General features: G+C 41.8%; 1 protein-coding gene across 1 annotated transcript; it reads right to left on the bottom strand.

The window, feature by feature from the left end:
* Positions 1 to 31970: 31970 nt before the first annotated feature.
* Positions 31971 to 51233, bottom strand: HPGD (15-hydroxyprostaglandin dehydrogenase). Its single transcript, XM_081875485.1, has 7 exons — positions 50910 to 51233; positions 48713 to 48836; positions 45884 to 45990; positions 37501 to 37597; positions 34571 to 34647; positions 33925 to 34088; positions 31971 to 33116 (listed from the first exon to the last, which is right to left on the bottom strand). Exons 1-7 carry the CDS (start codon positions 51000 to 51002, stop codon positions 32972 to 32974), a joined length of 807 nt encoding a protein of 268 aa, XP_081731611.1. The 5' UTR covers positions 51003 to 51233; the 3' UTR covers positions 31971 to 32971.
* Between the last annotated feature and the right edge of the window lie 20856 nt (positions 51234 to 72089).

Genomic DNA, 72089 nt, shown 5'->3' with positions numbered 1-72089 from the left:
TTCACATTCATGTGTGTGTATACATATATATGCACACAACCTTACTAAAGTCCATAAAGCTTTCCTGCTATTAACATGTGTGTGTATTGTAATATACCATTTTAATTTTATTTTATGACCTCAGTCGCATCTTTATCATTCTCTGGAAAACAGTGCAACCTGGGTTCTGTTTCCTCTACTGATGATAAGCAGACTTTGCCATGCAGCAGGGAAAACAATGTTCAATTTTATGTTTTCTCCCCTTTTAGTCATCACCTCCTTGGCAAGAGCGTCTCTAAACAGCCATCACTGTCATCTCTCTCAAGTAAATCAAGCTTTGCCTCAATGTTAATATCTCTCCCCCAGTCCCCCCTCCCAATAATCTCTATGGTCTCATATTTGACCGAGATGCTTACAAAATTGGAACAATTCCAAAATGACTCCCTCGCAGCATTCTAATGTCTGTGAGAGTTGAGTACTTTTTCTGCTGTGGGCAATAATGTGATAATGTCGCAATAAAAATCTCCATACATTTCATCACCAGAGGCTTTGCTTATGCTCCCTGAAGACTATTTCACAGGATGGGTGTACTTAAACCCAAACTGATTTGTTTTAATGGGGGGATAGGGTAAACTTACGCTAGAGCAAACCCAGGTGAATGTGAAAGCAGCTGAAAAAGCCATTTTAAGCATATCCAGTCAAATGGACATAGAAATATTTTACAGAGTTAAAGGGGTAGGGATGTCGCTCAGTGACAGAACATTCTCCTTGCACACAGAAGGTCCCATTTCCCCCCATCTCCAGGTAGGGGTGTAAGAGATTCCTATCTGATTCCTAAAGAGCTGCTGTCAAACACTGCAGACATTACTGAGCTTGGTGGATGAATTTGTCTGACCTGGTGTGAGGCAGTTTCCTATGGTTACAAAGTTCATCCTCGTCGTTTTCTACTCTATCATTTACCATTAACAGTTCATTCACAAGGCAGATGATAGAAACATCAGCCCATAGCTGTCAACTTTCAGATTTGAAAATAAGGGATCAGCAGCCTCACCTGTCCCAGGGACAGTCTACAGGATATCTAACAATCCAGGATAGCAGTGGAAAATGGCACTGGAATAAGGGAATTTCCCGCAAAAAAAGGGAAGGTTGACAGCTATGCATCAGCCTGCCTGCTCTCCTGAGGGAGGATTCCTTCACACCCACAACAATGAATTCTCCAGAGCAGCCTTTTTCAACCCTGAATCCTCAGATGTTGTTGGACTACAGCTCCCATCCTCCTGGACCACTGGTCCTGCTAGCTAGGGATGATGGGAGTTGTAGTCCAACAACATCTGGGGACCCAAGGTTGAGGAATGCTACTTCAGAGGGTCATCTAACTAAAGTGCTTGCCTGAAAACCTTCCTTGACTCGATTGATTACTGTCCTGATGGACAAAGAGGAAAAGATTAAATATTAACCACCTCTGTATGAGCAGGATGAAGATGCCACTTGACATGCCTCCATTCTCTTATGTCTGTCGGAGAGTTGAAACCCCAAATCCCAAATGGACAGGTAGTGCAAATCACAGTTACTTCTTCATACTTCTGTACAATATCAAAAGTGGCATAATATTGTTGCACACCACCCCAATCTCTGAGCAGTGTGAGATTCCAGGTGTTTCAGGTGCTTAGCTGGGGTTCTGTTTCCTCGGTATGAGGGAGACTGTGGTGTCTTTATGATAGATGGTTTATTTACACATATATACAACCTGAGCCTATGATGGAGGGGTTCACAGCATTAACACCTGACGAAGGTCTTGCCTTTTCCGTAGCCACAGCCTTGGATCTCAGCAGAAATCAGGCATGGTTCTGTCTCTCAGCTTCCTAGTCTGCTTCCAGCTTCTAGCTCATACACCTTGACTCTGGCCTTTGTCTTTCTAAAAGCCAGGTGAGGGAGGGGGCCCCATCCTTTTGCTTTCTGGCACAAAGCCACTTCTTTTGTTACCTTTAGGACCCAAGCTTAGGGCGAGGGGCATTACCAAGAAACTTGCCTGGCTATTCCAGCAATTGATTCCCTGTTGGATCCAAGAACTGGAAGGAACTCAGGCATACAGCCTGCCCCTGCCCCCAAACTCACAACAAGATCTTGTGGCAAGATGCATGACCTTTTCTACTGTAGGAACACATTCTTCTCATGACAAGAGAATGTGGTACTCACTTAAATTCATGACAGGACAACTTTGCATTGCTGTGTAATACATTTTTTAAAAAATTGTATTATATCTTATGGTGAGATGTGTGACCTTTTCTACTGTAGGAGCATGTTTCTCTTCGTGATGTGAGAACTGCCATTTTCAGCATTCCATTTTTCCTCTTTCTTCTCTCTCTCTCTCCCTTCCGCTTTCGATTTCAGAAGGTGCTTCTGTTTCTGGGAAGCTCTGTCACCCACACTGTCCAATGGCAAAAGAAGACACCCTGAGAACAGTGAGCAGTATTAGCTTTGCTTCACAGCCTGAGAGAGAATGGAACCCACATGAAGAAGTATGGTGGGCTTCCACAAACAGTTGACCTCCAGGTTTTGGACTACAACTCCCATTAGCCCCAGTCAGCACAACCAATGGCCAGGGATGATGGGAATTGTAGCCCATTACATCTGGAAGGCATTGAATTAGGCAAGATTTTCCTGTGGTATCACAGCAGAGGTATGCTGCAAAAGAAGGACATGTTTCCTAAAGGCATAACTAAAAGCCATGGCTGGTTGGTTGGCTTTTATGAGATTCTTCCGTGGGGAACCTTGAACTTGTGTACTTCCCCTTCACTCTGTTTTGCATGCAGATGTACAATATCAGAAACGTCTGATCATAACCGACAAGGAAACACAGTTTCCCATTTCATCCAAATACTGGAAATTTCTCGAAGGGCTAGAGAAATGAAAGCTCAGATTCCGGGGCTCTGGCTCAGGATACCAGTGAAAGTCCTTGCAGGTACCATGGCACCCACAGGTGCTGGATTGTAACCCCTGACAATACCACCTGCATTAGGGTGGCAGTGTAGCCTACACAGAGGGCAGTTCTCTGTTTGAAGGGCTGTCTGTTTCACACCCAGTGTAAAAATGAAGAACCATATGATGGGAGATCAGCAGGGGTCTTGAAGTTGCCCATCAGCATTAAACAGATGGACAGGAGACTGAGCAGGCACACAGCTGACTTGGTCAAAGTCTTCTTCACTATGATGAGACATTTGCATCAGGGCAAATTTTATGCAAATCTGTGCCCTCTTCTTGTGTGATGCATTTTCTTCTTGTTTTTTTCCATGATGCATTAAGTAGCCACTCTGATCTGCATACATATTTGCTTGCTGCCTGCTTGAGCTGGCGATGTGCAAATAAGCAACAACAATGCACCGTAATTTGTTCACGTCCAGGAGGAAACTTTGAATAGATTTGATATATCCTGCATCATGGAGTAGATGGGAGCAGGAGGCATGATTGTAAAAGATACAGCTCTTTTGCATTTTTGTCTTGAGCATGATCACAAACTGTAGGTGTGGGTGTGGGCATTTGTCAATGAAAACTGATGATAAAGATCTGTCTAAACCATGATTGTCCCAATCTAGTGTAGGAATGGGCGAATTTGTCAATTTCAGTTTATCATTTCCCAGTGCTATTTTTCTTTAAAAAAAGAGGTGCCGGAACTCTCCCTGAACACCTCCCTTGTTCTCATATAATGGCAATGGAGCCCACCTGAGAGGTGCCAGAACTGAGTTCTGGATGTAGAAAAGCCCTGCATTTTCCCAACTTTTAAATTCACTCTACCATTTCCACATCCATTTGCAATTTAACTTTTTTTTTTCTTCGTGGAAATTCATATGCATTTTCATGTGTATTCCTCCTAATACTGTATATGCATTTCATATGCAATTTTGCTTAATCTAAACACAGGCTATTTCCCCTAATATAACATAGTTTTTTATATTATTGTCACGAATATATGCATTTTAATGCACACTTGCCCCTAATAAAAACATTGTGGGGGTGGGGGTGGGCGGCATGCTGTTTGGCTGAAGGCCTGCATCACAAAAATTCAGAGAAGTGTGAATTTCCAAAAGATAGCTATGTTTCAAGAAGTGAAACTTGATTCAGGAAGTGCACTTAGTTCAGGCAAATTGGCAGACCAAAATGGAAACCAGATGAATTACTTCCCCATTCCTAAGCTGCTCAGACATGATATAACAAAAGGGGGCTTCATCTCTGCTTCTGGATGGATGTTTGCATCCAGCACACAAGGCCGTGTGTGTGGCTCCCAACACAAGACCAGAAAAACCACATTCAGTGAAAGAACAGTCTTCTCAAAAAGTGTCAATCTCTGGTGGGAGTTGTGAGCTGGAAGGATTTTGGACTTGATAATATTATTTGTGCCGATTTGTTAATTGGTCAAAGTGGTCAAGAGTAATATGTGTTTGAACAACATTTAACTGTGACTAATGACAGACCCACCAAGTGCCCCTATTTTCCAGGGACAGTCCCAGATTTCCAGAAACCATCCTGGTTTCTGATTTGATCCCAGAATGTCCTTCTCCCTATTTTCATTGGAGAAATGTTGGAGGGTATAGAGTTATATGATCCTGGAGCCAAGGAGATAAGTAACTATACAACCTTTGGAAGACATCTGAAGGCAGCCCTGTATGGGGAAGTTTTTACTGTTTACTGTTTTATTATGTTTCTATATATGTTGGAAGCTGCCCAGAGTGGCTGGGGCAACCCAGTCATATGGATGGGGTATAAATAAAATGATGATGATGACAATAACAACAACAACAGCAGCAACAATAATAATCATAATCATAATACTGGAATAGGACATCCCTATTTTCATTGTAGAAATGTTGGAGGGTATGTAATGACTACCATCTAATTAGATTTCATTCCAGATACCTTTTGACTGCTACACATCCTTTTAGCTGACTTACAGTCAGACGCAATATAGGGGAGTGTGACTAGTTCTGAGTGAAGAGCCTTGGAAGTGCTGCCGGGAACGCTACAACTGGGATTTAGAATGGAGTGTGAGAGGCAGAGGGTGCCAAATTTTGGTACTGCACAGGGCACCGCTGAAATTTGAGACTCCGAGGTCTGCCCCTGTTACAGTGCAATCCAAACTCAAGCTCCACTGTGATGAGCAAGTTTGGAATAGACAGTTTGTGGGCTCTTTCGCTGGGACTATGCTGGCACAACTTCCTCACCCTGGCTTAGCCAGCAGGATTTTAAAGGCTTGTTTTCCCTTTGTTTGAGCTGGCTCAGGTGGCAGTAAACCTGCTCCTGAATAGAGTTTCGACAGGAGTAATTGAATCGTAGAATCAGAATTAGAAGGGACCCCAAGGGTCATCTAGTCCAACCCCTGCAATGCAGGAATCTCGGCTAAAGCATCCATGACAGATGACCATCCAACTGCTGTTTAAAAACTACCTCTTGTGAGAGTCTGTTCCACTGCTGAACAGCTCTTACTGTCAGAAGGTTTTTATGAATGTTTAGTCGGAATCTCCTTTCTTGCAACTTGAAGACGTTGATTCGAGTCCTACCCTCCAGAGCAGGAGAAAACAAAGCATGTTCCCTCCTCCATATGACAGTCCTTAAGATATTTTCCAGTCTCCTCTTTTCCAGGCTAAACATACCCAGCTCCTTCTAGTGCTCCTCATAAGGCTTCGTTTCCAGAACCTTGATCATCTTGGTTGCCCTCCTCTGCACACGTTCCAGTTTGTCAACATCCTTCTTAAATTTTGGTGCCCAGAATTGGACACAGTATTCCTGGTGTGGTCTGACTAAGACAGAATAGAGTGGTACTGTTACTTCCCTTGATCTGGACACTATACTTCGGCTGATGCAGCCTAGAATAACATTAGGGTTTTTTTGCTGCTGCATCACACTGTTGACTCATGTTCAGCTTGTGGTCCAGCAAGACCCCTAGATCCTTTTCACATGTACTGCAAGTAAGCCAGGTGTCCCCCATCCTATGCACACAACTCTGGGGCTTCCCCTTAAATTCCCCTGCTAAACTCCCTCGCAAACACCCCTGGCTTTAACTCAGAAACCCATTGTAGAAAAGCAACATAGAGAGTCTACTAAAATAAATATTTTAATTAGTTGGCAAGTGCACATTGTCTAAACCTTAAAGGAGAGAAAGGCATTAGAAGAAAACTTTGGAGAAAAACCACCTTTTGGGTGGTTTAATAACAGTTGGCAAGGGGAATATCTTGGCTACATATATGAACAGTGCCACTAGATGGCAATAGAGGAATCTTTATAACTAAGTAAGAGACCTACATAGCAGCTAAATTTCTGAAGGCCAAGTCAGTATCAAAGTCTGATAAACATTTAAATAGCCTTCTGCGCCTCTTGTTTGGCAGCCAGCAATCATTTTTTCTTTCTGCTATGAGGTTGGGTTTTTTTACTGGTTTGGGATTTTCTTTTCTTTTAAATGTCAAACCAGTTTGTTCCTCTTTATGTGTGGGCAATTTCTTATTCAGGGTCAAGTTATGAAGCATGTAATGTGTTTGTGCATGCAAATACTGCTCGCCCCCTCAATTTTCCCCATCTTTCTTTTCCAACTGATAGTAAGCATTCTGTGGCTAATAAGCACCCTCAGTCTTCAGGGGGCTGGTTTTGGTTATTTTATTTCTTGCTTTTCTCCCCCTCTCCCTCCTCTACCCTTTTTCTTTCTTTATTTCCTTTTCTTCTACAGAAAACTTCAGTAGAAATACCTTCCTCTGGATTCTCTCTTTGGATTCTGTCAGCACTCGTCATCTGAGTTTGCTATTAGATGGCACAATATATATGCATATGGGCTGATTCCGAGTTTTAAAAAGCGAATGCAGATCTCTTTGCACTTTAAAAAAAATTACCTTGAGGTCGTGTTAGGTTTTCCATGCCTGTTGCTTATCTGAGCATCTTTGTAGCATGAAGTCAGGAGTTTCAAAATAAGTGGCTGAGATGCCAAGCCAAACAAGAAAACCAAACCCTTTAAGAGGCTAGAGTAAATAAATAAATAAATAAATACTGGACATTCTACCCTTCAAGGTATTTATTATTATTTACCGTATTTTTCGCTCTATAAGACGCACCAGACCACAAGACGCACCTAGTTTTTGGAGGAGGAAAACAAGAAAAAAAATATTCTGAATCTCAGAAGCCAGAACAGCAAGAGGGATCGCTGCTCAGCAATCCCTCTTGCTGTTCTGGCTTCTGGGATAGCTGTGCAGCCTGCATTTGCTCCATAAGACGCACATACATTTCCCCTTACTTTTTAGGAGGGAAAAAGTGAGTCTTATAGAGCAAAAAATACGGTATAACATTTATTGCCTTCCTTCCTTTACAGTGTGCTTGTCAAGGGCTGGACTATGGAGGAATGGTGGAGACTGCTCCCCCTTCTCCTGAACCTTCCTGAGAACAGGAGGACAGTATAGATTTAGAACAGTGATTTGCAGAAGGACATAGTTCAGAAGCTGCAGAGCGGAGAAGCTGGGGAATATTGGTGAGGAGAGGCAGGAAGAAGCAGCACCGGGGAGAGACAGCTGACAGACTCAGTGTCCTTGGAAAGCATTCTTGACCTCCTCCTCTCTCCCAGGACCAGGCGGGCATTGAGGGTAGTAGAACAGAGAGATCAGATTAGCCAACACAGGGGTGATGTAGAATAGGGGAGACGTGGGGGGGGGACTTTACTTGGACCAAAGCCATTATTTAGGGAAGGCTGCATTCCTTCATCGCTCTCTGTGAATTATTGAATAAATTGCTTGGTAAGAACTTTTCTAGTTTCTCTGATTCTTGGCTGCCACTATGGGAGGGATCTGATTCCCCAAAGCCTGACAGTGCTCAATCTGCAGTTGATTCTGACAACAACAACCCTGTGAGGTAGATTAGGTAGAATTAGCAGCTTTGACGGGAAATAAAAAACGTTGGTGTCACTTGTTTTTTAATTCCTATGCCACATTGCTGTTGTTGTTTTAAAGAGGAATCACAATTTGAATTTCTCTTTCAAAAGGAGTTGGAACTGAGTTGGCCTTGGTCACCTGGATGGATGACCTTTGCAGAGAGTGGGAAAAGGGGAGTGCAAGCTAGCTCTTGCTCCCTCGATGATATTTGATACTTTTTAAATAAATTTGATATTTGATGCAATGTGTGTGGCACTGTGGTCTAAACCACCGAGCCTCTTGGACTTGCTGATCAGAAGGTTGGCAATTTGAATCCCTGCGACGGGGTGAACTCCCATTGCTCTGTCCCAGCTTCTGCTAACCTAGCAGTTCAAAAGCACGCCAGTGCAAGTAGATAAATAGCTCCACTGCGGCGGGAGGGTAAACGGCATTTCCGTGTGCTCTGGTTTCCGTCATGGTGTCCCGTTGCACCAGAAGCGGTTTAGTCATGCTGGCCATATGACCCGGAAAGCTGTCTGTGGACAAACGCCAGCTCCCTCAGCCTGAAAGCAAGATGAGCATCGCAACCCTATAGTTGCCTTTGACTGAACTTAACCGTCCAAGGGTCCTTTACCTTACCTATTTGACACCATCAACCCTGGTATCCCTGGACTGCTCCAAAAATGGGAATTGGGGACACTGTATTATAGTAGTTCCAATCCTGCTTTCAGGACTGAGTCCAGAGAGTAGCAGTGAGAGAGTGTATTTTGGCCCCCAGGCGGCTGGGGTGCCACAGGGGACTATCTTATCTCCAGTGCTATTTATTATCCACATGAAACCATTGGGAGAGGTCATTAGGAATTTCAGGGCGAGGTGCCATCAGTATGCTCATGACACTCAGCACTACTTCTCATAACATCTGAATCAGGAGAGGCTGTGCAGTCGCTGGCCATTGCCTGGATGCAGTGGTGAAAAGGATGAGGAAAATCAAGCTGAGCTCGGCTCTTGGCAATACAGAGGCACTGTGGGTGAGTCACTTCCGTGCCTGAGAAATTGGTCAGTTGCCTGCCCTGGATGGGGTTGCAGTTCCCTGAAGGAATAGGTTCGCAGTCGGGGGAACTTTTTAATCCACCTTTGTCACTGGAGACTCAGGTAGACTCCATGGGTAGAAGTGCTATTTTACCAGCTGCAGCTGGGTTGACACTATGGCCATTCCTGAACTGGGAAAGCCTTGCCACAGTAGTTCATGCGTTGGTTGCTTCAAGACTGGATTACTGCAATGCGCTCTATGTGGGGCTTCCCCTGTGCTTGATTCGGAAACTGCAGTTAGTGCAGAACGCTGCAGCGCAATTGCTGACAGGAGTGAGGCCTTGTCAGAATATAACAGCATATAAGAACTTGATTGTTTACTGTAGCAACACCTAAACTTCGGAACTCCCTGTCTATTGAGATCTAGAAGGCACCTTCACTGTACTTTTTTGGCACCTGCTAAAAATATTCTTGTTTAGGCCAGTCCACCCAGATGCTTAGAAGGTTGAGGTATTTTTAATCTGTTTTAGTATTTTAACTTTTTTACGTTTTAAAGTAGGGTTGTGAATTTTTCTTGATTGTAATGTTTTATCTTTCTGCAAAGGTGTTGTTTTTTTTAAAATCAACTGTAGACAAAGCCTCCCCCTGCTCCACTTTCTCATGTAAGTCCTCATTTTAGTGGGGCTTTTGCAGAGGACCTCCCCAATGGGCTTGCCCCTTCACTCAAACAAGAGACAATGTAAAAATGAAACAGCTGTTAGGACAGGACCAAAAAATGTGACGGTTCTCCATTCCTACATCTAACTGCATATTAGAAGCAAGCAAGAGAAATTGCCTACAGCTATCTCTTTAGACCATCATGCCTCAAAAGGATGAAAGGAATGCTATGCAAATTTGGTCAGTGGTGCAATCAGGTAATTTTAGATCATGGGCGGAAAACATTCGGTCCAGGGGCCAAATGTGGCTCTTCACACTTCTTTATTTGACCTTCCAGAACTCTCCTTTCTGTACTCCTCACATTACCCAGATGACACCCCCCTCTTACATAGTCATGCCCCTCGGCCCCATCCTACTTAAGGGCTTTTACCTACCTGCAAAGATTCCTCGAAGTGTGAGAATGCCTCAGGCTTACCTAGACAGAGGCAGAGGTGTGCATGCGTAGAAACCACAGATATTTTCATGACTAGAACTCGATGCTGTTATACAAATCTATGGTGTGACCGCATTTGGAATACTGCGTAAAGTTCTGGTTGCTTAACCTCAAAAAGGATATTATAGAGTCGGGTAAAATTCCCTCAAGGTGCATACTGGAACATTCAGGACGGGTTAAAGAAAGTATTTCTTCACAGTTAAACTATGGAAATTGCTCCCACAACAGGCAGTGATGGCCACAAATCTGGATTGCTTTAGAAGAGGTGAAGTCTTCCTGCCCATGGTCCTGCTCGAGATTACAGAATCCTAAAGATGTGCTTTGGGGTGCTGCATAAGATCACAGGCCCCCCCCCCAAGTGCTTTTCCAGGTGTGTGTGTGTTTTCTTTTTCAGGTCAAGAACTTGGTGCGAAATCATGCAAGATTATGGCACCCAAAATGGCCACTGTGCTCTCGTACGAGAAAACAGGATGTCTTGTTTCTTCCTGGACACTTCCGGGTTATGTGTTTGCCTCCTACAGGATAAAAGGCAAAAGTGTTTTTGAGAGGAAAATAGTTGGAACTGAGCATGCTCAAGGCCTGTGTTCTTTGGAGTTGTTTCAAGATGGGAGCCAACCTAAAAAACATGTACCAAGAAATAAAACTAGTTATTGTTCATTCCACTGATGTAGCCTACATGCATTATAAATCCCACTAGCAATACAGAGTCCTCTCTTACCCTAATGTGAGAAAAAAATGAAATGATAAAAAATAAAATAAAAATGTTACCTAAGTGGACTCAATGCAGTTACAGATTTACCTAATGTAGCCTTGCCCATAATTATGACATCATCATTTCCACAGTCATTAAGCAACTTCAAAGGTGGAAAAGTGGAGAGGCTAAAGGATAAAACTAGGACAAATTGACAAAAAACCTTCCAAAAGTTTTTATTAGAGTGTTTATGAAGGCCCCATGAGTCACTTAAAGCTCTGCCACGTGTCTTGTGGCAAGCTAATGGCAATTAAAGATTTATAGCACCCACAATGTCACATTTTTATATCACGTAATCATGCTTATTTTATATGGTGTAAGTGCTTAATTGAAAAGCATTACAGGTATTATGGAATGTGATTCACCTAGTAATGGATTTGACCATTTACTGAGGTGATTACTGAGTTTCAGGGGAGAGTTTCAGGTAGCTGTTTCAGTGCTTAATAATCTCCGAGCTAATTATGATTAATCAGAGAAGATGTTGGGAAAGTCTTACTCATGCCTTTATTGTCCTCGAGGCCGCATCTTTCATCCACTGAGCCAGCAAATAGGTCATAGGACTGGGTGCATCAAGTGCAGCACTGTAATGTGCTTACACCAACTCAGGTTTCCATACTTCCAAATGGGAATGGACCATCTCCCTATAATTCAAAAAGTCTCTGTGTTGAGGGGTCTATAAAATGGACAAAAAAGACCTCCCACCTCTGTACATGCATTTAGAAGCTCTGCTTGTTGCTGAGTGTGGTGTAGTGGTTAAGAGCAGTAGACTCGTAATCTGGGGAACCGGGTTCGCGTCTCCACTCCTCCACATGCAGCTGCTGGGTGACCTTGGGCTAGTCACACTTCTTTGAAGTCTCTCAGCCCCACTCACCTCACAGAGTGTTTGTTGTGGGGGAGGAAGGGAAAGGAGAATGTTAGCCGCTTTGAGACTCCTTTGGGTAGTGATAAAGCGGGATATCAAATCCAAACTCTTCTTCTACTCTTCTTCTTCTTGTGAGTTCAGTTTTTAAAAGTTAACATAAATAAAGCTACCTCTTTGGTATCACAGCAATAACTTCACCTTCAAATATTTATTCTCCCTGAAGCATCGATGGGTAACTTGCAACCATCTTGCTATTGTGCAGCCATCAACATCACCATTGGCCATGTTGATAGGGGCTGATTAGAGTTGGTGTTCAGCAATGTGCCGAGAGACATAGGTTCCCTATCCCTGCTGTTCACTTTCCCTGTACAGTGGTACAGCACATATCCAAATGTCTGTGCATGTGCGCTTTAAAGATATTCTAAATTTATTGCTCTGCTTTTAATAGCAAGATTAGGTCAGGGGCTGAGCAAGGCATTTACCTGCCCATATTCTTTCCCATAGAGAGTTAGTGCTGACTGAGAGGGGTTTGTGATTAAATCACCAATAAAAGTTACTCTTCCATTAACTACATGGCTCTAGATGTCACATCTTATCATTTTTCAGAGTGTGAATTGTTAATTCCTCCCCCCCCCCGCTTCATCCTCCCAAAGCTAAATTTAAGCAGCCTGAAAATGAGGAGGAGGTTAAGAGGTAAGGCACTTTGCTGTGGTTCATGTAAAAGTACATTTTGTTCCCTCCATCTCACTTTTGCCCTCCATTCGGTTTCTGACTTGCATAAAAACTATGCACAATTCTTCAGAAATAACAAGGGGAAATGCTGACGTGCTCTACATGCAGCTGATGTAAGAAATTGTGAAGTATAAATAAAATGCTGTGAATTAGCTGCAAAGTTATGTTCAAATCTGCTGAGGTTTCCCTTTTCTTAAAATGACAAGTCCAGATTCTTTTTATTTATGTAATTTAAATACCCCTTTAGATATCTATGCTGACAAATATTTCAACTTTAATAGAAAATAAGATTGTCTATTTAAGCTTCTGCCACAATCAATTACAGCTCGATCCTATGCATGCATAGTCAGAAGTGATTCCCACTGAGTTCAATGGAATATACTCCCAACTAAAAATGCATAGGACTGCAGCGTTTATCTTTAAAGACTTTTTAAAAAAAAATTGTTGCAACTAACATTGCTATCCCTCTGAAATCCATTTAATCTGTGCCTCCAGCTGACATTTACACCCAGAGTACTCTAGAGATTCAATTAAGATAAGTAGCTTTCCTGTTTGTGAAATACAACTAGTTACTTCACTTTCCTGACTGATTTGGGGGGGGGGGAGTCCTCCCTTCACTATTCTTTACTTGAAAGATAAACATAAAGCAGGAAAGAACAAAGGTCAGCTCTATGTCAGAGGCAGTTGCCAGCATGTGATTTCTTCTGATGTATTAATTCAAATGCATTGTTGGCTAGCGGGCTTAACAGATAGCAAAATCAGCGAGGAAATACAGAACAGAACCCAAAGAGTCCCGAAAGGGGGCCAACTTATCTCTTGCCCCTATTCAAACAGTGGCTGATGCAACATGGCAAACTGCGTTGGAAACTGAAAAGTGGCCTGGAAATCTTCTAAAATACATTAAAGATAAACGGAATCCAGGAAATGACAGCATTTTGCTGGGCTGGAAGAAGGCTTTCTGTGATGCAATCATTTGAGGCCTGGAAGAGCACTCCAAGGGCCATAGGATATATCAGAGAGAGAGGGAGAGAGAGAGAGTGCATTCTGGTGTTGCTGAGGGAAATTCAGTACTGGACACCACCTTTCCGTTGCCATGGAAATCTCTGATATCCTGGCAAAACTGACATTGGAGCTTCAATGTCCTAGGGCCTAAAGTGGGGTGGGGTGGGAGGCTGTTCAGGGAAATGCCAGGAGAGATGACTTGGATGCAAATCAATCTCAAATGCCTGGCATACCCCAATGGGGCAGAAATTTAGACCACTTCAGGAGCTGGTCTGAATCTCTCCCTCTGATTTTCTCCTCATTGCACTCAATAGTAGGCAAATCATTTCTAAAAGCTGCCCAATGGATGGAGGAGGACAAGAGTCATCTTGTACCATAACCTCTGATCTGCTGGTAGGAGCTGAGCAGTGCTTTGGTAAATGTAGTTCAATCATCTTTGGAGAGGGTTCTCTTCACCAAAAAAAGAAAAGAAAAGAAAGGAAAGGAAAGGGGGGGAAAAGGGGGAAAAAGGATTGCAGGCCTAGTCACTTTGAGGATCCTAGCTGCAATTTATAATACAATGCCCCCAATTCCCATTCGCAGGATGATTACCATGGTCAATGGTATCAAATTTAATATATTTAATATATAATATAGGAGAACAGGAAATATCTGGTTATTAAATACAGTTCTAGTGGTTTCTATAGATCATGTGGAGGTGGTAACCCATTAATGGCTGAAGGAGCAAGCCGCTTCTTCTGTTTCATCTGTGGCTAGATTCATCTGCAATGAGTGCAAACTTGATACAGCCTCGGACTATATGTATGCATGGGCACATATTATTGTAGCCAGGAAACTGCGGTTAATACCCACACTGGATCTTGCCTAACTGCAAGGCCATGTCCTTCACAATCCAATCTGATCTCCAGTGGCCCTACAGTATATCTGATTACTTGCTTTGTCATGGTGCCAAAGATCTTGCCTTGTGTTTATAATGTTGGAATGGCAACGAGGTAACATTGCCTGGCTCTGTTACACTTGTCAGCAGGGCTCTGTTACTATTAAATGTAACAGCCACATGGTTTCATAGAGAGCCGCCCTTAGAATGCTCCAACAGGCCTTGAGATGTCTGTGCTGTACAAGTGTCTGTGAGTGGTACTGAGTGCTGAGATCCCAGCATGCATGCACTGGATATGTACCTGCATCACATTTAGAAGACTGTGCCAGCTCAAACTTCCAAAGAATTGCCCCAAGGGTTAGCAATCCATCTGCAAAGTTAATAAGGCAAAAGGAAAACAAAAAGAGGCATTCTTCATGTTTCCTAATCATGGTTCTTGTGGTTTCCCTTGCCACTCAGTAGAAAGTACCTGGCTCCCATTGATGTTTTGTTATCAGTTATTAATCCACGCAGGCAGTACATTGATTAGTTATATATATGAATGGACAGGGGTTGCAGGTGGTGCTGTGGGTTAAACCACAGAGCCTAGGGTTTGCCGATCAGAAGGTCGGCAGTTCAAATCCCTGTGATGGGGTGAACTCCCATTGTTCGGTCCCTGCTCCTGCCAACCTAGCAGTTTGAAAGCATGTCAAAGTGCAAGTAGATAAATAGGTACCGCTCCAGCGGGAAGGTAAATGGCGTTTCCGTGTGCTGCTCTGGTTCACCAGAAGCAGCTTAGTCATGCTGGCCACATGACCTGGAAGCTGTACGCCAGCTCCCTTGGCCAATAAAGCGAGATGAGCACATCAACCCAGAGTCGGCCATGACTGGACCTAATGGTCAGGGGTCCCTTTACCTTTATCTTTTATGCATGGACAGAATCTACAAATTGACTTTGTGTATGCAATGCAGTTTCAGTAACCAGTTGGATCACTTTACTCCACATAAATGCCTGTCTTGGCTATGAATCTGGACTTCTGTCACCCTCCATTGATGCAGTTATGTTACTGTTGTCCGTAGAATAAAAGCAGCATTGTCTACAAGTTTGGCTGAATGAGGGTTGGGGTTTTTTGTTGTCAGTGTCCAAGCCTACTATTAACTTAAAGAATGGCTTATAAACTTTCTCCCATAATTTTTTAAAAAATTGGTTATAATTAATGTATTCGCAGACAGTTGGTGGTGGCACTCGAAGAACGATATAAATTAATCTTTATATGCTAAAAAGTAACAGCTGGAAGCCTGAATCTTACCTCAGAAATGCACAGTTGGGTTATATCTCTACAAAAAACAATGCAATCCCTGTTCTGAGGAGCTGGTGACCTGCACAAGGTAATCCAGTGACAGTTGAAGGTATCACCTGCGCTGCAGAAAAGGTAAATGTAACTGAGAGGGAAACTGCTAATTGGTTTATGACAGAAACTACTAGCAAGCCTAATAACACTGAGAACAGGGTCACATTGCTGATCAGAAGGAAAAAGCACCTGAACCCTCCTGCATTAAGACAGACTAACATTTAAGCAAATTTTCTTCTGAGGGAAACCTGGGTGCTAGGTGTTATGGGTGCTAGGAATTGTAGATTTACTGTGGGTGGGTGTGCTTTAAATCTATGCTGTGTACACAGCAAAACACCCTGTTGCATATTATTTTAGTTCAAGAAGTTGAAACTTCTGGAGCAATGGCTTCATGACATAGAATTGAGGTTGTGGTATGGCCTTACACAGGACGTTTTCCCATGTAGATCTTTTCTGGTCTCCTGGGGGAGATGAGGTGGCAGAGGTAGCAAGGGAATGAAAAGCCCAGATTCCTTTTAAAATAGGGACATTTTAAGAGCCACATTCACTCAATAATGCAAAAATGGTAGCTAAGATTTAGACAGATGTGTGGAAGACAATAAAAAATGAATTTCCAACACCTTGCCTGCACGATCCAACTTCTAAACCAGAGACTATGAAACCTGTAGCCCTCCAAATTTTTCTGGATAGCAGTTCCCACCAACCCCAGATCAACCACATCTACAGGGTTTCCCATCCTTGGTCTAGCTCAGTGGTTCCAAAATGTTATAATGAGGAAGTGCTTTTCTTCAAGAGCTATGCATTTTTACCACCTTCAGATGCAGAAGCTTTCTACCTTTTGTCTTCTCTTTTTGTCTTCCTCCAAACTCTGAGGCTGTGCACACTTTACTATTTACTCCAGCTCCAGTGCACTCCCATTTCTGGTGTTTGAAGCCCAGTACACAATCGATTTGTTCAGAAATACTCCTGTTTGATGCATGCCCCCTACAACTAGCTTTTATCCCATTCAAAGCAGTAAACCATGGTTAAGCTGAGGTATTTCAGACTGCCATCACACATGTGTAGATGACAGCTCATTGAACAGAAGTTGAGGGCAAGGGTTTCAGGTGCAGGGAAATTAATCAGGAAATGTGCATTAAGTGAAGACCTCTCTGATGTGTACAGTAATGCAAAGTGTGACTTGAAGCGCAGGTGGTGGTGGAATTACCGTACTTTGCTCGGTTTTCAGCTGCTACGGTGTATATAACCTTACTTTCTCCACCAACAGTGCTAGTACACATCTCAGTGTTTTGTCCCAACACAGAATATTTTGTTTCAGCATCCTGGGCAGCACTTGAATTTTTCAGAAAGGTCAAGTTTTCATTGTGTGATATTCCTACCAAAAATATAGCTGAAGCCTGAGATCCTATCAGACAGACTCCCCGTTTCTTTTCATTTCCTTGACTGGATGAATGCCAGCCTATTTTCTTTGCAGAATATTTGCTACTTGGGAGCCCACAGTGGACTATTCTCTGAGAGATTTGTGTAAGTCTGTTGCCATCCCCCACAGAAACATTTCCCTTTCTTAGCTAATTGAAACTGACCTGAGTGCCTGTCCTCTTTGTAGAAGAACTACACTGGCAGGTCATTAAATTAACCAGCATTTAAAAGCATGTTAAGTGGTATTCCTTGTTGTTCTAACATCTGTTAGACCAGAGACAGCCAACATGGTGCTCCCCTTTCGTTGTTAAGACACCAAATCCCAATTGTTGGCCATTGGCCATGCTTGTTGGGGCTGATGAGAGTTGTAGTCCAACATCATCTGGGAGGGGGCAAACTTCTTCTGTTTCAGATGCTTGATAAAAATAAATAGATCCTAGTGTCAAACTACATTGACACTCTAGTCTTTTTTTAAAAAATGAACTTTATTAAAGATTTCGCAATACGATAAAATAGTATCTAGAACAAACAGAATTGGGGGGAAAACAAGAAAGAGAGAAAGAGAACAAGAAAAGAAAGTAAAAAAGAGAGAGGGGAAAGAACAAAGAAATAAGAAACACCACAGATAAAGAAAAAAACCCTTCTGATTCTCCATCTGCGGGTTACATTAAAATATGATTATTTAAGACATTCAGTCCATGTTAGCATCCATCTTCTCCACTTTCTGTTTGACCATATTTCTTTTTAGTCAAAGTGTCACCACATTGTCCATTTCTTCTTCCCATGACAGGTCCAAAAAATAATGAGCTTTAACTAAATGAGACAGTGGGCTGCTCATATGCTTCTCACAAAGCTTTGGATGAATCCCGAGCTAGAGCTTCAGTGGGTTGAGGCATTGTTTGTAGAGAGAGAGAGAGAAAGAGAGAGATTCTGAATGGCAAGTATTGGACAATGTTCTATAGCATTAGTAATGCAGGAGAAGATATATTATAAACGTGCTTCCAAATAATAGTAGTAAAGCATGAGTCAGTTTGGGAGTGGCTTAGATTGATTCAAGAATCTTACTGCAGCCAAGAGATGAATCACTCGCTCAAACAGTGAAGAGCGGCTAATAAACACAATCCTAATAGGTATCTTTAGGGCTATTTGGAGTATAGTTAGGCATGATATAGAATTCCAGGTTAAAGAGGGAAAGGTGGCATTAACGGATTGTTCCCTGGCTATGACATCAACACTCTTTTAAGAAGAGCTCTCTTTAATATGTCTCCTCCACCATTTTCTTCAATGACTCTTCTGATGTTCCCTGCAATGTTCCATCTGGCATAGATTCTGCAATGCTGGAAGGTAAGGATCCACCTAGACTGCAGCTTTTACACATTTACTTCCTACAGAATATTTTATTTATCTGCCATATTTCTACCCCACCTTTTCTCTAAGGAGCTCAAAACAGCATACAAGGCTCTCCCTCATTCTATTTTATCATCACAACAACCCTGTGAGGTAGGCAAAGTGGAGATTTGAACTCTGGTCATCCAGGTCCTAGCACAACACTTGGCTCATAGTCTGACTCATCTATTGACAAAATAGAACACTTTCGGTTTAGGCCTGCAGTCTAAGCTGGCTTCACATTTGTCTGCATGTGTAGTTCAAGCTGTGTCGATGTTGATTTCTAAAGCTCTGTAAGGTTTGGCAATGGATTAATATGATGTTGCTCTTTCCCCAGTGAAACATCATGGTATTTAAGATCAGCCCGATTAAAAAAATATATATTTGAAGAGTTCTAAAGTTCAATCTGCAGGAACACCAGGCAGTACATTTTTCATCTTAGAGAGTCGTGGTTTGTTGATACAGAAAATCATACTATATATTTCTTGGCAGGGCATCATATTTTTAAGAGCTCTTTGGGTGAATATTTTAAAATCCAAATAAGGAACATTTGCTAAAAGTTGAATTAATGCAGATGTTTCCTATTTTAAATTAACAGCCAGAATGTTGGTGTTTGCCATTTTAAATGGGTAAGCAATTGGCTTTTATGTTAGAATTACTGCTTAAACTCTCCCAATCCTATATTAGAACAATAATATGGGCAATACTGCATCTGGAACTCTGAAATCATAACTGCTCACTAAATCCAAGAGCAAAACCAGTACGGACACATTCCTATATGTCTTAACTTGCAAAATGTTATGTGCAAATAGATTGCTTACCTACTTTTTGTATTGCAAGCTACCCTGGGAACTATTTGAAGAGCAGGTGGAAATAATTATAATTAATAAATATAATAAAATAACTATAACTAATGACTATTTATATGACTACTGGATATGAATTCCAGAGCCTCATAGTGCTTGAAATGCAATCCATTTGAACAACATAATTTCACAGCCAGTTTTCATGGGGCTTTAGTCAGCGGGTGGCACTGTGGGTTAAACCACAGAGCCTAAGGCTTGCTGAGCAGAAGGTCAGCGGTTCGAATCCCCATGACGGGGTGAGCTCCTGTTGCTTGGTCGCTGCTCCTGCCAACCTAGCAGTTCAAAAGCACGAAGTGCAAGTAGATAAATAGGTACCACTCCAGCGGGAAGGTAAACGGCGTTCCCGTGTGCTGCTCTGGTTCGCCAGAAGCGGCTTAGTCATGCTGGCCACATGACCCGGAAGCTGTACGCCGGCTCCCTCGGCCAATAAAGCGAGATGAGTGCCGCAACCCCAGAGTCGGTCACGACTGGACCTAATGCTCAGGGGTCCTTTTATTTTTACCAAAACCAAGGGAAGGGAAACTGGCAGCAACCCAGATTTGTTGGACTCCAGGTTCAATCACTCCCTCCCAGCCAGGCTATTGGTCAGGTATAATCAGTTGTTGTCTAGCAGCAACTTGGAGGGCCACAGGCTTCTCATCCCTGCCATACAATAATAAAGATATTTTAGGAGCTAGGCCACTGGTTTGACACACACACCCAATTGTGTGAGAAGTTTCTGATGTCTCCACTCAATTACCGGTACTCCTCCACAGTGCTGAACATGATTGACTTTTAATAAGTTTTTTCCTGACTTAGTGAATTTTGACCTTAATGTATAACAAGTGCTGTGTTACCATCTAATCACCACCTTTTTCCCGCCATGGCAACATTGTGCAAAAACATCATTAGAATTCATATTTTTTTCCCAGCGCCTCCAAGGCGTGAGCTGGCAAACAAAAGGAACCAAGATGGAGAAAGATAAGCAATTTCATTATGAGTTTACCTCAGAGGTACTCATTCCTCTGTGTGTCAGGCACTTATCATCTTGTTCTGTGATGACAAAGAAACCACTCCGTGTTATTATAAACTGCCGTGTGATCCTCAGCTGAAGGGTGGTATAGAAATAAATAAAATAAAATAAACCAAAGAGAGCTGAGTATAAGAAGGCCTGAAATGGGCCCAGTGCCCTCTGGATCCTGATTGAAACATGGAGAATTCTTCAGGTTTGAAATAAAAGGGTTCTTTTAAGATAAAATATTTAGTGCTGAACCAAATATTCAGCCCAGCTTTTCCCACCATGAGCATAAGAGGATAAGAGTAGCCTGCTGGACCATCTATCTAGCATCCTTTTCTCACAGTGGCCAACCGGATCCCTGTGAAACTCACAAGCATGATTCGGGCACAAGAGCACTCTCCCCTCCTGTGGTTCACACAGCAGCTGACTGTGGAAGCAGAGCATAGCCGTTATGGCCAGTAGCTTTCAATGAAATGGTTCCTCTGGCATGTTTAGCAGGGGAACCATTCCCAAACGCTATCAGTTCTTTGGGAACAGGGTAAGAAGTTGAAGCACATTCAGGCCAGGCCAGGGGGTTCTTATAATTTGGCAAGGTGGCCAAGGGTTTTCTACTTTTGTCCATTCCTTGGCAGCCCCAGCTGTTGTTCCTTTAAAAATGCCGGCCACAATGTGCCATGGGGATGATGCTACATAGCAAGGCATTCCTGAGAGAAGCAATGGCTGCCCCCAAGGACCACATTTTCAAAGGAACTGCAATTGAGCTGACATGGTGCTGAGCTAAGCCTTTTTCAAAATTCATTCTAACCTTTGGTAACTAAACTGGCCTCTGTGGTGGTGCTCTTTTTTTTTTTTTAGTGTGGTGGGGGGACTTGCCATAATTATGTTATTGGAGAAGCATTTTAGATATTATGTATTATGCATTGTCATAATTTTTTAAAAAATTGTTTTTATCTGTTGTATTTTATCTTGTTAAGTCGCTTTGAGACTCTTTGTAAAAAGTGACCAACAAAATTAAATAATGTTGTTATGTTCTTTTACTTTAAAATAAAGCTGAATGTCCACTTGACTTTATTTTAAGTTAAAGAAAGTGTTGTGTAGTGGTTAGAGTGTCCAACTAGGGTTCAAATCCCCATTCAGCCATGATGCTCACTGGATAAACTTGAGCCAGTCCCAGCCTCACAACATAACCTACCTCACAGGGTTGTTGTGGAGATTAACGAAGAGGGAGACCCATGTAGGCTGCCTTGAGCTCTTTGGAGGAAAAGGTGGGACAGAAATGCAATAAAATAGATATATGATAGATAGATAGATAGATAGATAGATAGATAGATAGATAGATGATAGATGATAGATAGATAGATAGATAGATAGATAGATAGATAGATAGATGATAGATAGATGATAGATGATGATGATGATGATAGATAGATGATAGATAGATAGATAGATAGATGATAGATAGATAGATAGATAGATAGATAGATAGATAGATGATAGATAGATAGATAGATAGATAGATAGATAGATAGATGATAGATAGATACCCTTGGCTACTTCTTGAGTGAATACTATCATCCAAAAGTGCCTGAATTTTATACATTCTTCATGAAAATCACCTTCACAGGGGACAAATGTTTCCCTATAGGTGGCGCAGGGAATTGTGACCAACCCATAGACGTCTTATCTTAAGAACACTTCTCTTTTCCATGGAATTAAAACAGCAGGCATACGCACCAGATAAAGGCACTATTGTTTAGAAATGCATTTGGTGTGGGTGGATATGAAGTGATTTGAGTAACCTCTACGTCTATTTATCTTCTCTTGACTGCATCTGTTGTTTAACTGGTTGGTTTTGACTGAGTTTGTTCAGTGCTATCACTCTTTAATGGCTGTTCAGCGATTAGAATACCTTTTTCGCAATGGTTGTCGGCTGCGTTGAATACTTGATCATCTTAGAAAAGGGAGTAAAAATGTTTTAATTAATAAATAAGGTAACCCCCTGGTTAAAGGAATATGTGTGTGTAGTGGTTCTTTGTTATTCCCTGCCTCCCACAAATGATCAAAATAGCATACAAAGCAATACATATCATAAAATCCGTACTGATATCTAAAGCAAACCCCACATATTGAAATCACCGTAGCTTCAAATGACAATTAAGCAGATAAAAGAGTGCATGAAGTCACATCCTGGAAATAAGGATGAAGCAAAAAGGCTTTGCAAAAGGCTTTTCACTCCTATCCAAATGCTTGCAATGGCAGGTTTGACAGCAGAGCCTGTTCCATAACACTGGCACTGTTGGGAATCTGGCAGCCCATCACTTCCTTTGAAGATGGGCCAGAGCCTTCACAACTACCCTCAATTAAATGGTTTGATATGAGCAGGGGAACCTCAGTTTCAAATTTCCAGACAACCTTGAAGCTCATGGGATGACTTTGGGCCAGTCACTATCTGCCAGCCTAACCTACCCAGGGTTGTTGGAAATATAACATGGGAAGCAGGGCAGGGACCACACACAATATATGCAACACACCTTGGAAGAAAGGAGAGAGATCAGTGTGATAAATAAAGGATTCAGGACCCAGGATGCGCACAGAATTAACAGATTAAAATCAAGCATTGTGAGCTGCTATCAAAAGCCATGGGGACGCAGGTGGTGCTGTGGGTTAAACCACAGAGCCTAGGATTTGCCGATCAGAAGGTCGGCGGTTCGAATCCCCGTGACGGGGTGAGCTCCCGTTGCTCAGTCCCTGCTCCTGCCAACCTAGCAGTTCAAAAGCACGTCAAAGTGCAAGTAGATAAATAGGTACCGCTCCGGCGGGAAGGTAAATGGCGTTTCCGTGTGCTGCTCTGGTTTGCCAGAAGCGGCTTAGTCATGCTGGCCACATGACCCGGAAGCTGTACGCCGGCTCCCTCGGCCAATAAAGCGAGATGAGCGCCACAACCCCAGAGGCGGCCACGACTGGACCTAATGGTCAAGGGTCCCTTTACCTTTACCTTTATCTATCAAAAGCCATCTGGTTGACAGTGTGGTTGCTGTATCTTCTGTCCCAGCACAATCCTTGCTCAAAAGTTAAGCCAGCTGGGTTGAATGGAGCTTTCTCCCAGGAAAGTATACATAGGATTTTAGTTAGAGTCTGGCTTGTAACCAATTAACTACAGTGATATATTTGGTGTTAAAAGTAGGTCTTCATCATGCAACAGAACCTACACAGTGGACATGCCAGATGTGGGGAGGGAATGCTGCAAATCAGGAGTTGTGAGACAGAATGCCCTCCCCTGGGAGACACATTAAGGTCAAGGGCTATTTCTTTTGACTCCCATCTTTCTTGCTTAACCTTTAAAAGGAAGACTTCTATTGGGCCAAAGCAAGAGCACATGTGCAGATGTTCCTTGAGAACATTGGGTTCCCAGCTGTCTTGCCCAGAGGTTCATCATGATAAGATCAGGAATTGAGCTTCTTGAATAACAGCTTGCTGCTACACTATCAGTTTCCTATCGGGTGAGTATTGGGTGTGGTCTACGGTGTACTCAGCTCATCTGGCCTGGCCTGGAAGAATTAAGTAATCCCCTGAGAGCATGTCTTTGCAATGCAGACACATACCCAAGACAGATGTGTTGGGTCTCAGCAAAGAACTTGGTGTACAAAGTGTTTCCTGCTGTTAGAGGCTTTGAAAGCTGTTGCTTTAGAAAAGCGCTTGAGAAGCGATGGGACTGAAGCATGGTGATGGAATTGGCATGATGTGAATCATTAATATACACTTAAACCAATTTCAAACCTTCTTGACTACATCAAACAAGGATATAGAATCTTGATGACCTCCAAGTCCAAAAGTTATTTGGGACAAGTGATGAGAGTACCCATACCATTATATAACTCTGGAACTTTACCCATTTATATACTGTAACTCTGGGACTTTAACCACTCTCAGCAAAAGAAGCAGGAGTTTCCACAATGCAATGGGGCTGGCTGAGCATATTTTGGAATAAAGGAAGTGATACACCCTTCCTCTCATTGGACCATTAAGTCCAGAGTCTGAAATATCCTAATTGTGACGCAGGTGGCGCTGTGGGTTAAACCACAGAGCCTAGGACTTGCCGATCAGAAGATCAGCGGTTTGAATCCCTGCGACGGGGTGAGCTCCCATTGCTCGGTCCCTGCTCCTGCCAACCTAGCAGTTTGAAAGCACCTCAAACTGCAAGTAGATAAATAGGTACCACTCCAGCGGGAAGGTAAACGGTGTTTCTGTGTGCTGCTCTGGTTCGCCAGAAGCGGCTTAGTCATGCTGGCCAATAAAGTGAGATGAGCGCCGCAACCCCAGAGTCGGTCACGACTGGACCTAATGGTCAGGGGTCCCTTTACCTTACACCCTTCCTCTCATTGGACCATTAAGTCCAGAGTCTGAACTATCCTAATTGCAACACTGCTAGCAAGCAAAATAAGTCTGATTTTTATTATAAAGTGTGGTATGTTTAATTAGGCCAAGAGAGCACCTTCCCCTCTGAAAAAAACTGCACATACAGAGAGAAACAACTAGAGATGATACCTTTGATAGGTTTTCACATAAGTCTTCTGGTATAACAAATCAGCAGAGCACCACCTAGTTTTTATTATTTAAGATTAGTATAAACCTTCAAATTGAAATTAACTTCCAGAGGAATGTAGCTATGTTAGTCTGTTTTAGCAAAAATGATAATCTTGTAACATCTTGAAAACTAAGATTTATTGTAGCATAATCTTTCCTGGACTGGAGTAATTTCATGTACTTTAGTCAGCAAAAGCTTATGTTACAATAAATTCATTGGTCTAAGTTGCTACAAAACACTATTATTTTTGTGGGGTGTGTGTGCGTGTGTATTTAAAAAATCCCATGTAAATTATTGCGTTCTGCCCTCACCACAAATATAAGAATTCCTTTGCAACTAATAGGAATTATTCATCTGAACTTGATGCCCTCATCTCTTATTAAATTTGATCCGTAGGAAAAGTTGAGTTGGCATTACAAACACATTTCCCTCTGACTAGTCATCACTTTTGATATTTCACTTCTCTCTAAATATGTTTTCCTTCGTCAAAGTCATGCTGATCATAGTCTCATATGACTTTCTTACTTGTACAAACTGGGTTACAAGCAGCATATAGTTATCCCATAAGAGAAAGCATGAGGAGGGGTAATTAGGAAGCCTGAGAAATAAACCTGACAACTGGCTGGTGGGAAGCTATGAAGAATAGAATTTGAGGGTTTCTTCCATAAATTGCAATCCATGGCCTGATGCCATGATTAGCAATCATAGTAAAATTATAGTGCTAGCTTTATTCATTCTAGTAATCTCACACATTACTCCAATGCACATAGCATCAAATATAAATAAAATAAAATAAGGGAAAGGATGATTTTCCTCGACTTTGGAACTCCCTCCCTATAGAAGCTAGATTGGCTCCCTCCTTGTTGTCCTTCTGCCAGCAGGTGAATAGTTTCTTGTTCCAACAGGCTTTTGGGAACTGACTGCTTTTAATGAAAGGTCTGGTGCCATGCTCTTTTATTGTAATTATTTGTATGGTTTTAAAAGAATATATTATATATATTCTCTCTACATAAATTCTCCCCTCTATATATTCTCTCTCTCTCCTATCAATGTTTGATTGTTTCTTAATGATTGTTCCCCCCCCCCATATGTTTTTAGAGGTTCTTATTTTTATATGTTAAAAAAAAAGTCATTGCCAGGGAAAAAGGTGGCGTATGACTATATACCAAAATAATGTATAAAAATATAAGGTACCCAAGTAGACATTATGAAAATAATTCATATAGCATTCTACATAATTGCCCACTAAGAGTCAAATTTCCCAGTTTTTGAGCCTATGAGATGGATATAAAGTTCCTTTCTTCTGGTCCAGTTCAAGAAATGCAGAAGTACTGGGATGTCTGAGAAGCCTCTAGGCTATTGGCACTAATGGTTAATGTTGGCAAAATGCTTATTATATTAACATTAAATAAATTCAGGGGCTTACTCATAGGTAAGTGAGTACAGAAACACATTAGACTATCTGTGCTGGACCATTGGTATGGAGCTGATGCAGTAAAAATAGAAAGACTCTGTGCCCAAATGCTCACACCTTCCGCTCTGGTTGGTGTGAGTGGCAGGCCTTCAGATGCATCGGTGGCTCTGCCTGGAACTTTTTAGAGACTGAAACATAACAGAGCCATAGCAGCTCAACATTAGGCTCCAACATTTCTGAGTTTATTATAGAACAGTGTTGCATAAACTAAGTTTATGACAAACGAGCTTTGGATTCTAGCTCCTTTGGCTGTAATCAGCAAATTTTTCCACTCCGACTTCACAGACTTACAACAGCAACAAATACCCCTCAGATTTAAGTCATCATTTCTTTTCTTTAATCTATCCAGATGCAACTCCTTGAGTCCACCACCTGCTAAAAGTGAAGAGAATATCTTAGCCGAATTGCAAAACAGATCTTCCTAATCCCTGAGAGGCAGCCATGCTAGTCGGTTTTAGCAAATGCAATGAGCCATTACTGTCACATTTTAAATGTGCAGTTTGGATGTGATCCAGGAGATCCCTGATTATCACTTTCAAAAAAGAAAAAAAAGTTAATAATAATTGTGCTCTTTCCCCAAAGTCTGATTGGTGGCAGTGAGAGTATGAACTCTCCCTTCATGCAGATTAAAAATGATTTCTCATACCATCTCTACTTGCATTCTCAGATGCATGAAGATGCATCCAATAACACAATCTTCCTTCTGTTATTGCCAGTGACTACAGCTGTGATTGCTCATTTTACTTCTCTTGCATATGTCTGAGCTTTGTATAGATCAGCGGGCCTGAGATGACAAGTCCTTATATCCTACCCTGTCACTTAGATCTGTGGATGAAGATCTGCCAATGGTGACACAGGTCCCTGTGGTGATGTAGGTTGTGATTTAGCTTTGTGCCCTTACTTCTGTGGAATTCTCTCCACTCAGAAGTGAAGCAACCCTAACACTGTTAAGTTTTCAATGTCTGTTTAAACAGACATTAAAAACTCTCCCAAAGCTAATCTATTTTATTGTTGCAAGTTTTAATTGTTTTTTTTTTGTTTTCTTTCTCTTTTTTATTAGCTTTTCTTAAAGATTTTCTTACCTTACAAAACAAACAAATAAACAGGGGAAAGTACATCTAACGTCTCCATTTTCGCTTCATGAAGTATTTTCCATAGTTTGTTAATACCTGAGACACTATTGTCATAGACATCATGTGTGGTGGTGTGGGGGGAAGAGAGAGGAGAGAGAGAGGAAGGGAGAGAGGTGAGGGTATTGTTGGTTTTCTATGTTTTATAACTGTTTTAATGATCTGTATTAAATTTTACACTCTGTTTCTGTACACTGCTCAGATATTCTCTGAATACTGAGTGGGTTATAAACTCTTAGACAAGATTAGATAAATAAAGACCTTTCTCTACACATCCATATGCTAACTGAGGGCTTGGCAGGGGGTTGGACTCGATGGCCCTTGTGGTCTCTTCCAACTCTATGATTCTATGATTCAATACTGTACTTAAATGCAGTGTGATGAAGTGATTATGTGTGGAATTCAATGCAAGTTTCCTCAGAAGTATAACTCATTCAGTGAGGGTTAGTCTCTTGTATGTGTGCTAGGATTGCAGTCTTAGTCCATGAACTTAGACCACAATAAATTTGTTAGCCATTAAAGGGCCACAGTATTCTTTTTCCATGTTTGTGTTATTAAAGGTGGAACTAAAATGTTATCTGTCAAGCAAGAAGAGGTTAATTCTGAGCAAACAGCTATTCCTCAGTCTGCCTTTTTGATTCCACACAGGATAACTGCAGGCAGAAGGAAGCTCATACAATGCAAATTCCTTTCCTTTCTTTTCTTTTGAATACAGAGGAAATGAGGACAGGCAGGTAAGCTGAAATGTGAAGCAAGCTCCAACTTGCAACGGAAGGCAAAGTATTAGGAAACAGATTGAAAAAAATAAGACAGCAAGCAAGCATCATAATGTCATTATTGATTTCAGTGGGTCTGTTCTGAATATGAGTAACGCCACTGGCTATAACCCAAAGTAGCATCCATGTGAGGTGATGGTTCAAGAAATCACTACTGCAAGGCTCAAGGGCTGTTGTTTTGGTAATTTTGGTAGTGCTTTGTGAAAGACTGTATAACTGCTCAGCAAGTGGCCACTAATGGGATATATCTGAAAGGGCTGGGAAGCCTTGGGGAAATGGTGGAATGATAATCCACTCTTTCAAGCAATCAGGCTCAGTGGAAAATGGTTTGGTTTTCTTTATTGAGAGGTCAGGTGGTTTCTACCAATCCAGTAATGTGATAGGACAGGCCAATCTCAGAAAGACCTGAACAGGTTTTTCTTCTGCAAGATAGAATGATTCTGTAGTCATATTTGTACTTTCAAGAGTCATTATGGAAACTGGCCCGGCTCTGATAGACTCCACCTTTCCATCAGCAATTCAAGCTCTGTGGAAATACTTCACATGCACTCTGGATGGATTTGAAGCTGAACAAATCAATATTATGCCAGCAAGCCCAGAACTAAATGCTCTCACACCTTTAAAACTAACCAAAAGGCTTTTGCTTTAAAACAACAATAACAAGTAGGTAGATTTGCATATCCATTAATGTATTTAGAAAACTTAAAAACCCTGCCAAAAAATATAACCAGGCATGTCCTAGTCTGACTTTATGATTCAAGAGACTTGGCACCTGTTCCATAAACAAAGCTACTGAATCAGATGGTTAGTTGCATTTCAGAGCTGTTTGCTTAGCTCCTTTACATGCATGATTTTTTGAGAATTGCTAGAGAGTATAGAAAAAGAGAGAGGGAGCAATGACCATACTACAGACAGTAGAGTACCTTTCAACACACATTGCTTTATTGTTTCTCTGCACCCTCCCCCCTGCCCACTGTACACACAAACAAAGCCACTTCTGCTTTCAACTTCCCCCAATGTGCTATTCGTTTTGTTAACCTTTGAAAACAGGTTTTCCGAGCCTTCTTGAAGAATTGTCAGAAAAAGGTGAATCTTTCCATTTTTTCCAAGCCCAGAGAAACCCAGAAATCCAAGCCCAGGGAAGCTTCCCCCAGCCCTTCCTCTTAACCTCCTACAAGGGTCATGGAGACCCTATTGCCTCTGTGTAATATATTGAGTCAAGAAGTGGGATAGAAAAGCAGACCAAAAAAAAAAAAGAAAAAGAAAAAGAAAAAACCCTTGCAACACTTCTATCGGTAAGCATGCCCTTTTGTTTTGCAGATGCTGACCATAAAGTCCACAAAAGTTGGGAAATAAATATTCTCACGTCTGCCCATTCTTAATGTAAGTCATGTCAAAGCTATATATAGATAGAAGTATGTTGTTGCATGTTTGTACATTTATAAATCAAATTCAGTAAATCTGATCTTAATCTAACTGTCAGGATATATTCAGTTTACAAGCTAGGTACGTATCTATCGTTTTTTGTATGGGTATGAGATACTGCATTTCTGGGCTTTGGGAAATCTTCAAGAGAACCTAGTTCTTCTTGGTTCTTCTTGCAGGCAGCCCTTCCTAATAAACTGGTAGTAGTGGTGAATCTCTCCTGACATGCAACAAAGCACAAAAGAGTAGGTTGTTTTGGGACTTGATTCTGGTCATAGATTGATTATTAACTGAAACATGACAACCGCTGCCCTATGGCTATGCACATCGCTAAGTACTTAGCAGGAAAAGAAGCAATGATGAATTATTAGGCAAAGATACTTCACACTTTAACATATTTGCCCATACACAAACAGCACTAGGTAGTGTTTGCTCTAGTTCCTAAGCATTCAGATTATTCTCCAAGGCTGTGGGAAACTATCCATGGTAAGCTCCAGCAATAATCAAATTTCAGAAAAGGAGCCATAGTTTAAAGTTATAATTACACTGAGAATGAATAGCCATAATTAAGCACTGTGTGTTTCATAGGATGACATAAATCATATTGCAGATTCAGAGAATGAAGAGGCACCATATCTTTTCCTAGGAGAAAAATAGCACAGCTTAAGTCAGAGAACAGTACTGGAACAGTACTGGAACAGTACTGATGATACCAACTACAGTAATATGCAAGTTATTTCAGATGTGGTTGCACCAGAAGATCAGTAAATCTGACAGTGTTGGGTGGAGGCTGTAAAAAAATTGTGTGTCACTTTGTACGTCATCATATACGTACACTGCTTTGTTCAGAAAACAAAATTTATTTTGTGGTTCAAAAGCCACAGATAGCTTACTCTGAAAATAGCACAGCAAAAGAAAGAGGGCGACTCTGGTCTGAGGTGGTTGTTAGGGTGATGGAACACACTGAATCCATGCTTATTTGCAGATTTAATCAATTTCTCACAGTTCTTTGGATCTAGATCTCATGTTTATGTAAAACAGAATCTTGTTTAGGTAAATCATTTTCAATTTATATCAATGCAATCTTGTTTTGGGTTTTTTTATTAAAAAAAAATTCTGTCATTGAGTTTCTTGCAAAGGTGCCTTTCTGCCAGTCACAAGTGGTTAGTGAAAGAGCATTGTGTGAGAAGGCCACTTACCTGCTGGCTGCAGAGGAGCGACAGTTGAGATCCAGCATGGTTGCAGTGGCAGGGTGATCTTCTGGCTTCAGCACAGCCAGGGGAGGACATTACTTCCTCCTGCTCCATTGGCTGCGCTGACTGCTGCGATTTGCAGTGGTTTAGTGAGCGGACCAGAGGGAAGCGGACCCTGGGTGTAAAAGCCGGCTGAACACAGGCCTCAGCCTCAGTTGATGGTGGATTCACCACCTACCCCAAACTTTATGTGTAGGACTACCTGGGGATAAGTGGACAGGCCCTATGTAAGACCTTGCTATGGAAGTCTTTGGTCACCATATTCAGAGCCAGGAAGAAGATAAATTGGGTTCATCTGGGGTTTTTGCTTCCCACATAGCAATTGTCACAACTTGATGGCATTGGGTTGGATCCTTAGTCTAGGTGGACGGGGGGTTGGGAGCCTCCTGGCCTGGTCCAAGGAATCAGGGTATCTTGTTAAAGGGATCAAGGGGGAGGTGTTTCTGCCTGGATGCCCAGATGGCAGCTGATGGGCCATAGCATCCTCAAAACGGTGCTCCCAATTCTATATATGTCATAGGACAACCCTTAACCTTGGTTTAACTCTGCCAAATAATCAAGCAGCAGACTGGTACACATCCAATGTCTGTGCCAAAACCTGACATCAGTAATCAATGAAGTTGTGGCCAGTTTAAATCCCAAGTGGTTGTCCTGTGTTTATTGTAATATCACCTTGCCTTGGACCCACTGCCCATGGCTTCACTGTGCTTGGAACCGCAAAGGTTGTCTCAAATTCAAATGAAGTTCTCCTGTTTGGTATTTTAGATGAAATATGTAAGGAAAGTTTTAAAATGTTAACATTGCTTGCATATTTGAACATTTTAAGTATTTTGCATCTACTATGTAGCTTTTTGAAATGTAGTAGTAAAAAATACAGTTTTCTAAGAGGAAAAAAGCAGTACAGGGTTCATATTTCATACTGAAAAGGAAAATGAACTGAAGTCATTTCATTAAGTATTAATAAATGACAATTGGTTCCCTTTGTATAACAAAAATATCTTGTTCACATTAAGAAAACAAACATGTACCTGAGTTAAAAAAATTAAATGCCCATTACAGAATAACCAAATTGATTTTAAAGTTTATTTTCTTTGCAGTAACTACACAGGCCACATACAAGGTTTCTGAACCACAAAATTCAGTAATATGATCCTTAAGTAGTTATTGATATTAACCCTTCACAAGCTTTCTTTAAAGAGAGAGTAACTTACAAAATGTCCTTTTTTAATTTTAAAATATTAGGTAGTAGCAGCCTTGGCCCTGGCATTGCTCAGGAATTCTACAATCCGACCCCCTCCCCCCATCAGTGCAGCTTTGAAATCAGTGGTTAAAATCAGTGCAGTTCAGAAAAGTTCAGTCTACCATATTGATTCAAAATGGCATCCAATTGTACCCAAACACAGACGAGGCCCTGTTACTTGATCTCAGGAACCATCATGCAAAATTTGGTTATGATAGCTTAAGATATCTGCAGATGCATAGCAAACAGACAAACTGTCCCAAATATATGGTTTAATTCTGTATTTCACACCATGGCTTGAATCCACAGATGACCTGTGTTTTGCTTAGTGTCAAACTAACTCTGATAACTACTTCCCCACCCTTTCCACACATGGGTGCTCCTGTTTTTCCCATGATTCACCCCTCAGTATGTCAAATTACCACCCAAAAGTTCACTATGTGAGCAAAACTCCTGCGATTTTTCAGTTTTCCAGGACTGCAAATGGACCCGACCCCCCCCCCCCGGAAGCAATTAACATGGGGATGAGTGCTGAACTACATTCCACTAGATTTCTAGAAGTGGCTTTTACATTGTGTGAAAGATCTAGTGAAGTGTGGAAATTATCAGGGAAGGAAACATCAGGAGAATTGAATAAACTGCCATCTGAATGCAGCTTCATATTAAGTTAAGAACTAAACTTCTAAAATTAAAAAATTAATATAAAAAATCATGTTTGTTTTGTATCTAATTCCTCACACAAGGAATATTGGCAGCAATATTTAGAACTCAGATGTACCATTAGCATTGCTTTACAACTCAAAACAATTTCATTTCAGGAATGAAAACAGTCACAAATTAGAATTCCCTGTTTCAATGGGTGCTGTGTTGTATTCATGAAAATGAATTCCTCGCTTCGTTGTTATCTTCATAACTTGTCCATTTAGTGAATCATCTTCAAGGATTTGTATCAGTCCTTTGGCAATTAGTGTTGGTCTAAAAATGAATTTAAATGCTAAGAATCAGATACTCTGTCAGAATAGGTCCCCTGTCTGCTGTTAACTAAGTCTATTCTTTAAATACAATCTGCCTCACAAGAGCATGTGAGCTTACAGAATGGTGATGACAGTTCAATGAAAGAGAACATGGGATGGGAGAGAGGAGAAAGGGTCTAACCCCCACCCCTGGCCCAGACTGTACTCCTAATAGCTGGCATGTTGTAGAGGCTCCTTAAGTAAAGTTGAGACCTGTCTGGTATGACCTACTGCTGGGTTTTTTGTCTGTTTTCTTTCTCTAAAACTTTGCTGATGCACTTTAAGTGCTTTGATTACAATAAAACAGGAATATAGCTCTCTCCAGTATTATTAAATAATTTCTATTAGGCTGAATTGGCATCTGTCTACCTCGAAAGACCATGGAGTGTGGCTCTAGTGGCGAAGTAAAACGCTGGAGAATCACAGCACCCGCTGTGGCTGCAGTTTCCTGCTGCTTCCTGTGTTGTTTTTGCTGCATTACACAGCGGCACGGTGACCTCCCCAGGGTGCAAGTCTGGGCAGTGTGTATGGAGATCCTGGGCTGCCCAGATGACAAGACCCACCCCCTTGCCCTCGCTGATGTGGCCCAAAGGAAAGCAGAGCTTGGCTGCAGGAGTTGCCAGAAGGAAGCGTACAAGACACCATCCAACCGTTTTAGGAACTCCACTCTGTATTTGTTTAGGGTTTACTCCTTAGCCTTTTCTTCTCCTGAAGTTGTCCTGCAAGGCGGTGGGTAATCTGACAAATACCATTGTGCCTACTTTACTTACTCCAATACGCCGTAGACTTCCATCATATCTTTGATCTTGCCAATGTATGCAACATATTGACCCATGTTTTCTTCCTTGTCTATTGACTGAAGAATTGGTGTGTTGACAAAAGCAGGACAGATGGTATTTATTCGTACACCATAGTTCGCTGCCTCAGAAGCCATCTACAGGAAAATGGCAGACATGTTAAGTGTTGGTGGTGTTGGGGAATCCAGTTGCTGATCACTTATAACAATAATTATCAGAGACTAGGAAGCATATTGTATGATCAACATTTGCCAATGCAATACATATTTAAGGCAGGCAGGTGTATGATAGTATTTATGTAACACTCAAATAAACTGACTACTGTCACAAAATATGTTTCTCAGAAATAGAACTAGGCCATCCTTTGTGGCTTTAGGTTTTCCCCAATTCAGATGCTTCTCTTAGCATTGCTGTCACTTTAACGAGCTGAAAGACATTCAGAAATCCTGGCAGCCAGATTCTGAAGCAGCAAGATTAATTTTTATTTATAAAGCATAGTTACTTTGAATAGCTAAGATATTCAGATAATGCAGTTATTTTATAGATGAGAGGAGGGAAAATAGCAAGGTGAGTTTGTCATGTGGAAAATTATGAGAATTCTTCAGCTGCCCATACTCACGGCTATTGAACGTGTAAATCCAATTACCCCATGCTTTGAAGCACAGTACACTGGCTGGAATGCAACAGGCATAAGTCCTTTAACAATGGAAAGGAAAACAGTTACAAATATTTATTAAAATGAGCATCAATCCTGATAACTAATACTGAATGAAACTAAAAAGAACTGAGCCTGCATAAGTAAACATTTCTGGTTTTATATGTTTATTTTAAGGTTTTTACTGCAATAGAAGGTGGGAAAGATGGGCGGTTATTTTTTTATACAACTTATTAATTGCTTTTCCAATTCATGTGGTATTCAAAGCAACACACAGAATAGTTTGAAAATGAACACTTCAGAAGTGATTTTAGGGCAGATATAAGGGCTGCTTTCCATCACAAACACAAGGATTCGTATAGTGGGCTTGTTCCATGACAATGCTCCATTGATCAACTGGGCAGCTACCACTTTAACATAAGGTTGCTTGGGAGAATTGTGGGGAACTTTAGATGGCATGCAGCCACCCCTGTCCCTGAGGATGGAGGTCCTGTGAAACATACCTTCCCTCTTAGCGGTGTAACTGACGCTGACATTGTTATCGTTTTGGCACCAGATCAAGACTTAATTATTTTCTCAGGCATTTTAAGGGTTTTGCTGTTTGACTCCGTTGCTGTTGTTTTGCTTTCAGCAGCCTCTGTTTATTTTGATACAGGGTTTTATTGTTTTAGCATGTTATTGTATGGTTTGTTTAAACTATGAACTAGACTCCACCTTGGTAGGTGAAGGGCAGCTTATAAATATTTCAAAATAAATAAATAAAATGGATACGATCTGTTTCTAAACATATGTATTTGCATTTCTGTAGTTGCATATGCTACAGTTAGTATTTTTGGACATCAGAAAGTAAGACTTTAGACTTTAGCTATACTTCGAAGGTATTTACAAATGGTTAAGTTCTGTCAGAGTCTTTCATTAAATTCATGGATGTTAAGAAAATAAAAATGAGAAGTTTATTGTTCTTATGTGTTTGGCTGGAGCAAGAGCTATTCACTTCTCTGTGGTGTGTGCTATTATAGTTTCGGCATTTGGGTGGGTTTTGTTTTGTGTTTTGCTGGTATAACTTCCCATGTTTACTTGAACTGGAAATAATAATGTTTAATGAACACATAGTCATAGCACCCTCTACAAGAGACAGGAAGTTCATAGATAAGACAGATTACAAGTCCTTAACTTCTCATTGCTAGCACTGCTGCTATACTGCATATTGAAAAGTGCAATTATTATTTAATTTGTTAGTAGCCCAAATCCATGAATCTGTAGGTGACTTGCGAAAAATTTAAAATATAAAAAGTTTAAAACAACATCCATAAACAAATGACATTTTAAAATACAGTGATATACTGTATTTTGAGCTCTCTCCTCCTATTTGGTTGATGGATGACACTAATGCTTTGACTCGGCAAATGCCACAACAGAATTTTGGAGAGCCGAAGGCACATTTTCATTGTGGAGAAATGCTTTCTGTCTGTCTGTCTGTCTGTCTGTCTGTCTGGTGCTGGTGTGGTTGCTCAAGAGCAAACAGGCAAGACTCCGACTTGTCTTTTTCAGGCTTTATTATTAGTGCAAACTATTTATAGTGAAGAGTGTCACAAATTCATGTCTGGCTCACTCGCTAGCAGTCCAGCATAACAGTCATGTGACCCCCAACCTTCTCCTTCCTTCCCTTCCCTGCGCCTAAACCTACTGCGCAGACTGGGCACTGGCAAAGGGGTACTTCCCTCCCCTCTGCTTTGCTCAGGCTCAGTGTTGAGGCTCTCCCTAGCATCCCCTGCTCGCATCACTTCCTCCCCACTGGAGGTGGGGCTTCCCTCCTCACCAGAGGAGGAACTGCTTCACAAGATTTTCGGAGGTTCCCTGTGACACAACTGCCCTTCCACCTCTCGGCTCTGAGCTGATGGCAGTTCCCTGGTACTTCCTTCCTTCCTTCCAAGTTCATAAAATTTATACACTGTTTGATTGTTAAAAAAAAAACCCTCTCAAAGTGATTTAGAAAAAGATAAATCATTAAAATTGAGAAAAAATTACAACCATACTTAAAGGCTTTAGTTTGTAGAAACAAAACTTCCCTGTGCCTTTCCTAACATTCCTGATGCATCAAGTAAAACTTTTCTTTCACTCCATGGATTGGTTGTTCTTTAGTAGTGCTGGTTTTATTTTTTTCTGATGTGACGCTGGTGTCAGTGAACTGGTGCAATGTTTCAGTTGTTGCTTATATCATGAATTCTGCTCATATTGATCCAGAGCAGATTCCAAGGTGTAGTTAGCAGAGTAAAAAAACTTAAACACGTTGCAGGATTCCCAAAATATAGACCAGGGGCAATTGTATTTCATCCAGTAGAGCTTTACTGATACTGAAGGCAAATGAGCATAACGGTCACAAATCCAAAACATTCAGGATTGGCACAGTCCATAAGAAATCCAGTTGCAGCAGACTTAACCTACACTTACAATAACTTAGCACTTAGCATACTATATACAGAACACCACACCAGAATGAAAGAGAGCTAGAAAGTGAAAACCATGCTCCTTCTGGCCTATTATTATATAGTCAGTATCACCATGAGTGAAAGAGATAACAGAACCAGTTTAAACCAGCTGTTCAGCTTCTCTGAAGGAATAACCCAAACATCAGGAACCTTCCGCTTGTTTCTGGGAAGAATAGAAACCTACGTGTCAGTTAGAAACTCCCAGCTTGTATCACACAGAGAAGCTTCCAGAACCTTCTTGAGTCAATTAGAATAGGAAAGATCTCTACACTTTAAACCAATTCTTTTTGTACCAAGGAATGCAAACTGACAGTTTTTAAGAAATTAATATAATCTCACTGGTCTTCAACCTAATGGAAATGCAAAAAATAGCCTTAAAATAAATAAGCTATATAAACTTCTTACCTGCTAGTGATGCTACATTAACAATAACTCCTCCATTATGTCCATTTTGAGTTTTCATGTGTTCTAAGCCAATATATGTTCCTCTGATCACTGAAATCTGGTACAGAGCACACAAAGGAAGTGTCACACTTAAGTCTCTTCTCAGTCTGACATTAGTCTGTTATAATCAGTAAGTATATTCAACAAGTTTAAAATCACTGTGGTTGCTTCCCTTTGTATTCCTCAAACATATGTTATATAGAAATAGATGATTCAGGTGTCAATACTTTGATCTGCCTCCTTTTTTACAATGCCCCTTATCTTCAGCTCTTATAAGTGGTCTTCTAGTTTTCCTAGACATTCTGATTAACGGCAAATGGACCTAGAGTCCTTCTAGGTGCCTGACAAATTAACTGTAGAACAACTTCACCCATGTCAAGGTACCATATCTATGAAGTCTGAAACCCTAAAAAAGGGAAGGGGAATCCAAATCCAAAAGTGACCAACCCTCCATAGTTGACCGGTAGGTGGCTTGGTCATCATGAATTTGCACCTTTGTCAGAATGCAGGATGACAGAAAAAGGCACCAGGTTCTAAAAGTGCCACATTCTGCCTGCAAAGGAAGAATTGGGAGTGCATTTAAATTACATTCCTGATTCTTCATTTGCAGCAGCCATGACTTGAACTTTTCCACATCTGAGGATGGCTCAGCAAAAAACCTTGTGGACCTAATTAGGCCTGCAAGCCCAAGAATCTTCAAAACCTATCATTTTCACTTCTGTGGAGAAGATACCTCTCCATGCTTGCTGTGAGAGTGGAAGGAAATTTTCACCTAAGTTGCACATGTGTGCAACTGCTGCACACAGTTATTCCAGCAAGAAGTTGTGCATTGTGTGCAAAGGCTACAAAAAGCAGAGCTTGCAAGCTTCTCCACCACCCCCTCTGCAGTTTTGAAACTCCTTGTCAGCTTCCCCTCTACAGTGAAGGGGCTTCTCCAATACTGTCACGGTTTCACTTTAAGCGAGAACTGTAGAAAGTACAACAGTTTGTTTAAAGGGTTATCTAGCCCAGAGGTTCCCAAACTATAGTTTACAGCCCACTGGTGGTCTGTAGGTTTCATTCAGGTGGTCTGCCTAGTCTGAAATGCTAAGGTGGAATCTAGAAAACCCCCTTACTATATACAGGCAAAACTAATGGAAGGGTTTCAAATTTCCAAGAATCACACAACTATTGTGAACAACCTTTGCAGAACTAGGGCAGGAGTGGGGAGAAAGTTTGTAAGTTTCACCATTACTCTTTACAATCTTTGATTGGTGGGTCAATAACATATATAATTAGTGCTGATTGTCCCATGCCTGGCAGTTGGATGGGGGAACTGTTGTGTGAGGGAGAAGTAAACACACATATACTATATGCATGAACAGGTGTTTGGAAACTCCACTGCCACACAAGACATTTCACAGAATTTCCACTGCTATTCTGCACCATAAGAATGTAAGACCAGGCTAGTGGCCCATCTAATTCAGCATCCTGTTCTCAACAGCTATGCAGCTTCCCCCAACAGTAGAAACAGAGTACAGCCAGAGATTGATATCCTCCATGAATTTGTCCAATCCTCTTTCAAAGCCATTACTGCCTCTTGTGGGACAGAATTCCATAGTTTAACTATTTGTTGTGTGAAGAGGTACTTTATACGATACGATATGATACAATAATCTTTATTGTCATTGTCCCATACAGAACAACAAAACTGAAAAAATCTACATAAGACTTTCAAAAATCAACAATCCTGCTATCCAAGCCTGGTTAACCCCCTAAAAACTCTAATACCCCATAATTAAATACAATATACTCCCACAGAGACTATCTTAAAGGTAAAGGGACCCCTGACCATTAGGTCCAGTCGTTGCCGACTCTGGGGTTGCGGCGCTCATCTCGCTTTATTGGCTGAAGGAACCGGCGTGCAGCTTCCAGGTCATGTGGCCAGCATGACAAAGCCACTTCTGGCGAACCAGAGCAGCGCACGGAAATGCCGTTTACCTTCCCGCCGGAGTGGTACCTATTTATCTACTTGCACTTTGACGTGCTTTCAAACTGCTAGGTGGGCAGGAGCAGGGATCGAGCAACGGGAGCTCACCCCGTCGTGGGGATTCAAACCGCCAACCTTCCAATTGGCAAGCCCTAGGCTCAGTGGTTTAGACCACAGCGCCACCCCTATCCTTACACTGTGTTTAAAACCAAAATCTCATTTGGATAAAAACTGTTTCTCAGGCGGCTAGTCCTAGTCTTTATAACCCTGTACCTTCTTCCAGAAGGCAGAAGCTGAAAGAGATCATTTCCAGGCTGCGTACTATCCTGCACTATCTCTGCAGCTTTCTTATGACACCTGGACTGTCTGTCCTGAAGGTTCCAACAGTCAGCTTCAGTGGATTCCCACGAGTTCTAGAGTTATGATACACTTCAGTTAGCTAAGACACCAGGGTATGCAGTACTGGTTAAGTCGTGTCCTCCCTAAAAGGGGGCACGTGTTGCGGTGAGACCTGGAGACCAACCTCCTGTCTTGTGGGTGGGTTGGATTGCTCAGCCACAACACCTGATTGGTAGGTCCCTCAATGTTGGGTTCAATCTGACCAATGGGGTGCAGTCCAAATGGATCGAGGGACCTATATATACCCATGCACGTGCCCCAGAGCTTCCTCTTTCAGCTCGTGCATTAGGAACACCTGCCACCTCTCCCTATTTTTAGGGCATTGTGCAATTGACCTTGCTATGCCGTCGTGTGTCGTCTGTCATTGGGACAGGGGCACGGGCACGGCAGGAATTTCCCCACTTGGCTGATTGGCTGTTGCCATTTGGGTTTCGCCTGCCGTGTAGCAAATTGTCACAACTTGTAAGGTTGTGGATAGGCACTAGTTCCTGTGACAGGGATGGGGGAGCGGTCTCACCATCCCTTTTTGAAGGGAATTCCATTAAAGGAATCCAGGGACTCAACTGGTTTGGTCAACCCCTGTGAGGGGGTTGTGCCCGTGCCTGAGTCCAGGGGGGCATCTGGGTGGTGAACAGAGTCTGTTCCCAGCTTTTCACCTTCCCAGGTGTTCACCCTTGGCTGATCTATGCTGGTGCCCTGGGTCAGTATTGCCTGCAAGGGTGCAGGGAGCTAGTAGAAACAGAGCCTATGCAACCACTCACCTTCTGTAATCAATAAAGTTGTGGCCTAAATTCTGCCAAAAACCAAAACTAAAATTTGAGTTAATTTATTTAGGGGGGAGGTCTCTGGGTCTGAACACACAAAAAGTAATCATAATGTTATGCACAGCATGTCTTCTCTCTGATGTCTGTTCTGGGTACTCACTCGCTTTGAGCCTTCTGAAGAACTAGTGACAGGAAGAATAATATGTGACTCGGATTTCCTTGTTCATCACATCTGGATTGTCTACATGCCCCCGCCCCCTGGCCCTAGATCTTGTACTCCTCCAAAGCAAATCTTTCAAATGCTTTCCACTTCTTAACCAGGACATAACTGACTTGCCCAATAGCTCTTTTCAGTTGCATAATTATTATTTTTTTCTGGCAGCTTCTAGTCCTGCAAGTATGAATATGACTATCCCATTTACCACCAGGCCTGTCTCACTCATCATGACGCAAGCAAAATTATGAAGAAGAAGAGGAAATGCATCATGTCAACTTCCTCTTATGTCATCCAGTTTTGAAGAGGAAAATCTAGAGATGTGGGTAACCTGCCATATGTAACCCTTCATCAGTCCTAGAACTCAAGTAAGTACCCTCTGTCTCAACATCATCCTCTAGGCACACCTCCCATTAATAGATTTTTCTCCCATACCCTTTCATTTGTCAAGCATATTGCCACCATCTTTCTTCATTGTGAACATTATGAACATCTGCACACTTTTCAACACAAATGTTTGTTAAAAGCCTTAGTAGCTTATGCTAATTTGGTATGTAGTAGCATTTAGACACCAGCTTATTCTACGTGTCATTTGCCTGATAGTTCTACAACAAACAGCACACATTTGCTAATCTTTACACTGGTAATAACCAGTGATCAATTCACAACTAAGGGTAGATCCATTTAAACTGAAGTACTTTGAACTTTCCTTAATTTCAGAAGAAAATATTTGATTACTAAAGTTCCCACTGAAGGGCAAGATCCCTTACCCATTAATTTTTAATAAAACTGGAATTTAAAAACCAGTGGTTTGTTATTTATTTTTATTTATTTTAATATAGGTTTACTGTCTTGCTATAAAAATATTCAAAGTAGCAAATAATATACAAAAGTTAATGCTATATATCCCAAACTATCAATTAATATCACAATGAAGCTATAAAAATCAAGACTGAGTCAAGCAGCAGCATAGTCCATTTAAAAGGCAATATTTTGCTCTCTCTTACCAACTTTTTTTAAAATCCTGCATGAGAAAGTTCTGTGTCAGGATGATTTTTGTGAGATGCGACAGGGCAATATGTCTTGTTAGCCAGTTTTTGCCTTTAGTATGTGTGTGTAAGGAGTTTACATAAGAGAACTAATAGATGTATAAAAGGGAACAATTATTGTTTTGGTCTACCAGTTAATTGAATAAAAACGTGCCTGAACAAACCACATGGCAATCAAAATTCGCCTTCTTTAAAATGCCTTTGAGCATTTCCATTTCTTACTGACAGCAGATTTGGCTTATGCATTGCTTTTTTTAAAAATGTAATCAGTTGCATAGAGCAGGCATAGGCAAACTTGGCCCTCCAGATGTTTTGGGACTACAACCTCCATCATCCTTGATCACTGGTCCTGTTAGCTAGGGATGATGGGAGTTGTAGTCCCAAAACATCTGGAGGGCCAAGTTTGCCTATGCCTGGCATAGAGATTCAGCAAAGGACAGGAATACATCAAAAGCTGTGGAAGTCACTGCCTTCATCCTGAAAACAGCAGGCATATAATCATCACTGCAAAGTGCAAACCACTTTACTGATTAGCTGATACTAATTAACAGCTCATATAATGTACAGGATATGCTGTCTGGGGTGTTAGGGGAGGGGTGGTACCTCTGGTGGGAAACACAAGCTCCTTCTTGGCTTCTAGAAGCTGTCAGCATGTGACAGTGGCCATACCTGGGACATGGCTTTGACTGGCTGGCTAAACCAGGTGAAGGTATTTGATGGGTCTCAAAACCTTGGTTAGTTACGGGCTTCTGGCAGATTGAGTGGACAAGACCAATAGTGGGTCCAATGGTCAAGAAGGCTGTTTCAGCACACACTGTAGAGGAAAATGAGGGGCAGATGGGGCTCGTTATCCTAGGAAAGTAGCTCATTAAGGATAAGGAATACTCTGATACATCATCCCTGATGCCTTGCGGCTGTGCTGTTTCCTGATAAGGGCTTTGGGAGTAAACCCCAGGGAAAATCTGTACCTGCTGCCTTGCAGGATATCTTTGGGAAAAGAAAAGGCTGAGGAGTAAAACCTACACAGATCTGGAATGGAGCCCTAAGACAGTTGATGGTGCCTTGTACATCTCTTTCTGACAACACCTGCAGCCAAGCTGGTGCCCAACATATTGCACTGCTTTCCTTTGGACCACATTTGCAAGGCCAAGGGGGGAGGGTCATCTGGGCAGCCCAGGACCTTCATACACACTGCCCAGGCTTGTGCCCCAGGGAGGTCATGTTGGTACTGCTTATGCAGTGGTTTGACTTCACCACTAGAGGCGCTGTCTCCTAAGAGAGATCATTACCACCACCAACAATACTGTATCCTGAGCTCCCTTATTCTGAGATAAAACCACTAGTCCATCTAAACTAGAACTAACTTGACCAGCAACAGGTCTCCAAGGTACCAGACGGAGGTGTTTACTAGACTTTTAAAATCTTTGAAACTGAACATGCCACAGACTCAACCTGCTTCTGTGTTCTATGCACCATGAATCTGTGGCCTTTTCCAATCTTTTAGGCTATTAAGCTACTTCATTATGAGATTTAAGAATGGAATCCTAACCATGCTTACTACGGACTTACTTTTCACACCTTAAATGAGAAATCAGATACTGTATAAGACTTTCAGTGTAAGCCTGTTTCCCTGATAGGACATTCTAATGCCAATTATATAAGGTGTGTTTGCAAGTTACATTCAGTGAATGTAAAATTTGTGTACACAGATAGTTGAGCTCCATACTCTGTATGTGTGTAGAGACAGCTTATACGTGTGTTCAGTGCAACATGTGAACAAGCCTGCCCTAACACTGTTGCTGTTATGAAATATGCACAAATGAAGCTCTCAATCATTTTGAGCAATCTGTTTTCACATGTTTTGTTTTATTCTGCATTTTCTTGTACAGTGGTGCCCCGCAAGAAGAATGCCTCGCTAAACGAAAAACCCGCAAGACGAAAGGGTTTTCCGATTTTTTAGTGGCTTCGCAAGACGAATTTCCCTATGGGCTTGCTTCGCAAAACGAAAGCCCATAGGGAAATCTCCGGGGACAGCGGGGAAGCGCAGCACCTGTCCTGAAGGCTTGTGGTGGGAGGTCCGGGAACAGAGGAGAAGGCGCGCAGCGATTCTCCTCTGTTCCCAGGGCTTGCGGTGGGAGGAAGGTTTTCCTCCCCACCGCCAACATTCAGAAGGCTGTTCTGAAGGCTGGCGGTGGGAAGAAAAGCCCTTCTCCCGCCTCCAGCCTTCAGAAGAGTTCCCCGCAGGGCTCCCCAAGCTGTGAATGTCTGCCCCACGCGAGGGGCGCTCTGCTTAAGAGCGCCCCTCGTGCGGGGCAGCAGGCTGCTATCCGCAGCTTGGAGAGCCCTGCGGGGAAGTCCTGCAGGGCTCCCCAAGCTGTGAATGTCTGCCCCGCATGAGGGGCACTCTGCTTAAGAGCGCCCCTCGTGCGGGGCAGCAGGCTGCTATCCGCAGCTTGGAGAGCCATGCGGGGAAGTCCTGCAGGGCTCCCCAAGCTGCAGATGTCTGCCCCGCGCGAGGGGCGCTCTGCTTCAGAGCGTCCCTCGCACCGGGCAGCAGGCTGCTATCCGCAGCCTAGGCAGCCCTGCAGGAACTCTTCTGAAGGCTGGCGGCGGGAGAAGGGCTTTTCTTCCCACCGCCAGCCTTCAGAAGGCTGTTCTGAAGGCTGGCGGTGGGGAGAAAAGTCCTTCTCCCCCCGCCAGCCTTCAGAAGAGGTCCGGGGACAGACTGTCCCTGGATCTGGTCTGAAGGCAGTCTCCCTAGGAATGCATTAATTGATTTTCAATGCATTCCTATGGGAAATCGTGCTTCGCAAGACGAAAAACTCGCAAGAAGAAAAAACTTGCGGAACGAATTAATTTTGTCTTGCGAGGCACCACTGTACTACCCTAGGGGACATTAAAACGCCATTCTTTGTTACCTTTCTCCTTCTTTTCAAAAGCTCATTGTGGTCTTAAGGCCGACACTCTCTCCTTTATTTGTTTTAGTTTATAGAGTTTTGTACTGTGCTGGTTATTGCCTTTGTACTTTAAACTAGGACAATGACCTTGTTTAGGTCCTGCTTTTCATTTGAATTGTGCTTTACATATTGAGGCAATATCAAAAGTAAATAAGTATGTAATCATTCCTGGAGACCAGCCAGGTTTCAGCAGAGTACTGTGACACAATCCTCACAGTGCTCATTGCTGGATCTATCTGTCAGTATTTTTTCATCACTATACCCAGCCACTGAGATGCAGTTTAGTTCGTCATACTAAAATAGCAGTACAAGCAATGACTACAAGTAAATGAAACTGCAATTTAACTTTGTCTTGTAAGAAATGTAGTGTACTAAAAGATGGAATTTAGCATTGTATTATTGCTTCAGGTGCACTTTTACATAGTTATTAGACCACTAAGCCAAGTGTGAACTTCTTTCTGGCCACAATTCTGTGTATGCATACTTGGAAGGAAGTGCCATTGGAAGTAAGTACATTGGTACCTCAGGTTCAGATGCTTCAGGTTACAGACTCCGCTAACCCAGAAATAGTACCTCAGGTTAAGAACTTTGCTTCAGGATGAGAACAGAAATCATGTGGCGGCGGCCCAGTGGCAGTGGGAGGCCCCATTAGCTAAAGTGGTACCTCAGGTTAAGAACAGTTTCAGGCTAAGAACGGACCTCCAGAATGAATTAAGTTCTTAACCCGAGGTACCACTGTAAACATGCACACTAAGTTCCTCATCCTCACTGTAGCACAGGTTCTGTACAGTACGATCTTCTCCATACTATTTCAAATCCCACTATGTTCAGTGGGACTTAGTCCAGAGTAACTGCGTACAGGGCAACAATCTTAAAACTGTTAGTGGCCATCGATCCTACACATTTATCCTATCCTAGCATTTATAATGCTGTACAGGTTTTTTTTTTTTTTTTTTTTAAATGGAAATATTTAATGTATGAATTAAGCTTACCAAGTTAACTTGGACTGTGATTTCCCAGTTTTTTTCATTATTCACTCCAGCGTTGTTAACCACGATATCCAGCTTTCCAAAATGTTCAAATGCCTTCTTAAAAGCATCTGCAAGTAAAAAGGGGTTAGAGTGAAAAGATAATTTTTCATTATTTCCATACAATTCATCATTCTAGAATGATGGCAACAACACGATCTAAAGTATGAATTTGGCTTAAATATGAATACAAAGAATTGTACTCATCTATAGCACTTCCTTAATTCTTCATAAAGTATATTTGTATCGTATGATAACATTTTATCAACTCGATGTTGGTATGTTAGTCTTGCCTGTCCCTTGGTAACATAAAAGTTTTTGTAGGGCTGTTTAGGTAGGGGCCGGAGGAATGGCCTCCCTGAATCTGGCCTTGTGTTTTGTTTCAGAGCAAAGCTTTAGGTAACCCTAGTGTTTGCAAAGATGAAAAACCGAATTAGTAAAGGGGTTCCTGGTGCTCATGATAGGATTTGTTTCCATGTGAACAGTAGGAACCTTATGCAGATTCCATCAGAGGATGGTAATTATACAGGTTAATCCTTTCAGAACAAAATGATATGATTTGGTTTTTTAAATGTATAGACATAATCTGTAATACAATCACAGACCAAGGAAATAATTAATTGAGCAAAAATTGACCGGTTCTTGATATTTCCTTTCTAAAGCTGTTACTAAAGATCTATCCCCCCCATAGTTCTCTAGGGTTCATGATAATTAATAGACAAATATTTGCACCAAGAGTCCAGAAACTGCTTCATTCCTAGATATTGTCAACTCATCCCCTTAAGTCCCATAACCTAGAAATGATTTAGCTTTGCCACCAGCCATAGTTGTGCAATCCTGCCAGGCTGACAGAAGAAGAGTTTGGATTTGATATCCCGCTTTATCACTACCCTAAGGAGTTTCAAAGCAGCCAACAATCTCCTTTCTCTTCCTCCCCCACAACAAAAACTCTGTGAGGTGAGTGAGGCCGAGAGGCTTCAGAGAAGTGACTAGCCCAAGGTCTCTTCCTCCCCCACAACAAAAACTCTGTGAGGAATCTTGTCAGCTGCAGCAGCTGCATGCAGAGGAGCGGGGAATCAAACCCCGTTCACCTGATTATGAGTCCACTGCTCCTAACCACTACATTACACTGGCTACACCACAGTGTACGCTTCTGTGTTTTTGTTTTGCATTTAGAGATAGCTCTCTCTATTAGGAAGTGTTTCCCCACCTGTTAGCAGTGCAATCAGTTACTTTGTGTAGACTCAGTTATTTTACTTTAAACGGATTATAACTGGGGCAATGCATGACTGCTACTAGACACAGGAGCCACCTGCTGGATCAGTCCAATGTCGTATCTAGTCTAGCATCCTGTTCTCACAGTGGCTATGCTCTCCTGACCTGAAATTTCCAGCAAACTGCATTTGCGAGCATACGGTCTCCAACAGTGGAGGCAGAACATAGCAAATATGGTAATCAGCTGTTGAAAACTTTATTCTCCAGTCTCTTTTAAAGCCATCCAAGTTAATGGCCATCTACTGTTTGTGGGAGCAAATTCCATAGTTTTAACCTATCCACTTTATGAAAAAGCACTTTCTTATAAGAATGTGTGACTACACCAAAACCCTCCCATTAACTGAAAAGAATCCTGCTATTCTAGTATTTTGATGAATATCCTACTTTGTGTATGTGCCAATGACTGTTTTTTCCTTCCAATTTAATTTTCATTCAATAAAAATGCAACAAATTTAAATCATTATTCATATAGTGCAAATTATAAACTGTATGGTTTTCATTAGACTAATATTACAATTTATAAGTCCTTACCACCAAATCTCCCACCAAATCTTTCTGCTCTATTGTTTTTCTGAGGTAAGTACCTGTTTTCTTTTCTTTTTTTAAAAAGTGGTGATCCCATAACCACACATTCCTGTTCAGAAAATGGTATCAGGAAGACTAATACAGCTAATAAAGAGTTATAACAAAAAACAAAATTCAGACAGAATCTTTCATGAAAAGTCTCTTGGTCCAAGTGTTTAGGGCTTTTGTGTTACTTATTTGGACTGCTGAACAAATGTGTGAAATAACAACTTGTATTAAATGCTATCAGTTGCTGAAATGTTTTCTGCCCTGAGCAAAGTCCCATTTAGAAGTCAGCTTCCTTCTATGTAAATATGCATAAGATTACAGCACACAACTATAAACTCCCAACAAGTCTCAATTCCTCCAGACACTAAGAGCAGCCTTCCAATCTGCACTGTAAATTGCTTTTTAAATTTGGGGACACTAAAATAATGTTAGTTATGCATAAATGGAAGTGCTACCTTTAATGTTAATCTATACTATTAGGTTTATTTCAATACCAAGTAGCTGCTTTGAAATAAATATTTTCTCTTCTTTTCCCTACATATGATAATTGGCTTTCAATTTCATTCTTTTTATAACGCTTATTTCAATATCTAATGTCATGGACTAGGTGGTAATGTTCTGTATTAAAGTTTAAGAATAAAACAAAACACGGTACTGTACTTGTAAAACAGTTTTTCACATATTGGGTTCATACAAACATCACAAAATATCCTGTAATTTATTTTTGTTTGTAATATGCCAACTAATTCAATCTAGGAAACACATTGCTGATGTTTCACGTTTGTAGATTTCCTACACATTTATAAATCCTGGTTGGATATTGGCTTTCTTCACCAAAGCCTAACCTGCACAGATTTTATATCTATAACACATTTTCTTCCCCTAACTCTGACAGGATAAACAGCAGGACACACACACACACACACACACACTTTTCTTCTTTACCTTTTAGTTTTTCTTCACTTGAAACATCACAAGAAATAAATATGGTCCTCTGTGCTTCAAACTGCTTGTCAAAGGCATCTTTGCTTGCTTTTCCTTGTTCCACATTCTGATCCACAAGTGCTACCTGAGTGAAAAGGATAATGACAATAAGATTATGACAGATAAGAAAGAATGATTATGTTCTTCATAGGGAGAAGGTAAGATCTGTTTTAGAGGGTGATAAGAAGGCTGACTATCTAGGCAGCACCAGATTTTGGGTAGTACAGGTGGTTCCCTTCAGAGAGGGCACCAAATTGAGATGATCCATAATTGAGAAGATCCATTTGGGGGCACCAAATTTTGGCCTTGCACAGTGTGCCATATTATGAAAAATGACCAAAGTCTGCCCCTTAGCATTACATAAGATAATGTGTGAAGAAATTATGTTTACATGATATTCAGTATACAATGTATATACTATACATACACTGCACATAAAGTTCATGCATGATCCAGCTAACAAGCACTTTTATGTCCCGTTCAAAGGGAAGATTAAGCTTGTGCTTCCATCTTTCCTAATTAAGTCAATAGGCATTTAAAGTGTTTAATTTTTGCCGGATGCGTCATATGTCTAACAGTGCAATACAATGGATGTTTACGCAGAAGTAAATGGCACTATGTCAGATGGTACTCGCTTCCTAGTAAGCATCTTCGAGTGCATGTGCAAAACAACTTGCCAGGTAGTAAGGCACCTCATGTATCAACTTTTAAACACCAGCTGAAAACTTATTATTATTATTATTGTATCAGATAGTTGGCTTCTGATTTTAATTTTAATTTTTATTAAATAGCTTTTAATGCAGAATTGCTGCAAACTACTGTATGGGAAATGCACCCAGAAGACAAAATGTATGAGAGGAATTAGTGATCTGACATGGTTAACCTTCCTGCCTCTATTCCTTCCTGCTCCCTTGCTTGTGTTAAGCTTTTTGATGGTATGAGAACAGTCTCTAATGTCCTGAGAGAGATGGGAGCCCCACACAGTTGTCTTAATCAGGTGTGGAGGATATGCTGGGTACCTTCTTTGATGTTGGACATAGTTTTGAGAAAGTGAGGCATTGGGAGGGGGTGGCTAATGGATGATCGGCACATGGCCAGTCTGGCAAGCCAGAGTCTGGCAATGCTATTTATAAAATCGGATGGTTTGGGCAGAGTTTCTTTGAAGCTGGTGCACAGACTGATCGGCCGCAGGGCCCTGCAAACTGAGGCTACCTGGGAGAGTCTCTTTCAAGCGGCAGATTGAACTGCTTGCTTGGTATGTATACATCGCTTGCTGTTTTAGAATAAAATATTTAATCTTCTCACTCACTTGCGTATTTTGTATTGCTTCTGAAACTCATTTTAAAAGAACCACCTTGCCTCTGGCAATAATAATAATAATAATAATAATAATAATAATAATAATAATAATGATAATTTATTTATACCCCACCACCCATCTGGCTGTGTTTCCCAAGCCACTCTGGGCGGCTTCCAGCAAAATATTAAAATACAAGAATTCTTAAATATTAAAAGCTTTCCTGGCAGGACAGCTACTCTGATTCTTTTTAATGAATAGCAGTATATCATATCTGATAACTAAAGAATAAAAACAAAACAAAATAAGGCCCATTGAATTCAATGGGACTTCTTTCTGAGTTACTAGGAATAGATCTGACCTTTGAGTGTATGTATGGCTAAGGTTTTGTCTCTATAGTGACGGCTAAGCAAACGCATACATACGTGTATGCAAACAGAGATGCACACGTATACAGCGTAAATACACGTGTCTGTAGCATTTGTAAGTACTGTACCATTTTGAATACAGACACAGTGGATACATTTGAGCACGTAAATGTATGCATTGTGCACATACGCAGTGGATACATTTGAGCACGTAAATGTATGCATTGTGCACATACGCAGTGGATACATTTGAGCACGTAAATGTATGCATTGTGCACATACGCAGCGTACTTTGAAACAGGCACACACACTCTCTCTCTCACACAGGAGCTTCACAGCCCACAGCAAACGCGGGAGGAAGACCAATAGCTTCGCGGGAGCCACGGCGCGCCCGTAGAGGAGGAGCCCGGTTGGTCGCTGCGTCCTCGAAGCTAGGCGCCCTGCGGAGGCGACGCGGAGAAGGCGCGAGCCCAGATGCCCCCCACTTCCTTACCTTGCAGCCCTTCTCCAGCAAGGCTCGGGCGAAGGCGTTCCCGATGCCCTGCGCTGCCCCCGTGACCAGAGCCACTTTGTCTTTCAGGTGCATTCCGACGGCCCGCGGGAGCGCTCTCCCCCAGCGCCCTGCCTCTGTCTCTGGCCGCCCTTCCTCAGGCAACTGGGGATTGATTGATTACTCGCTCCTCGTTTTTAATCTCCCCACAGCCTCGAGGGTTTCCCCCCCCTTCTTCTCCCCCCCTTCCCCTCCCTCGCTCCCTCCTCTCTTTTCTTTTTTCGAAGGAGGCGGGAACGAGGGAAGTGCCTGAAGTCGGAGACACGAATACGCACGAGCGCGCCGGAGGAGCCCAACTTGGTTGTCACCTGCGCCGGAGTTGCCACCCGCCCTTTGTCCCTCCCCTCCTCCACCTCCAGCCGCCGCTGGCGCTTCCCCTTCGGGAGGGACTGTCGGCGGCGCGGGCGGGAGCCGTCGGCTGCTCTGTCCCGGGGTCTGGTTTCGGACCCAGCGCGGCCACCAGCGCCTCAGGGAGCCCTGGAGATAAAGGGCGAAGCCAGCTGCTCTGGCGAGAGAAACGAACCCCCCCTCACCCCCCCAACTCCTCCGCATCTCGTTCCTTCTTACCGCCTCCTCTTGATAAGCAAATTAGAGAGATATATGTTTATTTTTCCAGGCTGTCTTCATTTCTGTTCGTCAGCCTCCCGCGAAAACAAGCAACTTCTCTCTGGAGAGGGACTTTCCTTCCCTCCCTCCTCCTCCTCCTCCTCCCTTCTTTTCTTTGGCAGCCCCTGAAGCCAGGCACGTTTTCCTTGTCCCAATTTGCACGATAGGGGCAGGGCGAAGAATTGAAACTACCGAGGAAACAAAAGATCCTCGGTCAGGATAAGGAGGAGGGGCAGGGCAGCTTTTCCTCGGAGACCATCCGTATGGGTGGGTGTGCCCTTGTAAACAAATATTATTGCTGCCATAGCTTTCTTCACCTTTGCAAGCCTTGGCCTACAGGAGAGTGTTGGGGGAAGAGTATCCAGCACCCGCTGCTTTCCTTGAAGGTGTCTGATCGTTTCATTTTCAACAAAAGAACACCCCCCCCATTTATGGGGCAATGATTGATCAATCAATGATAGAGTTGGAAGGGGTCCTGAGGGTCATCTAGTCCAGCCCCGTGCTATGCAGGAATCTTTTGCCCAACGTGGGGGTCCTGACCTTGAGATTAAGAGTCTCTTGCTCTACCAACTGTGATATCCCAGTTTATAATTTTTAACGTTGTACCTATGAATTCACTAGACACAATTGTTATGCTGGGGTGCAATTAGGCTTCATGGGGCTTTGTTATCATTTTTAACTTTTCTTTCCAAATAGATTTCTATATGTGGGATATATATAGCCATTATTTCTGAGAGCAGTTCTTGTCTACCAAGCCAGTCAGAGAATGTAACAGTTGTGATTAAGGTTTTTAAGGGTTAAAACTCTCACTATGATTTGAGCTCAGATGCATAACCATTGTAGTGGATAGGTAAAGGTAAAGGACTCCTGGATGGTTAAGTCCAGTCAAAGGCAACTATGAGGTTGTGGTGTTCATCTCGCTTTCAGGCCAAGGGAGCCAGTGTTTGTCCACAGACAGCTTTCCGGGTCATGTGGCCAACATGACTAAACCGCTTTTGGTGCAACAGGGACACTGTGACGGAAGCCAGAGTGCATGGAAACACCGTTTACTTTCCTGCCACAGCAATACCTATTTATCTACTTGCACTGGCATGCTTTCGAACTGCTAGGTTGGCAGCAGCTGGGACAGAGCAATGGCAGCTCACCCTATTGTGGGGATTCGAGCCGCCAACCTTCTGATCGGCAAGCCCAAGAGGCTCAGTTGTTTAGACCACAGTGTCACTGGTTGTAGATACAGAATAGGTGTTGTAGGCACAGACCCCCTTGCATCTTGAAGCCTTTATAAAGAGTACATTTTGCATTGCAGCTGTTCCAGAGCCTAGATGAGAGCATGGCAGGTGACACAATGAAAGAAACCAAGTGTGCGCCTCTTTTTTAAAAAGCCCTAAATACAGCAGTTCTGAAGACAATATTCACATGAGGACTGCAAATATATAGGTGCACACAATATAGATGCACATCTAGTGTTGCTTATGAGCTTAATAACACAAATGAAAAAAATATTTCAGGATTCGACTTTTGCAGGCAGGACATTTGAGTTTCTCCAATTTCTCCTACCCAATGCTGTCTGTCTGTGCCCCCCCCCAAAAAAAATCCTCAAAGCTGCTCCTGAGGGTTGTGGGGACACCTCTGGAACAATATGGGATGTGACAATAGAGGGCTGTAATGAGTGGATGTTTGGATTGGATTCCTCACCTTGTGCTAGCAGGAAAGGTTATGCTAGTTCAAATCCACAATGTGATACAACTCTATATTCTGTTGTGTGAGGGAGAATAAGAACACATATTTTGTAAGCAATAGTTGCATCTAATAATGGAATACTTAAATATAAAAGTTTGTAACTGGATACAGCAATGAGACCAGAGCTTAACTGTATTGCAGGAGGCACATAAAGTGTGCAGAGCATTAACCCAGAAAAAAATGACAAGAAAAAATTATTAAAATGTTGAATACCTCATGCTGTCAAAGCAACATGAAATGTTACAGATTCTTTTTACAGTCCTTGAATTTTCACTGGCTTTGGCCTGTTTCATTGTATATTCATGGAGTAAACATGTCCAATAGGATTCAAATGAGGAAAGGAAATTGAGGAAAGAGAAAATTGGGTTTCCAGATTGTATATTTTTAGGGTGGGAAATAGGAGCACCTATATGATATTAAACTGCCTGCCCTCAAAAGAAAAGCAGGATTTCATTAACCCCTTTTCTTTCAATTTTCAAGTTTATAAATCAGCTGTGGAATTCCTTTATTAATAATTGTTGTTGTATTTGTATTCTCCCTTTTTATCTAAAGAGCTCAAGATGGTTTACATGGTTCTCCTGCTCCTCCTTATTTAATCCTCACAACATCCCTGTGAAGTAGGGTAGGTTGAGAGGTAGTTACTGGCTCAGTCACCTAGTGGTCCTCCTCCTGCTGCACTGCCCAGAGCTGTCATGGTTTGGCCAGGTCAATGATTGTGTTTTAATGTGATGTAAAAGATTCTGATCTCCTCAGACTGTGCTGAAAAAGGAGGAGAGTGCATGAGCTTGAGGCTTATTTTTGTAACAGTAAACCATGTGTTACATCTGAAAAGGCCAATGTTTCATTTTTCCTTGAAAAGATGCTGGGAAACAGATCTTCCTTTGTGAATGACCATCAGATCCTGTCTTTAGAATGACCATTTGTTGTTGTTGAATGGCTGCAATAAGAAATACAATGATTTTCTTAAGACATAGATTTATTTTCACATCTTGGTCTACTGGCACAACTACAGAAAAAGGTTGAACAAAAGTTGGGAACATTTTTAAAGTGAAACATATTATGATGAATTAGCGCAAGCAAGAGGAATCCCATACTCAAACCCTATTTCTTGGCGTTCGGCAAAAGAGCATGCCTAATGTGTTTGTGCTGAACCGAGTTAGAACCTGCAGGAGCAAAAAGTTACCTTTAGGGAAAGCATTTCTTCCTGGACAGATTAGCTGCAAAATATGGCACTGAACTTCAGAAAGTATGAGTATAAGGCAGACAGAAAAGCAGCTCTGTTTGAGTGGCTGAAAATTATACTCCTAAGGCCTATTATGGACAAAGCAATGTGTGGGAGTCTGTTACTGGAGAACCTGTGGAGTTTAAACGCAATCAAATTTTGTCTGTGGGATATGAATTAAAATTTGAAGATAAACTGGGAAACACATAAAAGTGCTTGAACGAAGTAATTTTGCAATCAGATAACTCAGAAGAGGTGTGCAGTGTGGTTGCAGATGTGTACAGGGTTCATCTCAGGAAACTTTTGTGTCTGTGTAGCTGTGCTGTTTTCTTTTTTTAAAAAATGGGGTCAGTAGAAAAGGAAAAATGTCCTCATGCGCCCTACTGCCAATTTGACCAAATGTTCTGTATTTCTTCGGAAATGTGGAATTGCAGCTTCAAAGGCCCACGCTAGTTGGAGAATTTCAAAGCACAGGGAACTCTTTGCCTATGGAAAGCAATTTCAACGCAAACATATTTAGAAATGGTAGAGTAGGTTGATGTGATGGTAAATGTTGCTTCCATGCTTGTTTGCAAAAAAACATGTTATAAATAAGTCCACACGTAGGGTGTGGAAATGATATATGAATACCTTTAGGCACAGTGTAATGCTTCCTGTGGCAGAGCCAAAGGCACAGCTGCCAACAATACCATATGTACAGCCAAGCACAAATTCTCCTTCCAGCCAACTTTGCAGTGCAAATGGAAGTGTATTTGTGAGAGTGCAGAGTGCCAGCAGCTCATCTTGGCGAATTTTGACAAATTCTCCAGACATGTTACTTGGATCAGAGAATGGGGGAGAGAATGCAAAGAAGAATCCACACAGCATAGTAACAGATTACAGCAAGAGCTCTGCAGGGACACTCTTAATGGAGAAGCCCAACACAGGGGGTAGTGTTGATTGTTATGAAGCACTTTGACATTTCAGTTGTTGCTACATGTAGATGCTCTTGTGGTAAAGAATTCTTATAATACCACGAGCAATTCCTGCCAGTATGTAAGGCAGGGAAAGGGAAACAAAGACAAGCTGATTACAGAAACACAATTGAGTATTTTCACATCCCCTCTTCTCAGCAATTTTTCTCCCTCCATTGATCAAAATACTCAGATAATCACTCCAATTTTTCTAGCTTTAAGAATAGTTATAGCTTGCATTTGCCCTTTTACTTATCTACCATACAAAGAATGTCAAAGTAAGTAGATGTGATAAATCAATTTGTTGTGCAGTACTTACCTGCTCCTTTGTAATTCTATCAAATAAACTCCCAAACAGAATTGTTTAGTAGCCGATGGATAAGTGGAAGAAGACAAAATCAGTGGGCAGAAATATCCCAATGCAATAATAATAGAATACTAGAGACGCTCCCTAAAAGTGGCGGCAAAGATGAGTAAGAAAACTAGAGAAGTAGATTTCTGCTATGAAAAGGTGCACTGCATCTTAGGAAACAACTGGTCAGGGAAATTTTTATGAAAATCTATGAAGTGTAAATGCCCAAATAGTTTTTTGTCCATCTTTTTTGTCCATATTTCTGGGCAAGAGCTGTGGAGATGATGACAAAGTCCCCTATATGGAAAACATTCTTCATGTTTTGGGAATGTAACTTTGGCCTCCATGTTACCCCTACTGTCCAAAGGATAGCTCAGTCATTAGAATATGAGTCTCTTAATCTCAGGTTGTGGGTTCAATCCCCATGATGGGCAAAAGATCCCTGCCTTGCAGGGGGCTGGACTAGATGACCCTTGTGACCCATTATTCTATGAATAATTCCTAAGGGGACAAGCATGCTTTCTTTGGATTGCATAAACCTTTTTTTTTTTAATTGATAGGTCTGCATCAGTGTTAGAAACAGAGATATGAAGCTAGGAGCTAAATAGCACCTTAAACCTAGGTTATGGGCACAACAAGAGACTGTCTAGGCATGCTTTTTAAATAACAAGAATGCAAAATTGAAAATGAATGAACTGCAGCTAAAATATTATGTTTATTTTTCACATGGTCTAGTCCACCCCCTGACTGCCCCCCTAATATTCTTAAGATGGTTTTTTCTCCAATCTCCAGAGAGTAGCTGGAAGTGGGGAGGCAGAAGAAGGCACCCAGAGCTCAGAAACTGCTCGCGCTAGTGAAATTCCCTGTCGCAAAATGCACCTAGAACAATGGGAATTTCAAACACTGGTCTACATGACATCATGGATATCGTTGAATGATGCAGCTCTGCGTGCTCATTTCTTTAAAATGTTAAACATTCTCTTCTCCTAACAGGGCAATTGGTCACGAATCAGGAAAGATTCAGAGGAAGACAACCAAACGAACTTCCCTCAACTGCATGGGTGTTATTTCAGCTGCAGCTGGTATTCTTCCTTTACAGGCTATTTTTTAGGCCAGCTGTGATGTGAGAATGAAAAAAGGGAAAGCTAAGCAAACAGAATCCCTGACATGACTTCATGCTGCTGTTCTAGGTGAAAACAAACCAATCCCCAACATGATGGGGACTAGCTATCATTAGGTTTTCATTAGGCTTTTCAAAGTTTAGCTACATGGGTGCTAGTGCATTTTTATATTTTATTTCTTTGTTATTATCTCTTAGGGCTGTTTCAAGCACTGAGTGGTGGGAAGATCTTACACATGTGGTGGTGGAATTAGTACACCCCCCCATTACTTCTTTGCAGAGGTGCCAACTTGAATAAAATATTGGGGGGCCCAAGTGAGCCCAACCCTGCATAATTGATCACAAGATGCAGTGCACAGACACCATTTCAATGCCAACGCCCGTCAACTTGGGAGCAGCGGCGCTCTCAAATATTTTATTGGGGAGGCCGAAGGACCATTGGCTCTTAAGAGTAGGCTCCTATGACTGGGAAAGGCACCCACCCACCTCACATACAGGATGTTTGGAAACATCCTGTATGTGATATAAAGCTTCTTTTAAACCAGGAAATGAATAGGCATAAACTTGTTTAATTTATATTATTTGCAGTGAAATCTTACAATTGGCTATTTCTATTGGTTCCTGTAAGCAAAAATTAAATTTTGCTCAAGTAATATCTGTTGCATATCTCAAAATGAAGTTTGACAGATCTTCCTGTGTTTAAGTATCCCTGAAACCAATTCAGAAATGTGTTATGTACTACTCAATTGAAGTAAATGGCACTGCCTTTGAAGTAAACAATCTTAGAATGTGGATGTAACATTCTGATACAGCTTATGCAACTATTTACCATCACTTCAGTACTCTCTTTGTACTCACACTGTCTACGGTAGCATGCAGTAAGACAATTCTTTGGGGTGCAAGACTGAACTTGCTCATTATATGTAAAATGTGTCTAAGATAGGAATTCAGAATAGTACTAGCATCTCTCTAAAGAAAAGGATCATTTTCCTGCTTGTTCTGAAATATGAATACCATCACAAGCATTTTAAGCATACTTTCATGAGAAAGGAATAGGACATATTCCATGCTTTCTTGTGGCATGTTTGTAAATATGCAGAACCTACATATGAAATTTAAACTTTTAAGGTGTTGTTAATTATAAATTACCAGTTACATATGCTATTAGTAGAAAACAAATTTATCAGAATGCTGGTTTCTGTTGAAGTAATGTTTAAAGGTTGTTTGATTGTGAGCAGGAAGAGAGAAGTAGATTGGGGATTCATTGTGGAATTTTCTCCCCACCCCCTTTTGTGTTTGATTTAGTTGGAGTAACAAATGTCTGTTTAAAAACTTTTAATGTGGCATCCTCAACTCTAAGCACATTTTCCTCAGTATTTTTAAAATCTGTCTGCCTTTGTGGTTAGCTCCCAAGTAGCTAGGTCAGCAGCAGGCTGATAGGGAACTTAATTTAAAAATAATAATATCAGTGCTCCTTAGCTGACAATTCTGCCCGCAGGGACAACCTTATCTGAGGTTCTCCCACAGTGGATATAATCATGCTGCTTATTCTGGTCTCCACTGAACCAAAAGGCTAAATCTGGCCAGTTTGAGAAGGTGCTCTGACTCATAAAGTTAGCTAATGAAAACATCCAGCCTCAGCGAGTAGATTATGTTAACATTTCCATTTGTCGGTAGAGCATTATTGCTGAATAGGTTCTTTAGAGAGAGAAGTAAAGTGAGCCGAATTTCCCTAGTGGGAAAGTAGAAGTATAAAAATAGAACTGTACGTATAATGAAAAAGCAGCTGATGTTTCTTGTAGTCCAAACTCCCTGCCCTTATAGTATAGCTAAAGCAATTTTACCCTTAAGAACTTCAAAACAGGTGATTTCTCAGCTCATTCATTTATTGTACTTAAAAACAAAACAAAAAACCCTACTTAACTCTCTGATAGTCCTTTTGAAAAACAACAGCACTGTTTCTTATCCTGTCTGAGGTTCAGTGCTATCTCCTGGGCTACACTGGTTTATGTGATTCATGATGGAAAGAGTTTTAGTGATAACATTTTGGTTTAGTTATTATTTGCATTGCATAATGGTAGATTGTAGCTTTAAAACAAAAAACAAAACAAAAACAAACAAACTAGATTGGGTGGGATAATGACCGGCTCAAGTAATAGTCCTGATTTTACACTTGGGATTTCAGACAAAACTTTGAAGGTCCGATAATATAAGATACCTTTATTCATGACCGCTTGCTTTAATACAACACTTGCATCATTATGAGTTTTCTGTCTCCAAGTACAAGTTTTATTTAATCCAAAGAGTTCAGGGTTTAGACCATTGTTCTAATCTAGGACAGAACAATGGAGAAATACTGCAAAGACAACTGGGAAGACCTCTACCCAAGAAAGCTTTATTGAGAGCATGGACTCTTTGACTTAAAGAACACGGGGATTACAGTGACATGTACATAATCAGTTCACCATAAATTGCTGCTTAAATGCAGGAATATGCTATCCTATTTACAGTGCAGGTTTACTTAGAAGTGAACTGTGTTCAGTGAGGCTTATTCTCAAGAAGGGTTGGTCCCAGGCTTCAGGCGGCTCTTGGCATTGTGCTCCCCATAGTCCCCCACCCCAAACACATGATCCACCCCAAGACAGCAGTGTCTTTCTTCTGCTGCTATTAACACAGCATAATGATAATGATAAATTTTATTTATATGCCACTCATCCAACTGGGTTGCCCCAGTCACTCTGGAAAGCTCCCAACAAAATATTTAAAATGCTTAGACATAAAAAGTAGTTGATTTAAAACAAATTAAGTCCAATTAAAACCAAATTAAAACTGTGTTATCTGGGAGCTCTGGGACTGTAATTTATACCCTGCCCATGTGGCTGGGTTTCCCCAGCCACTCTGGGCGGCTTCCAACCAAATATTAAAAACACAACACAGCATGAAACATTAAAAAATTCCCTAAACAGGGCTGCCTTCAGATGCCCTTTAAAAGTAAGATAGTTGCTTATTTCCTTGATATTTGATGGGAGGGCATTCCACAGGGCGGAAGCCACTACCAAGAAGGCCCTCTGCCTGGTTCCCTGTAACTTCACTTCTTGCAGGGAGGGAACCGCCAGAAGGCCCTCAGAGCTGGACCTCGGTGTCTGGGCTGAACGATGGGGGGTGGAGAGGCTCCTTCAGGTATCCTGGGCCAAGGCTGTTTAGGACTTTAAAGGGGGCAGCACCAACACTTTGAATTGTGCTTGGAAATGTACTGGGAGCCAATGCAGGTCTTAAAAACACAATAAAACCTAGAAAATGAAAACAAAAAATACAAATACAGATAAAAAGGTAAAGGACCCCTGACAGTGAAGTCCAGTTGCAAACAACTCTGAGGTTGTGGCGCTCATCTTGCTTTACTGGCTGAAGGAGGCAATGTTTGTCCTCAGACAGTTTTTCCGGGTCATGTGGCCAGCATGACTAAGCCGCTTCTGGTGAAACCAGTGCAGCGCACGGAAACACCATTTACCTTTCCACCGGAACAGTACCTATTTATCTACTTGCACTTTGACGTGCTTTCAAACTGTTAGGTGGGCAGGAGCAGGGACTAAGCAACGGGAGCTCACCTCGTCACGGGAATTCAAACCGCCAACCTTCTGATCGGCAAGCCCTAGGCTCAGTGGTTTAGACCACAGCACCACCGCGTCCCGCAAATACAGGTACAAAATACAAATTAACATGTACCATTTAATAAAAATTTACACCTCCCCCCCAAAAAAATAATTTGCTACCTTCCATGCTCAGCTCCTGGGCTGTAACTGAGCAGCAGAGAGGAAGTGATGCCACTTTTGAGCAGGAACCAAGCTCGGATCCCCTCTTCAAAGGCCACCTGCCATTTTAATTAACTCAAAATGCAAGGCCGCAGCCCACATGTATTTGAAATAATTTCCCAGATCTGTGAGTTGGGGGCATTTCCTTTGGGGTAAATGAAAATGGCTGGTGTCCCCTGTGAATGGGGCCAGGGAACCTACCCTTGTCAGATGGGTGAAAGGCCCTTCTGAACCACTGGAGACCTTGGCCAACACCCAACCATGTTAGCCACTGGCCCTGGGGGAAAACATTAAGTAAGGTTGTGTATGCTATAAATTGTATGGCAAATTTGGTATAAACAAGTGAAACTGACAACACCATGTTGCAGCATAGATGTTCCTGCTCAGGACGGCATCCTCTATATCCTTCCTGCTTCACAGTGATATAGTATTCTATTGCCACAGAGCCTGCTCAGTCCTCATTGAGCCATCTTATTTCTCTACTCACCCTTTTAGGGTGTGTGCTTCTGCAATCCTGCTGTTACTTCTTTGTTGTGGGTGGGGCTGTTTTGGCTACATACGCAACAACACAGATGCATAACCACTGGAAATAGAAGAGCTGCTTTCTCATACGGTAACTAGCAGTATGAATATATCACCCGAAACCCAGAACTATCACACTTGCCACTTGCTTGAAAATCCTGCCCTGTGCAACAGTATTCAAGGCAGTTTGACATCACTTACTAAACATTCCTGACAGACAAGTCAGAAAAGTGCCTGAAGGAAAATACAGACTAACTTGTTCTTTTGGATGTTGAGTCAATACAGGCACTAAAAGGAAATGTATCTGGTTTGGGGTGAATAACTTCCTAGAATAGCAAGGCAATCTAGAAAGTTATAGGAGGACAGTTGTATGGCAAGACACTCCTTTATTTTTGTCATAGGATTCCCAGTGAGTGGAATAGATATTTTGAAGGAGACATATGTATTTACATGTGCAGATTTTTCTTAAAATTGATCAAGAGGAGATCTTGTAAAGCACAGAAGTTGCACAGTTCTGCATCTTTCTTTAATGTTGGGAAAGACCTGAAACTTGTGCTGCTTCACCTGCCTCCCCCCAAAAGAAAACAGGTATTCTGAAACTTTCAATAAATTCCAAGGTTGGTGTTTCATAATTCCATGGTGCTGTTCAGTCCCTTAAAGCTGACATAGTCTATTTATTTTTATTTCTAGAAAAATTAATTTCTCCTATCAATAACCTATTTTTGTTCATTAGAGTTATGTTGTTCATTGACTGATTTACTGAGAAATCTAAATAGTTGCAACTGCTTCAATTCTGAAAACTATTCAACAAATTTGAATGTCATCTCTGAACCAATTTGAACATGCCTTTCCCAGCTAGATAAATGGGTATTTACGTGTCCACTCTTGTTCTGAATATAATAATTATTAATATAATAATAATATTAATATAATTACTACTACTACTACTACTACTACTAATAGTAATAGTAATAAATACCCAGCCCATCTGGTTGGGTTTCCCCAGCCACTCTGGGTGGTTTCCAACAAAATATTAAAAGTACAATAAAACACCAGACATTAAAAACTTCCCCAAACATTTGTTGCTGCTTTTGTGCTTTTGTTTTCAATTATTTTATGTGTCAATTGCCTGGAGACAGTGGATTAGAATGAAATTAATAAATTAATTGTAACAACAACAATGTTTCATTGTTTAAAAGTTCATCTCACTGATCGAACTGAGTATATATGCTTTAACTTTATTTTTATGCTATCTTTCTTATGCCCTACCCTAAACAAAAACCCCTCATAAAACTTAGGCTGAAACCTTACCCCTGCCTGATACTGATAGCTGGTGGGGAGTGACCTTAGGGAGAAGTGCAGGCTTTTCTACATCGGGCTGCAGCAGAGGCCTAGAACATGACATTCCAAAGACCAACCATGGGCCAACCATGGAACTGCTGGATCCAAAGCCAGCCCAGTTCCAGTGAAAGAGCCTGATATTGGGTCCTTTGCTGTGCTAGACTGGAACTGGTGCAGCTAACTCTCCAGAAAAAGCATATCTACCTTCCATCTTGACTGGTAGGGGTTCAGATCCTTTGGTGGGTCTTCTGCTCCATTTGACCCTCAGTTGGACCAGGATTGCTCTGCCCCTGTCTATCTGTTATGTTCCCTCTCCTGTGGAGAGCACACAAAGTGGTTTGTACCCAAACATATCCAGCAGCAGTATCCTCGGTGAAGCCAACAAGGAAGGAGGTACCATGATGCTGTTTGTTAATTGAAATTCTATTGCAGTTTGTTGCACAACTATCAGCCAGGAACACATCACAAATTGTCACTTCTTTTTATACTCAGTAATTCCATTCACTTGAACTGGCATATTGAGCAACTCAAGTCTGATGGCTTTTGATTTGTGGATGCATGTAGACGGAGCCAAACTCGGCACATTAAACCCCTATTGGCAAGGTGTACAGAAAAATGTCTAAAGATAATTGCGCATTTCTAAGAAATGGTTATGAAAGAGATGAGTGATGGTGAGAAGTGTTTTCCAAATGCAGGTGAGGTAACAGTTGATGGTTCACTTTTATTCCAGTCTTTTCACCATGTGGCACCAACAATGGATTTATTCACATATGCTACCTTATATCACAGCAGATTCATATATTGGCCAGCTGATGGACAGGAGAAGGTACAGAGTATTTACTTTTCAAACTACAGATCACATTAGCTCCTTGAGACGTTTCAGAAGAATGCTATGAAAAACCACCAAGATATTGAAGAGAATGTCCTGGGTCACACTCCCTGATCCTCTCTCCCATTAAATGTCATTAATCAGGGTGACCAAGGCAGTTTCAGTGTCATGACCAGGCCTGAAGCCAGACAAGAATGTCTCCAAGTACAGGTGACTCTCAATTTATGTGGGGGTTTTGTTCCAGGGATAGCATGTAAAGTCAAAATTGTGTATAGTCAAAGTTTTAAAACAGGTGTACTAAATTCTAGCCTTTTTTTCTGGCCACAGTGGCCACAGTTCAAAGTGCTTATTCTTTTCACAGTCACTTCTGAGGTAAAACTTTGTTTTGAGGAAAACTGTATGTCAGTTGTCTGTGCTTTATACTAAGAGGTGTTTAGATACATGGTATCAGAATGTGCAGGTGGCTAACTGACTTTGAATGGGTGGATGGATGGATAGATAGATGGTGATGATAGAGGATAGACGACAGATAGATGATGATAGATGATTGATAGATGATAGATAGACAGATAGATAGATAGACAGACAGACAGAAAGATAGATAGATATAGATTTGAGTGCAAGGCCCTCAATAACAGAGCATTGAAAATGGCAGGCTTTGAGTAGTTTGGTTAGTGGACATTCTGCCTCATCCCAGTGAATCACAGTAGTGCCCTAAGGGAAATTTCCACCCAAATTTGAAGTGATTGGCTGCAGAGAAGCCCTGGTAGGAAAATAAAGGTCAGTCATTGTGAAGAAGGTCAGTCACAGTGAAGATGATAGGCAGCATGAGGAGAAGCAGAGGCAGAAGTGTATAACTGATGGTATGAATAGGGAGATTGATAGGTCTCCTTCATCCTATGTCTCTCCTGAGAGTGACCAAAGCCAATTCACTCAATGGGTCTAGATTGGGTTCATCTACATATATCTGCCACTGTGCCACCACTACCTACTCCAGAAATCCTTCCAGCAGAAGGGAATATGTGTCTGGGCAGTAGTTGTTAAATATAATTGGGCCTAGGGTGGTTTTTGTTTTAGGAGTGAGTGCCCTACTACACCCTTCAAGGTGGCAGGCACTACCGAAACATAGTGACACATTTAGCACATCCTGAATCCACCCTGTCACTCTGATCATCCAAGAAGGGCAAGGGTTGAGAGATCAAGAAGGTAGTCCTGTTGATGCACACATCTCTTCCACAGCATCAAAGCCATTAACTAAAACTGATTCCCAAAGCCAAGCTTGATGGTGCAATGGAGTGTCAAAACCATGGTATCAAGACTGCTGAGGGGAAAAAAACAATTTTATCATCGAAGTGCCTAGCAAAACAGCTACTATGGGCCTCCACAGGATCCATGGCCCTATTTAACAAGTCAGTATTAACAAACCTCAAAACACTGTTCCCTAATCAAGGATGTAGTGAAGCTAGTGGACCATTTTCACTGCATAATTATGTGCTCTAAGATGTGTTTGATCAGCTTCACAGGATGTATTGCACCATATGTACTGTAGCCATTGTCTGGCCTGTTTCAGAGTGCATGGTTCCCTAGGTTATCCAGGCCTATTATGGGCTCCACAGCAGTGGAGAAGCCACTCAGGAGCAATCGCCCTGCCAGATTTTGCCATTTCATAATGAGAATAAGGCAATGCTGGGACCACCAGTTCTGTACACTGGCAAATCTATCAGAGCATTAAGCAATTCATCAGTGTCATCCATCGGTCTATGGGACTGGGAAGTCCAATAAGATCCCCCACTCCTGCAGGAGAGAACTGCTACTGTAAGTCCAAATCTCACCAGGAACTGAAGCATCATGAGACCACCCCATTCCCCTCAACCACCTACCAGTCTGTGTTCATGCTGCACCAAACCTCATATGGGTCAAACTGAGTCAGACCAACTCCACCTAGCTTGTCAATCCAGGTCTCAGTGATGCATGCTAGGTTGGATTCATCATTCATGGCTAAATCCTAGATAAGCAAGGGTTTATTGTGAAGTGCAAGCCACTGTTTGCTTTGCTCTGCTCATCATGCTGCTTTTTGCTTGCTAAAAGCAAGCCACAGAATGCCTGATGGCTTTGCTTTCTTACCTGACCTCACCTAAAAACATAAGAAGAGCCCTGCTGGATCACTGGATGATATCAAAGGTTCCTTTAGTCCAGCATCCTGGTCCCACAGCACTCCTGCCACTTGTAAATCCCAGCAACTAGTATTCAGAGGTATGCTGTCTCTAACAATAGGTAGTACATAGTCATCATGGCTAGTAGTCACTGATAGTATTAATCTGCCTAACTCATGTTTAATACCATGCAAGCTGGTAATCAAGTCTGGAGACAACCCCTGTTAGTGGAGAAAGGGGTGGAGGAGGCACATATGTTGCATGTGGGTAGAGATGAATGAACAGAAGAGCATGCTGTTGCAAATTGCACATGAACAGCATTCTGTACAAAATTTGGAACTCAAGATAGAGCAATGGAGAATTCCTAGTGAATTGGTTTCCCATTGGAAACAAGATCATGTAGTTCAGAATGCTGAAATTTGGAGAGAAATTTAAATGAGGATGATTTTGGAAGCTTCCCTTTCCCCTTTGCTCTTCAGGCATTTTCCATGAAAAATCGTCATAGTTTGCACTACATCCCAAGTACAGTTGTTGCTTAATGCTCCAATTCTGGAACATTAATTCTGGAGCATTACACAAAAGCAAGGAACCTGCTTCATCTTGCTGTTTTGTACAATGTCTAACTAGACATCGTGATGAATGCGTACACCCATAAATGACTGAAACCCTCCCATAAGATGATTTACCCTGCTGTTTGAGCAGTACATTGTTGTTGTTGTTTAGTCATTTAGTTGTGTCCGACTCTTCGTGACTCTATGGACTAGAGCACGCCAGGCACTCCTGTCTTCCACTGCCTCCTGCAGTTTGGTCAGACTCAGGTGTTTTCAAAATACAGTGGTTCCTCTGGATGCGAACGGGATCCATTCCGGAGCCCCGTTCACATCCTGAAGTGAATGTAAGACGTGACTGCACATCTGCATGGGTTGTGTTTCGCTGCTTCTGCGCATGCGCGTGATGTCATTTTGAGCATCTGCACATGCACAAGCGGCGTAACCCGGAAGTAACACGCTCCGTTACAACCAGGAAAGTTGGCAATAATATTTTGGCAAGGTTATTAATTTGTGTTGGCTGAAGAAATATCATGCAAGGTGTTTTCTAATATTACTGCCAAATGATTGATTAACTGAAGTGATTTACAAAGTGCTCCCTTTCTCTCTCCATTTTTGTATACAGAAACCAGTGTATATAATCTAACTTTGCTAGTGATGTGGCCTAAACATTCATGGCATCTGAACTGGTGGCAACAGACCAGGAATGAAACCTTGGGGTCATAGTAGATGGCAGAATGTCAACCCAGTGTGCAGCAGCCATGAAAAAGGCAGATTCCATGCCAGAGATTATTAGGAAAGGAACTGAAAATAAAACTGCTGGTATCCTAAAACAAATCTATGTGCAACTACATTTGGAAGATGAGAGAAGCCCCACATAGAGCGCATTGCAGTAGTCCAGTCTTGAAGCAACCAACGCATGAACTACTGTGGCAAGGCTTTCCTGGTTCAGGAATGGCCATATCCGTCAAGCCAGCTGCAGCTGGTAAAAGGCACTTAAAGCTGAGTGTCACCAGCATATTGATGGCACCTTACCCAGAAATGCCTAATGACAGCTCCTAATGGCATCATGTAGGTATTAAATAGCGCTGGAGATAAGATATTTCCCTGTGGCACCCCATAACATAGCCGCCAGTGGGGCGAAATAGAGGTTCTTCTTATGTTTCTATGCTAGCCTGTGTGCATTAGTCTACTAATGGTGTCTTCAGTGTTCATGCCTCAGCAAATGTTTCCTTGAAAGTATTAGCAAAGTGGGGAGAATTCAACATCTATTGGTTCATAAGAAAGATACACCAATGTTAAACCACTCGACATTCCCATAGCTAGACAGGTGAATATTAATAGCCTATTTGCGGTTCATGGTCTCTCAAAGAGATATTTTTGTGGAATATGTTTCTTCAAGTGTTAAAAAACAAAAACCAAGCAGCTGAAACCGCAATTAAACGTACTTTATATTAACCCACTGTTTCACTGCACAGTCTGGATTTTGCCTGGAAATATATCTTGCAGAAGAATGTATGTGTGATTATTCATGGTTGCCTGTAAACCAAGATAAGCTGCTTCTGTGAAAGTCAGGCATGAGTTTGGAAAACATGAACTGTTAATATAGAGTAGATATATAAAGCAGTCTGACTGCTTGTACACCTTCCATGAAGATATTTGCTTGCAAAAGCATATTTCTTAAGAAAGGACAAAGAAAGGCCATATGACCTCTCTTGAACTGGTTCAGTTGTTCATGAAAAACAGGATCTAAATTCCATAAAGATGTCATACATCTGCAGATACCTACTACTCTCTAATCCCTGATATGAGACATGTTGCCACATGCAATTGGAAGGCAACTGTGTTGACCCGTATTTTCTTTCAAAATCAAAAGCAGCTTTTAAAGGCAAATGTTTCAATATAAGAAGCGGACTGAGGAGAAGGAGGCTGCTTTATCCTTTCTGTGTCAGCCATTTTTTGCTCAGCACCCCATGGCTGCCTGCTATTTATCACACAACTGTAAATAGTCATCTCCTCTTTTGTGACTGGATAAAAAGTAGCTTGAGGGGAGGTGGATTCTGAGCAGAAAACAGTTGGAGGGGAATGGGTTAAGCAGCTCCTCCCATATCTGTTTCTTTGGTGAAACTCACAAGTTTTGGTTTTAAAGGTTTAAGAAAATGTCAGAGAAAAGGCATGAGCTCATTGCCCTTTTGGTGCAATAAGCTCAACAGGGCAAGATGTTCTTATAAGGGTGATTGTACTTTTGCATTCTTCATCAGTGGGGCTATCCAAGTCAGGTAGCTTTTTGTGAATGAGTCACAAAAGCATGTAGGAATATATCTGCTGTAAAAAACAACTCTACTTTCGTTAGGTATTATTTTTGCTTGTTAGCGCATGACATCCATCTCTTTGCATCAGAGGGCTGAAATAAGAAGCTGACACCAGTAGCTGCATTGAACTAAGTGCCACTTTAAACCTGCAGGTGTATCTGGTATATAATACCCAGGGGTTTTTCCCCCGGTCAGAACTTGCCAGAACTCAGTTCCAGCACCTCTCAGGTGGGCGCCACTGCCATTTTAAGGGAACAAGGGAGGTTTTTCATAGTGAGTTCCAGCTCCTCTTTTTCTAGAAAAATAGCACTGATAGTACCCAATAATCTTTTTTTAATTACCGTATTTTTCGCTCTATAACATGCACCCGACCATAACACACACATAGTTTTTAGAGGAGGAAAACAAGAAAAAAAATATTCTAAACGAAACAGTGGATGTATGATTTTTGTGGTTCATGCTGTGGCCACAGACATGTGATCTGACGGTGAGTTTGGGGTAGCCCAATGCAAAAATCCTGGGGATCCATGTGGATCCATGCTTTGTAACCATGTTTTAAGTGGGGAGGGAAGGAAAAGCACTCAAGGGACAAGGAACACGCGTGGGGTGGGTGGAGAAGAATGCTGTTAATAATGCAGAAGAGGGGTATAAGAGGAGAAGCAAGCAGGCTCTGCTTCTCTCCCTCCTCCCCGGCTCGCTGAAAAACTTTGCTGCTATTTAGCCAGCTGAGTGGGGAGGAGAGACAACAGAGAGCCTGCTTGCTTTAAAGGCACCAACCAGACAGGAGCCGCTTACACTCATGTAAGCAGCTCCTCTCCTCTCCCGCTTTGCTCCTTTAAAGCAAGCAGGCTCTCTGTCCCTCTCTCCTCCCCACTCAGCGGCTCTTCTCCCGCTTTGCTGTTTCAAAGCGAGCCACAGAGGAGGGAAGGAAGGGGAACCATAGATCTTCTGCTCACGACTGCAGCAGATCCCCCCGCCATCCATAGGCATTAGTTCCATAACACGCACAGACATTTCCCCTTACTTTCTAGGAGGAAAAAAAGTGAGTGTTATGGTGCAAAAAATACGGTATCTACAAAGTTTCTTCCCAAAGGAGATGTGAGCAATCCCTCCAAAATATGTACAATATCTGATCCCAGAGCCTGATATCTCCAAATTTATCTTCTTGGAAATTATAGCTTTGTTTCAGATACAGCTGTTGCACTTGTGTTTTGCCTGTAAACTCATTGCACTACAGGCACCTGGTGGGCTACTCTGTGAGAACAGGGATCCCGGTCTACATGGCCATTGACCTGTTGCAGGAGGCTGTTCTTTTGTTGCTCTTGTAATTATCATTGATTTATTAATTGCCTTCTAAAACTAGCCTATCAAGGTGACTTACCCATAACTGAAAACAGTTATAAACACAAAAACAGCAAGAACATTTCAGACAGGACTAAAATCATAACAAAGTAGATGCTCATGGTAACTACCTATTTATCCAGCTGGGAAAGTCTGTCAAAATAAAAAATGTCTTCAGTTGTTTCCGGAAAGTGGGAGCCTTTCGTAGTATTACACCAGGGGTAATAATCCGGGGGCCGGATGCGGCCCAATCACCTTCTAAATCCGGCCCATGGACAGTCTGGGAATCAGCATGTTTTTACATGAGTAGAATGTGTGCTTTTATTTAAAATGCACCTCTGGGTTATTTGTGGGGCATTCACCCCCCAAAAAAAATATATAGTCCGGCCCCCCACAATGGTCTAAGGGATGGTGATCTGGTTCATGGCTGAAAAAGGTTGCTGACCCCTGTATTACACCAATGAAACAGAATCTTATAAACATTTCCCATAAGGAGAATAGTTATGGGAGTGTTATATACCACAGTGCTGCCCCACTGGCTGCGTCAAGTTGTGCTGTGCCAAGAATCTAGGCAGGCACAGTTGGGTGAGATCCATTTTACCCAGCTCACCTACTTAGGTTTCTGTAATGCAGCCTCTTTTATCCATGATAAAAGTAGTAGTAGTAGTACTAGTAGTAGTAATAATAATAATAATAATAATAGTAATAATAATAAATTTTATTATTTATACCCCCGTCCATCTGGCTGGGTTTCCCCAGCCATTCTGGGCAGCTCCCAACAGAATATTAAAACAGAATAAAACATCAAACATTAAAAACTTCCCCAAATAGGGCTGCCTTCAGATACCTAAAAGTCAGTTAGACTGTAAGCTATGCTAGTGCATTACAGAAGGCTTCAGGTTCATACCCTAGCAATCCAGTTGCAAAAGGACTGAGTGGCAAATGAGAGAAAGACCCTTGAGTGAGATCTTGAAGAGAACAGGAACCTACATAAGAAGTTGTCTTATGCCAAGTCAGACCTGGAGATGCCAGGACTTGAACCCAAGACCTCACCCATTGATTTGTGCCCCTTTCCCAGTGTGAGAGCTCATACCAGTTAGAGTTAATACTGGGTAGATGAACACATAATCTGACCTTGTATAAGGCAGCTTCCGTTTTCCTAAAGGTGATAGCCTGAAATCCACCTTCTGTTTATCCTCACAATTATCCTGGGTGGTTCATTTTACTTAAAAGCATTTTTTTAAAAGTGAAGTACCTCCGAATAATTCAGGACCATTCTTTTTTATTTTTATTTTTATTTATTTTTATTCAGGACCATTCTGAGGGCAAACAGCTAGTGACTTTTAGGCTATCACCTCTAGCAACTGATGTATTTTCCATGGTGTATTCTAATAACTTATAGCCTGAAGTTTGGTGTAAGGAAAGGCCATTCCCTGGTCTAGATTTTTAAATGTGACAGGCATATGTGAGGAAGAGATACAGAAAAGAAGTTAATTGGTACACAGTGTACAAAAATAATAGTGTAGCCTCTGCCTGCAGGCATGCATGTAAAGGATTTCGATCTAATTGCCAATCATTAGCAGCAAAAAACATATGTAATATATCAGTTGAAAAGGAAGGATTTTCTAAGAATTTAAGCACTTTAAGTCCCCCTCCCGTAGTTTGCCAGCTATTTATAGAAAGCAATTTGTGTCTCCTTTCAATGTGAGATTCATTTATTTATTTCACCTTTTCTCCAAGGAGCTCCAAGGTGATGTGAACGGCTCAGGACCGCAATATCTCAAGGACTGCCTCTCCCCATATGAACCAACTTGGATTGTGTGAGCCTCATCTGGGCCCTTATTTGTTCGCAGTCACCACAAGATGTTTGGAGAGCAGAAACACAAGAGCAGGCCTTTTCTGTGGTGGCACCCTGCTTGTGGAATGCTTTCTCCAGGGAGCCTTCGTTACATATCTTTAGGTGCCAGACAAAAAATCCCTCTTTCCCCATGCCTTTGGCCTTTTAAACGGGTGTAATTGTTTTTGTTTGTTATGTATTTTTGTGTTTTTATAGTGCAAACCTCCCTGTGATCCTCAAATGAAGGGCGGTATAGAAATTTAAATAATTTATAATACAGTGGTACCTCAGGTTACATACGCTTCAGGTTACAGACTCTGCTAACCCAGAAATAGTGCTTCAGGTTAAGAACTTTGCTTCAGGATGAGAACAGAAATTGTGTTCCGGTGGCATGGCGGCAGCAGGAGGCCCCATTAGCTAAAGTGGTGCTTCAGGTTA

Source organism: Podarcis erhardii, assembly GCF_964252035.2.
Source record: "Podarcis erhardii genome assembly, chromosome: 9".
NCBI classification, from domain to species: domain Eukaryota; kingdom Metazoa; phylum Chordata; class Lepidosauria; order Squamata; family Lacertidae; genus Podarcis; species Podarcis erhardii.
Note: the sequence above shows the minus strand (reverse complement) of the source record. Positions and strands in the feature narration are given on the sequence as shown.

Bases quoted from the DNA above. Each gene is read 5' to 3' on its own strand.
- HPGD (XM_081875485.1), bottom strand. From the start codon at position 51,002: ATGCACCTGAAAGACAAAGTGGCTCTGGTCACGGGGGCAGCGCAGGGC. The intron at 48,837-50,909 runs GTAAGGAAGTGG...CTTTTCACTCAG, and splicing joins TGCTGGAGAAGGGCTGCAAG to GTAGCACTTGTGGATCAGAA. The intron at 45,991-48,712 runs GTAAAGAAGAAA...TTTTACTTGCAG, and splicing joins AAGTGAAGAAAAACTAAAAG to ATGCTTTTAAGAAGGCATTT.